This window comes from Poromitra crassiceps, assembly GCF_964638095.1.
Source record: "Poromitra crassiceps genome assembly, chromosome: 11".
Lineage (NCBI taxonomy): Eukaryota > Metazoa > Chordata > Actinopteri > Beryciformes > Melamphaidae > Poromitra > Poromitra crassiceps.
The window spans coordinates 36,967,252-37,037,541 of record NC_139643.1 but is presented as its reverse complement, the minus strand read 5'-3'; the positions used below and the strand labels follow the sequence as shown (position 1 = coordinate 37,037,541).

Below are 70,290 nucleotides of genomic sequence, written 5' to 3'. Positions count from 1 at the left end.
GGTAACATGTGTTTACTGTAAATGTTTTACTGTAACAGGGCTCCCTTGAAAATGAGAGCTTGCTCTCAAGGGACTTTTTCCCTGTATAAACAAAGGTGAAATAAATAAATAAATAAATAAATAAGTTTATCAGTGTACGCCACAGTACGAGGCTACTTGACTGCTTTAGTTTTTGTGACAGGGAAGAATCACACACACACACACACACACACACACACACAAATAATCCTCACACAGTTCCTATGTATACGGTAATCTTTTACTCTATGGATCCAATTTTCTGCTCCAGATCTGTGAGGAAATACATTTAGGTGTAAAGACTTTTTGAGTCTCCAGTTAACCTCCAGTTTGTGTCAGTGAATGATATCATCCTGGCAGGAGTTGCTCAAGGTCACTGATATTGACTCAACTGCAATAAACTGTCAATAAGTGACATCTGTTTCAAGGTGGAGTTTTTAATAGGCCTACTGTAATGTCTGCCACCACCCTGTTATTCAAAGACATAAAGAACAGCATGGTAGGTTACACTCTTTTCCGAGAATTAATCTCAAACAGAAGCGTCATGCCCATTGAAAGATTTTTTGGAGAGAGAAAAATTCTAAATTCTGGCGGTCCTTAGTATTATAGCATCAATCCCCTTTTCAAACATGTGAAAATGAAGTGCTGTTAGTTATTATAGGCATAGTTTGCATAGCAAGTTAGTTGGCTACTTGTAGCCTACCTACTGTAGCATGCAGCTAAAGTTAGCACTTGAATGTTAGCCAGAGCTGTTATGGCAGTGAGCTGTTCGTTTTTTACCACCACTATCACGTGGTATATTGTAGTTAGTAAAACACTGAATTCCATTTGATGTCTCCAGGTCAAGATGCAGTTCTTTAAAATAATTTGCATTGTGGATATAGTCTTTTTATGTGAATGGCATTTTGGGTAAAGCCAGATTTAGCTATATTTCAAGAAAAGGGGCAGCAGAAGCTAGTGTAGAAGTTAGTGACTAAGCTAATAACCATAAAAGCACAACTAATTGACCAAAATCTCAAAATAAATATACAGTATTTGCCCTAATAAGAAAAGGAGCAAAATATTGATGGTTAAAACTGAATAATGACATCACAACAGTCTAATCCTAATGTAAATTTAAAATGAGATATTCCTCTAAATCTGGCTTCAAATGGCCAACATTTTAGAAATAGCTAAATGGACCGATTGGTAGATAAATCAATCAATCATGAGTGGATTCAGCATACTTTATCTGGGCAGATCGATTGAATCATTGCAGATCTATTCAAACCTTAGGTTGTTAATGCTTAGCCGAATGTCGCCCCCTCAGAGTTGTGGCTTGCATGACGCCCCTGATATCAAGGCTTATGTAAACACAATATTTGAAACAAGATGTTATTTTTTATTTTTTTTACGCACAGCCTATCTGAAGCTAATATAGCTGTCATCAAAATTGATCCCATTCACACTCACACTCTCTCACTCACTCTCTCTCTCACACACACACACACACACACACGCGCGCACACGCATGCACGCACGCACACACACACACACACACACGGCCATGACAGCCAGGATGAAAGGGACACGTTAATGAGAAGCAGTCTGAGGAACATTGCAGGTTATTAGGGCCGTGGAACATGCCTGGATGAATCTCCACAGGACACTTAGCAGAGCGAGGGAGAGCTTCCTGCTGCTTGTCAGCTGAAGCAGCCACAAAGCGGAGATCAATAATAAGAGAGGGGGAGAAGAAAAAGAGCCCGGGCAACAGAGAGTCAATGGTTTGTTAAAAGCTTCTGCTGAAAGTCATGCTCAGGGCAGTTGCCTTCCATTATGCAAGATCATTCACCCTGCAGCCTTTGGATTCAACTAACATTTTAATAGGCATATGATATGAAGTCTAGAAATATAGAATAGGTCATATCTAAATATTTAAATACACCCAGCCGCACACACACACACACACACACACACACACACACACACACACACACACACACACACACACACACACACACACACACACACACACAAACACATCGGTCTGGACAGCAGGACCATGTCTAGTAAAAGAACATTATTGTGTCTCTGCTCGTGAAGCTGCGGTTGGGTTTCTCAAAAGCAAGGCAGTGAGATCAGCCTTGTCCTGCTGACTTACAGTGGAACTGTGATTCTCACTACGACGCTCTCCTCTGTACAATATGACCGTTGTCACTGGAGACCGCTTTCTGTCCGTTTTATGGACGTACCCTGTCTCTTCCTAATTGAAATGGACTAAATATGCTGGTAATGCCAGTTACAGGCCTATGTTGTTGTTGTTGTTGTTCTTGTTGTTCTTGTTTTTCTTGTTGTTCTTGTTGTTGTTGTTTTACTCAACCCATCTTGTGGATGGGCTCAGTAGTGTGCCCAGGCCGTTCAGATGTTTGAGACCGTCCATCATGTCTTCGCAGCAGAGGAGGTGAAATTGATGTGACATCCAAAAACACCCCTTCATAACTCATCCACCAAAGAGGTCAAGAAAGTTCTATGATAATTGCATTGTCCCATAAATCCCATCAATCGTGAAGCCCCAGGCAATCCAATAAGATATAAACCAAGATGTAACAGCACACGAGACCTTCGTGCTTGGTGCAAAATAATGACTACTTGAATTATTGATCATGTTTTGCTTTAAATATGAAATGGCAGTTTAGCCTATGTATGCAATAAGGATCTTTATAGGTACAATCAAAAAATGTTTGTATATGTTCTTTTGTACAGAGCTCATATCTTCTATATGATGTAAGCAGGCGGCGTTGGGAGTAACTAGTTACTAAGTAACTAGTTACTGTAACTTAACTACTTTTTTCAGTAACTAGTAATCTAACTAATTACTTTTTCAAATTCAGTAACTCAGTTACAGTTACTAAAATAGTAACTGGGCTAGTTACTAGTTACTTTAGGACATGAAAATAACGGACAACTTCAGAGGATTACCCAGTTTCTGATGCTCAGACCTAGTCCGGGGAGAGAGCTGCAGCCAGAGCCCCAGAGGCTAATGACCTTGATAGGCTATAAGCCTCCCCAATAAGCGAAGGTTCAGTGCCACACTGTGGCACAGCAACACTAACATAATGTGTGCATTAATAACAATCGAAGCGGACTTTTAAAAGTAACGCAAAAGTTACTTTCCCTAGTAACGAATTACTTTGAAGTAACTGGTAACTTTAAAGTAATTAAATTACCTTTTGAGAGAAGTAACTAGTAACTGTAACTAATTACCAATTTTCAGTAACTTTCCCAACACTGAGCAGGCCACATGGGACTAGCTTGGTCATATTTATGTTCCTCTACAGCTAGAATAGTAGAGTTTGGCAACAGCTTTAGGTACAGGTAACAAGACTTTAGGAAAGCAAAACGTGATCAAAGTCTACTGCTGTCCAGCAGATTTGGCATTTGGAGCTCTGACAGCTTTTCAGAAAATAATTAGTGATTGATCGCGAGACTCAGCAGAGAAAAAGCCCACGACTCAGCTTCAAAGAGAAAGCAAACACTGCGAGGATGTCCGTTATCAGCACCCGCTGGCCGCTGCTATCTCTTAGCTCCGATGTCCCCAGTTCTCACAAAATAACATGAATTCATAGCTTTGTAAGTGATACTGGTGTCTAAAAGGTGACTTTGTAGTGACTGGCAGCGTGCAGTTCCTGTGGCTGTGTTCCTTGACACGTGTCGGAACAAATGTTCATTGCCTAGTCACACTGCACATTTTGAAAGGTTATAGGGGAAAGTCTGAGAAGCAGGATTCATTTTAGTGCAGGCTGTCAGAGGTCCAATAAGGAAGGCCGTATTTCATCAGGCATCTTATCAATGCCATGGCTGTGAGCTTGTATGTCCTTGTTCCTGCCTGATTTCTGGCAGACTGGAGCACTGTCTGGGGAAAAACAATCACACAATGCCTATCAGTTTGTGTGCAAACACAGGGACAGAATTTTCATTTCAAGGGTGTGTGTGTGTGTGTGTGTGTGTGTGTGTGTGTGTGTGTGTGTGTGTGTGTGTGTGTGTGTGTGTGTGTGTGTGTGTGTGTGTGTGTGTGTGTGTGTGTGTGTGTGTGTGTGTGTGTGTCGTGTGTCGTGTGTGTGAGAGAAAGAGAGAAAGAGAGAAAGAGAGAGTGAGAGTGAGTGAGTGAGTGAGTGACCAAATCGTGCTGTGCGACCAACTGAAAAAGTTGTTTTTCTTTTATTGAAGAAAGACTATAAAAATACATTACAACCTATTTGTGAGGCATATTGTCACAAAGCACTTTGCAGAAATGATTGTATAATAAAAATTTAGTTTTCAAAAAATGACTGTGATGATGCCAAAAGAAAATAATCAGCTGTTAACTGTTTACTTATTGATGCATATTTAAACATGGCCTCCCCTGAAAAGGATAGGGGGGGTCAAATGCTCCAGAAAAAGTCAAGAAGCCTGTAGGCCTTTGTTCAATGATACTGGTTATCACATTTGTTGATGATAATTATGGTATTTATTTAAATTATTATCTGTATGATAATCGAAGCTTATTTTACCATTTTAATGTGTTGAATCAAGGTTGCAAGAGATGTGAGCCAATAAAGCATGAATACAATGAAATGGTTTGGTGTTGGTTGCTCTTGGTGGTTTTGGTTAGGCTATGTTACTGTGGTAGACTCTGCTGTAACAAAGGAGGAGGTGGTAGGGAAAAAAGTAGATTTAATTTATTTTGTCCAAAAATCAGCCTCCTCAGTGCTCCTGAACCCAACTACAGGCTGTATGAAGCAAGTACAACACATCCAGGATGGTAGTATCTCTTCACTTTTGGCATGTTGATAGTGTCTGACACATAGATATATATGGTCTGACAGACACTATCCTTTAGTTAGGACATTAAGGACAACCCCTCCCCCCCCCCTTTCCTCTGCTCCACCTGTCTGCATTAGTGCACTCCCCAGCAGAGCCCGTATCAGGCTAGATGAGATTCTGGAGCGTGGGATGTAGGGCTGTCAAAATAGCCCCAAAATCATATTTAGAATATTCCCTCTAAACAAAACATATTGGTTTGAATATATTAAAATACTAAAATAAATAAAAATTGCGTGCGTGGCAAAGCAATACAACCAGAGAGCTTACATAACTACTTGGTATTTTTTTTTTTTACATAAACACTGTTTCCCCCCTATATTTATTGAGTCAGTAATACAGTAGAAGCCTACACTTTTGTACTGTTTTTAAATACCACAAATTATTATTATAGACAAATAGACACAGCTTCTCCTTATATTGGTTTTTAGTGCGTTTACTGCATCATGGAAGCTATTGAACTAAAACAGGTATTTTCCACAAAAATATTAATATAAAATACAAGAAGCACTCAAATCGACAAACAAGTTAGAGCTACGTTACGACTCAATAGCTACAGAGAATACATTTGCCGTTACCGTTATGTTACATTACATGGAAGGTTATACACTGGAAGATTACTGGAACAATTTAATTACACACAACAAAATGTCCCAACTTTTCATCAAATTTCAAGGATTTGAACAATTCCATGAGTTTTACAGGCCTGGAAAACAAGATTTTGATGACTTTTCCCGGTTTTCCATGGCCGTGGGAACCCTGAGTTAAATGTTTCTCTCTTCAAGTCTCCTTTACAACCAAAACCTTTACCACAGACTGAGCAATTAAATTGTTTACTCTCCTGTGTGGACTATCATGTGTCTCTTCAAGTTTCCTTTCTGACCAAAACTTTTACCACAGAGTGAGCAATTAAATTGTTTATCTCCTGTGTGGACTATCATGTGTGTCTTCAAGTGTCCTTTATGACTAAAACCTTTACCACAGACTGAGCAATTCAATTGTTTATCTCCTGTGTGGACTATCATGTGTCTCTTCAAGTCTCCTTTCTGACCAAAACTTTTACCACAGAGTGAGCAATTAAATTGTTTATCTCCTGTGTGGACTATCATGTGTGTCTTCAAGTGTCCTTTATGACTAAAACCTTTACCACAGACTGAGCAATTCAATTGTTTATCTCCTGTGTGGACTATCATGTGTCTCTTCAAGTGTCCTTTATGACTAAAACCTTTACCACAGACTGAGCAATTAAATTGTTTATCTCCTGTGTGGACTATCATGTGTCTCTTCAAGTCTCCTTTCTGACTAAAACCTTTACCACAGACTGAGCAATTAAATTGTTTATCTCCTGTGTGGACTATCATGTGTGTCTTCAAGTATCCTTTATGACCAAAACCTTTACCACAGACTGAGCAATTAAATTGTTTATCTCCTGTGTGGACTACCATGTGTGTCTTCAAGTTTACTTTATGACCAAAACTTTTACCACAGAGTGAGAAATTAAATTGTTTATCTCCTGTGTGGACTACCATGTGTGTCTTCAAGTTTCCTTTACGACCAAAACCTTTACCACAGACTGAACAATTAAACTGTTTATCTCCTGTGTGGACTACCATGTGTCTCTTCAAGTCTCCTTTCTGACTAAAACTTTTACCACAGAGTGAGCAATTAAATTGTTTATCTCCTGTGTGGACTATCATGTGTTTCTTCAAGTCTCCTTTCTGACCAAAACCTTTACCACAGAGTGAGCAATTAAATTGTTTATCTCCTGTGTGGACTATCATGTGTGTCTTCAAGTATCCTTTATGACTAAAACCTTTACCACAGACTGAACAATTAAATTGTTTATCTTCTGTGTGGACTATCATGTGTCTCTTCAAGTGTGCTTCATTAGCAAATATTTTACCACAAACTGAGCAGCTGAAGTGTTTCTTCCTTGGAACTTCACTGTTTTTCTGTGAGCCTAAACCTGACTGAAGTTCACTAGTTTCCACCCATTCATCATCATTGTCTTCAGTCTCAGAAGAGTCTGAAGTCTTGTCATCACTAGTTGGTTGTGAATTACTAGCTAGATGTAAGTATATACAGATCCTGGCTGGTTCTGATACTCCACAGTCTTCTTCATCAGCTTCTGTTTTCATCTGTTCAGTTGAGCAGGTGGCTACAGGCTCTACCTCTCTGTTCTCTTCAGTTTGGCTTTGATGAAGCTGTGAGGACTGAGGTTTCTCTTCCTCCTCTTCACTCTTCACAGGGACAACAGAGAATGGGAACATGGTGATATCAGCCTCCTCCAGCCGTTGAAGCTGCTCTCCCTCCCTCCTGATCCAGAGTTCCTCCTGTTGCTCTTTAATGTCTGGGGGCTTTGGTCCCTCCTGAAGCTGCTCTCCCTCCCTCCTGATCCAGAGTTCCTCCTGTTCCTCTTTAATGTCTGGGGGCTCTGGTCCCTCCTGAAGCTGCTCTCCCTCCCTCCTGATCCAGATTTCCTCCTGTTCCTCTTTAATGTCTGGGGGCTCTGGTCCCTCCTGAAGCTGCTCTCCCTCCTGACTGATCCAGAGTTCCTCCTGTTCCTCTTTAATGTCTGGGGGCTCTGGTCCCTCCTGAAGCTGCTCTCCCTCCCTCCTGATCCAGAGTTCCTCCTGTTGCTCTTTAATGTCTGGGGGCTTTGGTCCCTCCTGAAGCTGCTCTCCCTCCCTCCTGATCCAGAGTTCCTCCTGTTGCTCTTTAATGTCTGGGGGCTCTGGTCCCTCCTGAAGCTGCTCTCCCTCCTGACTGATCCAGAGTTCCTCCTGTTCCTCTTTAATCTCTGGGGGCTCTGGTCCCTCCTGAAGCTGCTCTCCCTCCTGACTGATCCAGAGTTCCTCCTGTTCCTCTTTAATGTCTGGGGGCTCTGGTCCCTCCTGAAGCTGCTCTCCCTCCTGACTGGTCTGGGGTTCCTCTTTAATGTGTGGGGGCTCTGGGTCCTCCTGGTCGAGACTGGGGCTCCACTCCTGCTGCTCAGCGGGAACTAACAGCTGCTGGAGGTCTGGAGGCAAGGCTTCTCTGTGTAACCGCACAGCGTCCAGCAGTTTATCTTCATCAGCCGCAGTTAGGTGCTGCTTCACCACAGCTCTCAGCTTCTGGACTTTAGACATTTTAATTTTCACACAGTGACAGGAACTTTTCCTCCTGAACTTTACTGACAAACTTCCTTCAAAGCTCCAATAGCTTCACAGCTAACGTTAGCTTCACAGCTAACGTTAGCTTCACAGCTAAACCATTACAATTACAAGGCAATTACAATTACAATTACAGGCCCGAAAGCGTTTTAGTTTTGTTTGTTTGTTTGTTTTTTAGGTACCCCTACCCGAGGAAGAACTAAAATTACCATGTTTTTTTGGCACAAATATTCAAATCGTATAGCTGGAAATAACACATTTATATTGCATGGAGAGAAAAGACTGGAGGCTTTTGTAAAAAAAAACAAGCCTGGGATTAGCATAAAGTGGGCCTGGCTTTAAAGGGGGGACTCGTGGGCATGGAACCCATTCTCATTCAGATATCTTGAGGTGAGAGGTCAAGGCAGCCCTTTGAAAATACCCATGCCAGTTTTCTCGCCAAAATCTAGCCTAATATTGGAGCGTTATTTAGCCCCCTTGCCGACAAGCTAGCATAACGTGGTTGGTAGCAATGGATGCTGTATGTCTTCTAGTTTCATAAATCAGTATTCTACTTCACTCTAGCTTTAAAAATTGGACCGCTACACTACAGTAATGTCGGCCAAAGGGTGAAAAAGTGCAGGGGTCCAATTACTGCCTTCTAAAAAGGTGTCCCCTGTGCCCCCCCCCCCCCCCCCCCCCATAAATTACATCCTTAACACACTCTGTCTCTCGTCTCGGTCTCTGTCTCTGTCTCTCTCTCTCTCTCTCTCTCTCTCTCTCTCTCTCTCTCTCTCTCTCTCTCTCTCTCTCTCTCTCTCTCTCTCTCTCTCTAACAATGTACACACAGCCATGGCCGACCTTGGTTTGTTGCTCTATTTCAGTGACGCTGCATATTTGCAGAGAACAGCTGGATCAGATTAGCATTTCACCTGGTCTAATTGTTCTTGGCTCCACAGGAACAGAGATTATCAAGAGCTAGTTTGTTTTGGTAACATTTTGATCTGCTCTTGTCTGCAGCCAGCCAAGATGGCTCCTTAAAAAGCCTCTCCATCTTGCTCTCGGGAAAGACGCGTAGATGTGTGAAATAGGCTTAAAGGAACAGCTCACCCTAAAATCCAAAATACATATTTTCCCTCTCACCTGTAGTGCTATTTATCCATCTATATCGTTTTGTGTTAGTTGCCTGAGTTTTGGAGATATCGGCCGCAGAGTTTCTGCCTTCTCTCCAATACAATGGAACTGGACGGCACCCGGTTTGTGTTGCTCAAAGTGCCAAAGGAATACATTTGAAAAACTCAACAGCAATGTCTCTTTCCAGAAATCATGACCCCGTTACACTCAAGATAATCCACAGACCTTGTTGAGCAGCTTCATGGAGGAACTATTTTCTTTTGACCGAACCACACCCGCTAGCTGCTAGCTAGTTCCTACATGAGACAAAAAGAAAATAGTTCCTACATGAAACTGCTCACAGCAAATTCTGTGCATTATATTGAGTAACCGGGTCATGATTTCTGGAAAGAGACAATGCTTTTGAGTTTTTCAAATGTATTTTTTTGGTGCTTCGAGCACTACAAGCCAAGTGCCATCCAGTTCCATTGTATTCAAGAGAAGGCAGACATCTCTGTGGCCGATATCTCCTAAACTCAGGCAACTATCCCAAAACGATTTAGATGGATAAATTGCACTACAGGTGAGAGGAAAAATATGTATTTTGGATTTTAGGGTGAACTGTCCCTTTAATGGGTAGTGTTCCAATCTGAAGGTCAAACGGGGCATAACTGTGTTTCAGGTGTTTCAGTTCAGTCAGTGCAAGACAGGTGGAGATGTTCCATCTGCTAAAAGCTTGTGGACGTTTGCACAACAGCCTGCGTTATTCACAAAGACCCGCACCCTCACCAATAAGCACTTAATGGACTTGAGGGGGCTATTGACCCTGCATGCTGACAAGGTTGTGTGTGTGTGTGTGTGTGTGTGTGAGAGAGAGAGAGAGAGAGAGATGAGGGAGAAGCCGAGAGCAACAGAGAGGGATATTGTAGTCCAAAAGTGTGTGTGTGTGTGTGCCTGTGAGCGAATATTTGAGTGTATGTCTCTACATCTATGCATATGTATGTGTCTGAAAGATGCAGCCATACATATTCATGGAGGCAGCTAAAGAATGAAGGGTTTATAGTGGCTAGATTTGAACACATGGAGACCGCACAATTCATACTCGTTGTGAATGAGGAACACTCAGTAAATCACTCTGAAGGACAGAGCGCCTCTACATCTCCAGAAGAGCCAGGATGGGCCTTCATCATGACCTGTAAATCAACACAAAAGCACTTGGCTACTGTGACCATAAACCCCAACCTCCCACATGACCTTTATCTCAGTGCATATTCATGACTATATCGTCTCATAGAAAAGTGTTTGGCGAGATAAAAACTCTGTTGATCTTTTGTTGAGCCTCCATTTCAGTGTTACCGAACATGTGGTGGCTGGCTTGTGTGTTATCAAGCGGCTCAGGGTGGCCTAGTTGTTGGGAAAAAAGGTCACACAACAAATGTGTCCTGTTGAAGTGTCCTTCAGCAACAAACTGAACCGCTGTCTGCGAAATAAGATGAATCGGAAAGGATTTTCGCAGTGTTTTTAAGGTATCCCATGGAATTAAAAGGTCTGAGAGGTAAGTGATGTAGAATAATTAAAGACCCCCCTAAAGTCATGTTTCAAGATGTATATAAAACACTTTACTTTGAATAATAATTTGTGTCTGATGGTTTTTCCCACAAAAAGCATAAATTATGTTGTTAAAATCATTAAAATGACTTCCCCTACTTCTGCCCCATTAAAAAATCCAAAGCAACCAATCAGGGTGATCTAGAACCTAACTAGCCAATCACAGCATACAACACAGGATTTCAACACATTCTCACTCCCAACTCGTGACAAAGAAGACAAGAAGGGTTCCTGACCGATCTACAGTATATGACAAATTGCGAGTGAGAATGTGTTGGGGCTTTAACTGCTGAATACTGGACAGTGATTGGCTCCAGGATTCGTGATGTCACAAATCATGCTTGTTGAAAACCGCCTTTTCAGTGAGATCAGAGAAACTTTCCACTTTCAGCAGATGATTGTGGAAACAGCCTTCTAGTGTCAAACTCTGCACATGCAGACATCATTCTGCACAGTGAAGCTCAGACATCCAACTGAAGGAACAAGAAGAAAAACAGATTTTTGACTTTTGGGGGTCTTTAAAGTAAAAGTTCTTGAGTCAGAGGTTCGGCTGACTTGAATATTGTAACGACCGGGGTTGACGCGTAAGGAAAGCACTCTGGCCCGTCGACATTGGGATTTGCTCCTTGGAATGATAGACCCGGGTTGGATTCCCACCTGTGCCGTTACAATATATTGAACATGATCCAAGGTCTCATGAGAGGAAGATATGTGCCAAACATCAAGGGTGCATTGATAGAGTTCTTCGAAGAGAAGGAGATTGTGTTGCAATGACGCACAGAGAGCTAACATCAGAACTGATAAGTTAGTGTTGAATACGGTGGCATGGTACAGTAAGCATTGGAACAGAGATGACAAATAGCTATGTGATGAACATTCAGAGCATTGATAAAAACATCTTAACATTAAGATGTGCTTATGAAATTGTTATGTGTGTGTAATTAAGTGAGTGATTAAAGGTGTAATGGTTAAATGTTCTACATCAGTATATGATTATGGGGAGGATAAGCAGAAATTAATTCAAAAGGGAAAGGCGTAAGCATGTGACATAACGATGACCCTGATGAAGGCCACAAGCCAAAAGGTGTTGGTCTAATTAAAGTTGTTCCTTATATAGGACAGGTGTTGCTGGAGGTCGTGACCTCTTGATAAAATTGAGCCTATTTTTGTCTATGAGCCACTGGTGGCTAAAGGTAAAGGTCACGGTGCCAAGTCTTCTCACTAATGAGGCCTTCACTTTGAGGACAGTCTTTTTGTTACATCTCCTCAGAGGCAGGTGCAGGACCAAAAACAGAGGAGGCTGACAAAGACACGGGAGGACAAGCCTTCAGTGAAAGCGTCACTGTCTCTTTGTACGCTCAATTATCGCTCAATTGAACAGGAAGGAGAGGGACCCCAATTAGCGTTGTGGTTTGACACTTCTGTTTGTCAAAGGCCCTTCAGGTTGGAACCTCCGAGCGAGAAGGTAAGAACTAATGGCTCCTCTTGATTTGAGACGTCTCCTGCTCAGAGGACACTCCAGAAAGACGACTGTTTAATAATGTGGCTGGAATAATGAGGAGACGCTTGTTTCAAGGTGACCGGTGCAGAAGCCACTGTCGCAGCCCACTGGCTCTCAGTCTGTCATCCACTTACTTCTTATATGAACTTGCATTCTCATATCTACTTGCACAACCACATGCATGCACACACGCACGCACACACACACATCCACACACAATATCATATATATATCATAACACACTATTCCTTTGAGCTTGTGATGTACTGTTTTACTATTACTTTACTTTTGTTTTTAATTATCCTGGTTTTTATCTGTTTTGTGTTCCTACTCTTCCTTAAAACACTGGGGGAAAAAATCTGTTAATTAAAAGTGCACTATAACTTGACATTATGATGCACGTGTAGCCTATAACAATAAAGTGATAATGGGTTTCTTTAAGGACTCATTTAGATTTTACTGCTCACAAACGCCAAGATAGAAAGGTAATATTGATTTGTGGTAGCTCGTTGTCAAAGCATCAACAAGCCATCAGCTCATAGTTCGAACTGACCATTAAGTGAAATGTGATTTATTATGACATTATAGAGTTTGTGGCACAGGTCACCTGTGCTAAATACAAGTCAATGATTTACATCCTAAGCAAACTTATTAAACTGTGATGTAAGGCCATAGTGGATGGGTTGTTTCCCCAAAGAACATTAGAGACATCTACTGGCCAGAAATATATATGTACATACATGCAATGAAGTAGATTCATAGAGAGCTTGATTTAAAGATGCTATATAATATTAACTTTTTTGTCCAAGGGCCAAATGGCTATTGAATTTTCTAATTTGACATATAGATGAGCCTAAAATAGTTTTTTGGGCTGGTGAGTGAAGCAAATTTAACAGTCACTTGCATATTGCATTTGGCTGGTGGCTCTGGTGTTAGTTCTGTGCCCTGCAATTAAGGTAATCATTAATTTGATATCAGGTTCCAGTCTGTAAACATATGATTTTGTCAACCAAGGAGTTACCTAATATCTTTTTAGGGAAGATTAGGGCCACATGTGTAAAATGTATAGAGCTCTGCGAATAATCTAGGAATTCTGCAAAAGAAGGGCTGAGTTATTATTCATTATTAATTATTAGAAAAAAGTTCTGAGTGTAAAGAATAGATTTTTTTTTAAACTACTTGATCAGTCGTTTTCTAAGATATCTTGTCCAAAGTTTGAAGTAAACTCTTCAAGTCATTATTTTCAATGCTGACACTATTGTAACCTGCATGTATTTATCTCTCTTCATCATCGCCTATGGCCAAATAAGAGATACACATCTCTCTAGAAAATCTGCTTAAGACTTGTGTCTTATTACAATACTCTGATTAATGCAGTTATTACAGGCCCATACATTAAGTAGTTCCTTTTTCCACCCATTTCCGCCCATAGTTCCACTTCTCTGACAGCCTCATCATTCTAAAGGGCACAGATAGCCTATGAGGGCAGCACTGTGTGTGTGTGTGTGTGTGTGTGTGTGTGTGTGTGTGTGTGTGTGTGTGTGTGTGTGTGTGTGTGCGCGTGTGAGTGTGTCCATTCCACTTATTATCATGTTTTAGCGTAATGAGCCTTTATAATGCGGCTCATCATTATGCTGAAGGGGGAACAGGGAACAGGCAACAGGCACCCGTCCTTGGGGTTCAAGCAGTCTGCATCAACACGAAGGTAGGCTACTCAGATATTTTATAGCCTACTAGTAAACATAGAAATACCACAGTAGTAAAAGTACAAAATTATTAGCATCAAAATGTAGGCTATTAAAGCCTCAAAATTAAAAGTAGGCTACTCATTGTGCAGAATGGCCCATTTCAGAATAATACAATATATCATTATGTTAACATAATCAAGCATCACTTTAATGTTGCAGCTGGAAACGGTGGGGGTTATAATTTGATTTGAGATTTTTTTTTTTTTTTTATTCCCACCCTACTCTGCCTCTGATTGGGTTGGCTCATGAGGAGGTTGTGTTTAGGCCAGAGCCGTGTTTAGGCATGAGGAGTGGTGATTGGTTAAGGTTAGGTAATATATCCAAGCCAATCAGAGGCAGAGTGGGGCCGGTCGGAACGAAAGAATCAGGGGGCGGTTGCAACACGGACCTTTTCTCTTGTAACACGGACAACTATGGCAAAAACAAAAAACAAACACAAAACGCAGGTGTTTTCGGCTTTTACGGGTATGTTTATTTTGTTGAAGATTATAAATGTATATAATCTGGTAGCCCTATCCGTAGGCTACGTATCAGTAAATGTGTAATTTATCATGCGAGCCTATCTGTGGTGCTAGCCAGGGTAAAGTTGACGGAGACATTACTTTTGTTACTTCAAAGTTTTCTTTGCTTTGTAGGAAATGCCTAGGAGTACAGTGAGGAAGACCAGCAGAGCTCGTTCAGATGTGTATCCTACAGCATGTCAGGTTGTTTTATCCGAGGGGAAGTCTATCAGAGAGATCAGAGGTTCTGCTAAGGAGGCTTTATACCGATATATGATGAGGAAAAATGAGGACAGCGCTGCCCGTCAGAGGGATTTCTCACCTGATTATGTGACGGATAGACCTTCAGCTGGATCAGCCACTGTGGAGCCAGCACCACCCGCTCGCTATAGGTTGTTCTCTGAAGAGCAAGAGGGTATGCTCAGAGAATATCTCCTAAAGGCTGCAGATATTTACTGTGGACTCGGTCCTCTTCAGGTAAGCTTGCCTTATACGTGTCACTTGTGACAGTTCATGTTTAGAGTGTGTGTGTGTGTGTGTGTGTGTGTGTGTGTGTGTGTGTGTGTGTGTGTGTGTGTGTGTGTGTGTGTGTGTGTGTGTGTGTGTGTGTGTGTGTGTGTGTGTGTGTGTGTGTGTGAGAGAGAGAGAAAGAGAGAGAGAGAGAGAGACACACACACAGGGTCAGCATTGCTACTGTTACATGGCTAACTAACAAAACCGAATATGAAATACATTTGATGTCTTCAGAATTCAATGACCATGTTCATAATCATTCATAAATTAGCCTAAGGCCATGCAAATTCATAAATAATTGATAAGTAACAAGTTAATTAATTGGATATTACAGTTCATGGGTTAAAAATGTTGGCACATTCATAAATGACAAGTTAAAAGCTAATTGAGTTAAAAAACAATATTATATTACTGGTTAAAAATGTGAATAAATCATTGTGGCCTTTTAATGTCCTCAGTTTCGTACGCTTATCTACCAGCTCGTCAAGAAGCATGAATGTGACTATCCGAAGACCTGGGATGCCCTGCGGGTGACCTGTGAGGACTGGTTTGCCAGCTTCCTAGAGCGGAATCCACAACTTCCCATTTGTCCTCCTGAGGACACCAGCCTGACGACAGGCTTCAATGACACTAACGTGGCAAACTTCTTTTCGAACCTGTTCAAAGTCCTGGACCACCACTGCTTCCAAGCCAAAGATGTGTGGAATGTTGCCGAGACCTGCACAGTCAGTGTCAGTGAGGAGAGTGAAGCGTCGGTCACCATGGCATTAGCTGTCAACGCTCAGGGTGACAGCATACCGCCTCACTTTGTGTTTCCCTGCAAAACGTACCATGAGCGCTTTGTGCGTGACGGCCCACCAGGCTGCATCGGCTCGTGCAGTGTGTCAGGCAAGATGCAGGAGGCCGACTTCCTGACATTCCTGAAGCACTTTGTGAACCACACCGGAGCGTCCCCCGAGTCAAAGGTGCTTTTGCTTCTTGACCTTGACAACCGTGTGGCTTACCTCTCGCTGGAAGGCATCGAGTATTGCCGAGCCAACGGTGTGGTGGTGCTCTCCTTCCCCCCCCACTGCTCCCACAAGCTCCAGCCCCTGGATCGCACTGTTTTCGGCCCCCTGAAGACGTACATCGTCGAGACTATATTGAATCGGTGGATGGAGGACAATCCTGGAAAAACCATGACCATTTACGACTTACCGGGTATTGTGGCATCAGCGCTTCCATCTGCTGTAGCACCAGACAAGATAACGGCCGGCTTCAGGTGCACAGGAATTTGTCCGTTTAATCCCGACATCTTCGGTGAGAGTGATTTCGCACCTCCTTCACCGCTTCCTCGCAATAGGTTGTTCAATAATGAGCAAGAGCGTCTGCTCAGAGATTATCTGCTAAAGGCTGCAGATATTTACGGTGGACTGAGTCCTGATGAGGTAAGCTTACTTACATACTTGTGACAGTTCATGTTTCGAGCATGTGCGTCAGGCTTTATTGCTAAGGCGTGTGTGTGTGTGTGTGTGTTGTGTGTGTGTGTGTGTGTGTGTGTGCGCGCGCGCGCGCGCGTGTGCGCACACGCGCGTGTGTGTGTGTGTGTGTGTGTGTGCTTGTGAGAGAGAAAGAAACGGGGTCAGTAATGGGGCTACACATACATCAGTCCAGGTTACATGGCTAACTAATGAAATAAATTGTATGTCTTTGGAATTCATTGACAGAGTTCATAATCATTCATAAATTTGCCTAAGTTCATGCAAATTCATAAATAATTGATAAGTTACAAGTTGATTACGGTAATTTAAAAACAATAAATAGCTATTACAGTTCATCGGTTAAAATTGTTGGCCCGTCCATTAAAAGATAATTGAGTTAAAAACAATATAAAGTAGATATTATAGTTCACCGGTTAAAAATTGTAATAATTCATTGTGGCACTTTAATGTCCTCAGGCTCGTAGGCTTATCTACCAGCTGGCCAAGAAGCATGGATGTGATTATCCAAAGACCTGGAATGTGCGCCAGATGACCGCCAGGGACTGGTGTACCTGCTTCCTCGAGCGGTATCCACAGGTTCCCATTTCCCGTCCTCAGGCCATCAACTTTTCAAGGTTGACAAACTTCACTGCCACCAATGTGGCGCACTTCTTCTCAAGCCTGTCCAAAGTCCTTGAACGCCACCGCTTCCAGGCAAAAGATGTGTGGAATGCCGACGAGACCAACACAGTCAGTGTCCAACTGCCAAACGACAAAATATTTGCCAGCCGAGTAAGGAAGCAGTTTGGCGCAATCCCGCCCACGGAGAGGGGGGCATCGGTCACCATGGCATTCGCTGTCAACGCTCAGGGCGACAGCATACCACCCCACTTTGTCTTTCCCCAAATTCCCAAAATGCACCAATGTGCCGAACCGATGCTTTGCGACAGCTTTATCTGTGACGGGCCCGCAGGCTGCATCGGCTCCTGCAGTGTGTCAGGCTGGATGCAGGAGGCGGACTTCCTGACGTTCCTGAAGCACTTTGTGAAATACACCGGAGCATCCCTCAAGTCAAAGGTGCTTCTGCTTCTTGATCTTGACAACCATGTCTCTCACCTCTCGCTGGAAGGCATCGAGTACTGCAGAGCCAACGGTGTGGTGCTGCTCTCCTTCCCCCCGCACTGCTCCCACAAGCTCCAGCCCCTGGACCGCAGTGTGTTCGGCCCCCTGAAGACATCCATCAACACAGCTATGAATCTGCGGATGATGGAAAAAGCGGAGAAAACCCTGAGCATGCATGACTTACCAGGCATTGTGGCGACGGCGCTTCCATTCTGTCTAACACCAGCCAACATAACAGCCGGCTTCAGGTGCACAGGGATTTGGCCGTTTAACCCCGACATCTTCGGCGAGAGCGATTTCGCACCCGAGCCAGCAGCAACCCCATCCACTGCCGACTCTGAGGATGAGGACTTCGGCCCGGAGGTGCTCCGGCCTTTTCCCAAGGCTGAACGTAGAAAGGAGCAGAGAAGCCTAAGAAAAAGATCAGCCGCCATCCTCACTGATGCCCCTGTGAGGGAAGTCCAGGAGGTCGAGTGTGAGTTTTTTATTAGGATCTCTTTTAGCCAAAGGCTACTCTTCCAAGAGTCCTGAAACATTAAAACATAAAACACATCATATCAAATACCATAAGGCATAACAACAACATAGCCTACAACATTACAACATATCAGTACATGTCCCTGTGCACAATTTTGTACAATATACAAAATGATATACAAATATGTTATCTGATTACTCTAAATACCCTAATATAACCTACCCTATAACATCCTACATGAGTTAGTCTGAATGCCCATCTAAAAATGTCTTGATGAACTTCTTAAAATCTCTTCTAGATGAAATTGGGATAGATGAGGAAAAGGTAAAGCGGAGGCCAAAAGCAAAAAGAAGGCTACCTGTACCTGTAGAGAAAGAGCCTGCCAAGCCGGGACGTGGTCCTCCTCGTCCTCGTGCAGGTAATGAATCAGAGTGCCTCACCTGTGGCGATGACTTCACCTCCTCCAGGCCAGGTGAAGTTTGGCTGCAGTGCATGTTCTGTGAGTGAGCACATGATGCATGCACAGAGGGAGACGTCATCTATATCTGTCACAACTGCAAGAGTGAATAAATAATCATCTGTTTATTTAGTTATATACTGTATATTATGTATTTTATATTTCATATTATATTATATAGTAGTACCTGTGTGTTACAGTTTTTCCCAAATGTTTAAACACATTTCCAGAAACTCTACACACAAAACGGAAAAGAGTTAACTACTTTGTCAAAACTCCACAAGTCTCTTGCAAAATGACACACAGCACTCTAAACCATGTTCCACCAAAACAATACACACAGCTATTATATGTTTATGTCTTATAGAGCACCCATTAAACACTGGTGTGATCAATTTAAAACACTACCATCAAAATAGTGTTTAGTTTAGTTTATTAGGATCCCCATTAGCCGCAGCAGGATGCTACGGCTATTCTTCCTGGGGTCCGTGTTCATGTATGTTTTGGCTTCCTGAGGCCGCGTCACATATTCGAATGCATGAAATTGTGTGGAAACGCCGTACAATGAGAAACACTACAAAGACATTGTTTTTGAGTGGCTTTCTGGGGATGTAATGATAAATCTGCACAGATACAAAAAGGTAACAAAGGAAATATGTCTTTGTTACTGCAATACAAAATGTTCAGCTGACTGTATAAGTCACCTGAGGTCTCTTACAGTAAGTGCTTTTCCAATTGAGTTTGCCCAGGTGAGACATGAGTGAGACCAATTGGTAATCCAGGTGTGGCATTTTGAAGGCCAGTGTTTTCAAGGTGAACAAAGTGTGCAAAATGACGTTATTTGGATTTAGAGTTTTGCAGAAATGGGTTCCATTCTTTGTGTGTATATGTTTGGGAAAAACTAGCATAATGAGCCATTATAATGCGGCTCATTATTATGCTGAAATTAACAGGAACATGTTGTTGGGGTTCAAGGCAGTCTGCATCAAGTGGAATAATACTTAACCCAGTCTGATGTACAGCGTGGACCGTTCTCTGCCCCGCTGGAGGACATGACATTAGCATTGATTGTCCTCCAGTGGTTCTCAAAGTAAGTTCCAGGGGATCCCCAGCAAAAAGGGGGATAATATTTATCTTCACTATAATTCAATCTAAGTAACAGAATGACAGAATGTATGACTATTTTTGCTCATTGGTTTCATGCACTTTCTGTAATAAAATATCAAAAATCAAAAATCTTATCAAATGGGTGCACCCTGGCCTGGGACAAAATCTTATCAAATGCGGGACTGTGGTCTCATTTGTGTTAGTTTCCAGTATTCATAAAACGGAAGGAGAGGAGGGACCAACAACCAGTTGTTGGTGCATTGTGTATTTCTTTTGATCAAATTATGCTTATCCTATCCACTTTCAAACAATTATTCAGTAGATTGCATATGGGAGACGTGTCCCTCTAGATTAATCTGTTGCTTCATTCCAAGCATGCCTTTAAAACAATAGGATATATAGGACTACGATTCCCACAATGCTGCACGGGCGTCGCAGCAGTTTACGCCATTTTTCCCTTCTTGGCTGAAGCTACTAGCTGCTGCAGAACGAAAACAACAACATACAGATTTAAAGCGCTTTAAACCTCAGACCTTTCCTTTTCCCCGTCGGCTTTCGTTGGTAAATAACTTTATAACCGCTAAAGCCAGCCGCTTGCAGCGGCAGGTGGGTGGGGATTGTTACGTCAGGAAATATAGCTTTCAATCCCGTTAGCCTAGCCTGCTAGCATTTCTGTCATTACTGTCAGTGATTTCTGAGCTGACAGTCTGTCTGACCCACGAGTCACGACTTAACATTTAGATTGAATCATAGTCCCATTACTAATAATTTATCATATTGAACACATAATAATATCTAACGTTAGTCACCAGCCAGTTTGTTTTGTCGTTTTGGTGGAAATGTTAGTTGCAGGGACTTTTCCATTTTTGTTTAGTTTGATTCACTGTATTTCTAATTGTACATCATGTTTATTTATGTTATGGTTTTTACTAGATCTAGCTAGCTAACTTCACTTGTCTCTAAGTAGTCTAACAGATCTAAAGGTCTTTGCACACAGTTTTTTTTTATCATCTGAAACAAAATCGTTACACAGAAACTTTGCACACTGAGTCCGATGTGTTTTATGAATTATGTTCGTTCTATTTGCAATGCGAGGCAAATATTCGTCCTTTCCAGGCTCGCCTGCATCCACATTAGAACATGACTGATTGATTGAATTTATTTGACAAATTACAAAACACAATATACCAACAAGCATACAGTATAAAGTAATTCATCGGGATATCACAATAAAGTCATAAGACTTATTTCCATTGCGATCCTGAAGTCTCGGCTGGGAGGCAGACAGAAAAGGGAGTGATGCTATTGATATCCCATGACAGGTGACAAGCAGCAGTGACTGATCTGCAGCAGTGGTGATGTGGACTGGATAAGGCAGATGGTAGCAGGTTGGTGCATGCTAGCCGCATCGCACTGGACAGGGGCTCCGTACTCGCCTTCACCTTGACAAGCCGACTGTGGCCGGGTGCCGCAGCACCGTTGCCCCTGGGAGAGGGAGCGGAGAGGGGCCAGTGAGTGAAGCGAGCACCGCATCTCTCCATCGGCCTCTGCTTAGACTGGAGCCTGCGCCTCGGGCTCTCACCCCCAAACACAGACACACACAGGTCAAACAGCTCGCCAAAGGCTTTTGACTGAAAGAAAATCGAACCTGTTCCAAAAACTTTAAATGCAATTTCGGAGTCAGTGTGTAAACATGAGTGATACAACATGAGGTCGTATTTATTTTCAAACGTGCGACAATTCCGGACAAAAAATACGGACTTGGTGTGCAAAAGCCTTAACTCAATGTCTGTCTCTATCAGATCTAGCTCTAACTCTTGTCTTGTCTGTCTGTTCAGACTCGGCAGCAGCGGTCCCACCCGTCGTCATGTCCCGCCGCGGCGAAGGCGTGGCGCTCCACCTGCAGTGTCCACTCTGTGGCAACTTCTCCAAGAGCCACGCCAACCTGCTGATGCACACGGCGGCGGCTCACCCCACCCAGCTGGACCACATGGCGGTGGGCCGCCTGGGGAACCTACTGCTGTACCAGAGCACCGCACACCTGTTCCACTGCGCCGAGTGCTTCTTCACGACCAAAGACTTCCCCAAGCTCTACCAACACATCATCTCCCAACACTGCGCTGGCGGACAGGGGCAGGGCGACGGGTTGGAGGCTGGGAGTGAGGGAGGAGAGAAGGACAAGACAGCCGAGGTGGAGGAGGAGGAGGGAGGGAAGGAGCTTTCTCAGAAGCAAAACAGGAGTAATGAGGAGGAGAACACAGGAGAGGAGGAAGAACGCGATGAGGCTGTGAAGAGAAAGCCGAGTAATGAGGAGAAGACAGGAGAGGAGGAAGAGAGTGATGAGGCTGTGAGTGTGAAGAGAAAGAGGAGCAGCAAGGAGGAGAAGACAGGAGAGGAGGAAGAGAGTGATGAGGCTGTGACGAGAAAGAAGAATAATGAGGTGAAGCCAGGAGAGGAGGAAGGGAGCAATGAGGCTGTGAAGAGAAAGAAGAGTAAGGAGGAGAAGACAGGAGAGGAGGAAGGGGATGATGAGGCTGTGAAGAGAAAGAGGAGCAATGAGGAGGAGAAGACAGGAGACGAGGAAGAGAGCGATGAGGCTGTGAAGAGAAAGAGGAGTAGCAAGGAGGAGAAGACAGGAGAGGAGGAAGAGAGCATTGAGGCTGTGAAGAGAAAGAGGAGTAGCGAGGAGGAGAAGACAGGAGAGGAGGAAGGGGACGATGAGGCTGTGAAGAGAAAGAGGAGCAGCGAGGAGGAGGAGGAAGGCGAGGGGAACGACCAGCGGCCGGACTCTGGTGACGGCGACGACTACGTGCTGCATTTCGACGGCCGTGTCTATCGCTGCCTGAACTGCAGCTGGAGGCACAAGCTGAAGCTTCTTGCCATCAACCACGCAGTGCGGAAGCATGACATCCCCAGGATGTATGTCGTCAAGGGCATCAAACGAGACCCCGTGGACAGACCCGCCCACCAGAACACCACTGAGGAAGACGAGGCGTCGCTGGCCAACAACAACCTGCTGAAGGAGGAAAAGGAGGCAACGTCTAAAGTGATTCGCTTCATCACCAACCGCTTCGTCTGTCAAATTTGTGGATGGAAGACCAAGCTGAAGGGTACTGAGAATACCACCACTTTTAGTATTAGTAGTTGTAGACTACAAGTACTAGTGTTAGTAGTGTAGTAGTTAGTACCACTCAGAGGTGATAGAAGTAAACAAACAAATTCCTTACTAAAAAACTAAAAATGCAAATACTCATCTAAAAACATACTCTGGTAGAAGTTGAAGTACCACTTCAAATCCTTTACTCAAAGTACATGGTCTTAAAATTTACATATACATAAAAATAAGTCATTCTCTATTTCTAAAGTTCTAAACTGGTCCTGTGTTGAGCGCTCCTCTGAATCCACAAAAGAGTCTGCAGCTCAAATCACAAACGTTAATTCTAGCAGCTGAATTCACAGTCTATTTTCTCTCTTATTGCTTCTCTCTCTGTCCCTTTCATTCCTTTATGATGGATGCTTCTTGGAACAAGCAGCCAGTCTCATTTGGCGCTTGATTAGCTGCTTTGGGAATGGAAGCTGTCTGATGCGCAAAATAATTTTCTTTTATAAAATGAGTTGATGTCCTGGCAGTAACAAGTCAGTTTTGGAAATGTAGGGAGTAGAAGGAATAGATTTTTCTTTTGAAATGTAGTGAGTAAAATGTCTTAAGTGAAAGAAAAGCTACGAGGCGAAACTAGAGGCACGGTGGCGCAGTGGTAGCACTGTCGCCTCACAGCAAGAAGGTCCTGGGTTCGATTCCCACTTGGGACGCTGAGGGTGTGTCCCCATCCCCATGTCCTCAGTGCCCACGGCCCAGGTGGGGTCGTCAAAAAGGGCCTTTCTGTGTGGGGTTTGCATGGTGTGCTTCCCTGGGGTTTCCTCCAGATAGGAACCCCCCGCTAAAAACATGCAAAAAAATAATACAGATACTTGAATCCTACTTAACAATCATGTTTTTTTTTTAAACTTTGTTACATCCATAGACTGTATAAAGAAAGGTTACATCCCACCTCTGGTAGTACTACTACTACACTACTACTGTTGTACCACTACTGCTAAAAAAAAAATTGAAAAAAAAAATCTTATTAAAACATAAATCACAAGAAAGAGACGTGATGGACTTTGTGCATGTTTCCCATTCTACTGTTGAGTAAAACTGTGTGTGTGTGTGTGCACGCCTGCAGGTTTTGCCATCACTCACGTAGTGCGCAGCCACAACGTGGAGCGTCCGTACAGCTGTAAGCATTGCAAGCTCCGCTTCTTCCTGCCAAGCCTCCTGCAGTACCACGTGGCCTTGCAGCACCGCCCCGGACGCTACGCCTGCCCCTTCTGCTGCTTCCGCTCGGACTTCATGGGAGGCTTCAGGAGGCACTGCGGCCGCTGCGCCGTACGGGACGATCAAGACGAGGAGGGGGGCGGTGAGGAGGCAGAGTACGCTTGGAGGGGGAGGACATCCAGTAACTCAGCACTGGATTAGAGCTTCACCAGTGGCCCGTTCACTTCAACACAGCACCTGACCGGAGGTCAGAGTGGAAGCAGAGCAGCAGACTGTCCCAACACAGCAGCTGATCTGAGGTCAAGACTGTAGAAGAGGAAAGAGACTCAGAGACCAAACGTTACATTTAGGTTAAGTGTTGTTCCAGGTTCCAGTCTGATTGTCCATGATGGAGTCCAGTTTACTACAAGTAGATTAAAGTTGAATAGTTATGTGTAGTTATTGTCTTTTCTTACTCTTAAACTACTCAGCATGCTAACGTCTGTGTGTCTGAACCAAAGTGCCAGACTTTACAACAGGATTAAACATGTTTACAGCCTGGTTCAAAAACAGTTTTGGTCTATATGGTCTAATTTCATCTTTCATGATAACTGTAAACAACTCACCCATTCAGAGCCTGGAAAAGACTGTTTCAGGCGTGATTGACATGTTGCCTGTCCAGTAATGGCGCATCTTGCCAATCATGGATGGACCAATAGCAGGCAGGTGGGAAGCCCCTGGTCTCGTCTAGTGCGAGCTGCGCAATAACCCCAAGATGGTGACGGCCACACGTCCATATTCTAGGCTTCAAAACGGGATTCCAAAAACCAATGGGTGACGTGACGTCATGCTGACTATCCATGTTTTTTATAAGGTCTATGGTCTGAACTGGCAGCACTTCAGTTGGTTTGATCTGCTGCAGTGCAGTCTGCTCTGCAGGTTGTGTTCAGTCTCAGTTATCTCAACACAGTTATCTAGTTTTGGTTATTGTTCCACAACTCCAGCTGTACTGTGAGGATAATTTTCACTAAGCGATTTTCCAATCACTAGAGGGCGACAGAAACTGCAACACATTTGTAAATGAACCACAGCAAAACTGCTGGACTACAGAGGCCCCAAACAGCTAAACTAACATACCTTTGGGGAAGTCTTACTGGTTACCAGTCTCACTTTGACAGATTTTTCTCTAGCTGAATGGCACATGTCCCACAATGACAAGTGAAGATGCAGGTAGCAAGTTTACTGGTTTAACTAGTTTCCTCGGTCGTTTACTTCATCGATTCTTCCATTAAAACATTTCAGGAATGGGAGGGGGAAGAAAAGAGAAAACAGCAAGACAGCTGGATATTGGTTTATATGACTCAGTTAAATCTCCACACAGTAGCTTCAAGAATAGTTACAGGGTCTGAACTTGTCGTTGCATGTTTAAAGAACCATAATGTCTCTTTTGTGAGAGTGAATGTCTGCAGCCAGTCAGGAGCTTCTCAGCAGCTCCATAGATGAACTCTGGGCAACCTTTATTGCAGTTACACTGGTTCATGTTTCATCTTTTGTTTACTGACATGACATTTGTACAGATGTTTTTGGCTCAAACACAGCAGAGCGCTGTGCGTTGCGACGGGCAGAAGCCGTGTGTTTCTCCAGAGCTGCAGTTCCGTTCAGGTCTGGCTTCTACAGTCATTGATTTTGTGGGTGCACTGGTACTTTTGAAGAGCCAAGTGGTTTTTTTCTTTCTCTCTTTTTGCACTATAATAATCAGAATAGACAATGAGATGAGTTGATATTTACAGTGCACAGTCATTTGGATAAATACTCAATATACAATACATAGACTATAACATAGTTTACATTGTAATCCTGCTAGTAATTAAAAAAATACTACTAAATGTAACTGTAATCTTTATTACTACATCTTTTTTCTGTAACTGTAAGCGATTACAATTACCTTTATTGTACCCTGATTACAGTAACCTGCGTACATGTAATCCGTTACTTCCCAAGCCTGCTCCTGACCATAGATATACACTGCTGACCATTTGTTTGGATTGGTGCGACTGCCACCGGGCGGCTGTTTGTAGGAACTGCAACAACGTGCTCGGTGACACAGACAGGAGGCGGCTCAATCCGGACCAGCAGCAGGCAGCAGCAGCAGCATCAGCAGCAACGCAAATGTAATGATGGATTAGAAAAGAATGTTCCTTGGCTGTCCTGTGAAACATGTTGCCCGGAGTTTTCTATGCCCTGCTGGCGGGCTTCCTGGGTGCCGTGGCGTCGTCGTCGGCAAAGCTGTCTCTCGGTGCCGACTACCTGAAAGGGGTTTGTGAAACGGGACTCCGGACGTGGGGAGAGCAGCGGAAATTTAGACAAGCGGACGAAACTACCGCCTGTGACTGGGTGAGGCATCGCCGCAGATAAAACTCGCTTGAATTATTAACAGGGCAGCAGGGATTGGGCTGATGGCGTTGAATAATGTAGCAGCACCGCGCCTGCCTGCAGCGGCCCGGGTGTTTTCTCACGGAGCGCGGGCGGGATGAAGTTGGGGTCTCCCCGCTGACTCCAGCTCGCAGCATCAGCACCACAGCATCATCAGGCGCAGCGTGCTGCTATGGGAGCAGCCCAGCGCTCTCGCTCTCGTGCCGTGTCCGCGTGCTGAACGACATTGCAGCCCGTGCGACCCCTGTTGAAGTCGTTTTAAGATTTAATAGCTAAGTTTGACTATCCGGAATTATTAACATTATAGATAACAACGTCACTTTGACTAGCCGTAATTGTGACTAGACAGAATTTTCATTCAAGATATCTATAACGTCATTCTGACTAGTCAAAAAGAAAATTGCAGCTGTCTACAATGACATTCTGACTAGGACAAATGACGTCACTTTTGCCATTCATGTGGATGGGGTTTCTCATTACATAGGAGGCGATACAATTAATTTGCAGATATTCGCAATTCACGTTGCACATATCCGCAAATGAATTATGACTAGTTGTAATTCCAGTTTCAGATATCTACAAGATAACGTCATTTTGACTAATATAATTCCAATTCAAGATATAATACAACTCATTCTCACTATTAGTTAATTTAAGATATCTAGTAGCCTATCTAAAAAGGATATCAATAGATATCTTGAATTGAATATATATATAACCAGAATTAGGCTATAAATCAGAATTAAAAGATACCTGAAACTGGAATTACAACCAGGGGTAGTGGAGGATACGCAGTTTACCCACCTCTTTGAAATGAGGCAGAGTTTAGGGTACTCATCTATTTTCAGATCAACTATCAATCAATGAGGGGAAAAAGGTGGGTAAACTCTTCGCCTAGTTTACCCATCTCTGTATTTACCACTACAACCCTGATTACAACTAATCATAATTCAGTTGCAGATATAACCGTAGATATCTCTAATGAGAAACACCATACCATGGCAAAAGTGATGCAATTTGTTGTTGATGATGTGGATATCTGAAATTACAATTGTGGATAGAAAGAATGTCACTATGTAGCTGAAATGTTCTAATGACGTTATCTTGGATGGAAATTATGACTCGTCACAATGTAATTCTGACTAGTCAAAATGTTGTTGATATCTGTAATGTTGATTTTGGAGAGTCCAACGTAGCTAAATGTTAAAACGGCTTGTTCCTTGTTCCAGACTTTCTAACAATTGAGCAAGCTAGAAGAACGTTATGTCGCATTCATAAAGAGGCCAAGTTTCTTGAATGACCTTCAGACTCGGCACTGGTCTAGTTTGACAACAAGAGCATCTGAGGTCTATCTGTAACCTTAATTAAATGGTTGAAATGCCTCCTCTAATCTCAAATTGGATGTAGTAGAATTTTAATAGGATTAAAATAGCCTGTGATTCTTGCAGGTTGGATGCAAAAACTGATTTGTTTAAAAAAAAAAAAAAGCATTTGTATGACATTGAAACATTTTAACTGCCTGATATATTGACTATATTTGCATGTCACATGTCATAAAACCTGGAGGTATACTGAAAAGCTATGAAATGCATAATAACATAGAGGATTTGTGCGATACTGCAGCACTAAGCCTATGTTTCAATAGTCTATCTCCACGTCTATGAAAGATATTTGTATACAAATGCATGTTATCTCCACTCTCTCTCTCCCCCCACTCCTGTAGCAACTCTTTCACACACTTTGCTTACAACACTGTAGACACTTAGACCATCAGAACTAGTCATGGCAGCACTCCATCAGATATGTGATACACAGGAGGACCTACCGAACACCAAACTATTGAGAGCTCATCATCCTTAAACTATTTCAAAAAGAAACCGACAGTTGTTGAGTGCAAATCAAACCAGATGTTTCAGGCATGTATAAACAGTATAAACCAGTCCACATCTCGTGCCCTCAGCAGCAGAAAGCAGTGAGCTGTCACTCACTTGTTTATTACAGTATTCTTTTCTCTCTCTCATGGTTCAGCTCCACATCCCTCTGAGGCTTGTGTGCGGCGGGCTGCTCTTCACCTGCAATGCTGTGATGTGGACCTTCCTCTCCAAGGCCCTCAGGTACTCCTCCTCCTCCACCCGAGCCACTGTGACCACCACCGCCTCCAACTTCGTCTCCTCCGTAAGTAGTGCAGCCTCTCTTCCTTGCCCTCTGTTGTCTTGTTTTAGTAGTTTTAGTAGGCTACTCCTCTAAGGTTGTCAAAAGTATCGATAGCATCGATAAGTATCAATACAATTTTTTCTAAATGGATACAATACTTATTTGCAACTGGTATATTGATACTAAAAATTTGAAACAGATACAATACTCATTTGCAACAGTATTGATATTGAAACAGTGCTTTCTCTTAATGAAAAATCAAAACATACTACTGATTTTTCCCTCCCTATCATTGGTGGGTGTCTGTTGCTTCAACAAGCTAAAAGTGTTCTGATAGGCTGATGACTAGAGCAGGGGTAATCTGCTGTGGGTAAATGCAGAGTTTTATCGGGCTTATATTATGGAGAAGCGTGCGTCTGTCCGTCCATCTGTCTTCGTTTATTTTTATGCCTCTTGATGTGTTGTCATCCTCCCCGTAGTGTTGAAAATGGTATCGATATTTTCCTCGATATCGCTAGTGAAGTTAGAAATTCTAGTCTCATGACAACCCGATCCTCCATTCACTGACAGCTAAGTGAATGGTTTTCCCAAGGCCTGGAGCCAAATACTTCACACCACCATAGTGGAGCGTCAGTTCATTTCAGAGTGACCTTCCCATCATCGGCTTCACTTTAGAAAATAGGCCGGGCTATTTCCAGAATGAATTGTCCTCGTGAAATACCTAAAGGGATTTCTTGTCAAAGTGCAACTCTATGTTTGACATTTCCCACCAGAGAAACTTTTGTCAAACTAATGGCTGTTGTATAAACTTAATCAACATTTGACCTAGTGCAATCCTTTGGAGCAAGTGGTATTGATGACTAATGCCAAACCTTGATTTCTTGTTTCCTTGCAGGCTTTCTTGGGCCGGTTGATCTTCGGGGAAACCCAGATAACGTTGTGGTGGGTGGGGATCTCCCTGACCTTCTCTGGCCTGCTGGTACTGCAGAGAGCCTCGCCGCAGGATGGATACCAGAGCGCAGTGGCCAAGAGGGAGGAATAATCTATCTTGCCTCCATTAGCTCTTTTCAGCAGTTTGGCTAGCTGTGGCACGTTGGGTTTCAGTTTGGCTAGCTGTGGCACGTTGGGTTTCAGTTTGGCTAGCTGTGGTACACTAGGTTTCAGTTTGCATCCTCATTGATTATTCATCCAGCCAAAGAACGGCAAGATTGAAAATTAGCAAGCGCATCTAGCACACTTCGATTAACATCTACTTTAAGAAGTGGAGTGAAAATAGAAGGAGAATTACCAGTTCCAATGTTCTCCCTCCAATCACTTTCTTGTGAAATAATTTCATATGTTAGCAATTCAAACTAAATGCTACACACATTTTTCTTAATGATATACAGGAAGTGTTCAATTTATAATCAGTGAGCATTAAAACAGTGCTGGCTCAGCTGTGATCCAGCCTGGTTTGGTTCAGGTCTGAAGTCAGTGGAGATGCTGGCCTGCAGCCAGGCGGGCCATGGCACAACTGAAGCCTGGCTGCTGGAGACAAGGTAATAACTCCTCCCTGGGTCCAGTTTCCTCAAAGCTCGATAATCATCTTTGTCTACAGGCTTACACGACAAAAATGATTTAAGTTGCTTTCGGGAAGGTTTATACTGTAGTCGCTGCACAACTCATCGCCTGATGGAATTGAAAGTGTGAATGAAAGAGAGAGAGAGGGAGAGAGAGAGAGAGAGAGAGAGGGAGGGAGAGAGACAAGAGGGAGACCGATAATGCAACCCAACATGAATATGATTTGGGGACTTGGGGGACCAGAAGCATTTAGTGGATGAATGAGTGTGCACTGTGTATTGACAGACTAATCTGAAGTCAGACTTCAATCGTTTGGGTTTTGTACGTGAGCAATGGACAAAAATAGTATCACTGGCAACATGCATGACGTCACCGTTAATCAGCATTATGCATCACAGCCGTCAGATCACCAAAGCCTTTTTTATTCTCACATACGACGACACTCACTGTAAACATCCTAGACTGTGCATGCTCAAAGTGATGTTTCAGTCAACGTACATACTGTAGCTTACTAGCTGCACTTGTATCTTCACACATGCTAACGCATCATGCCAATGTAGCGCTGAAAGCGCCTCATCCCTGCTAGGAATCTGCTGCCTGGCTTGGTCTTTCTTGATAGCTTTAACCTCAAGATATGAGCATGGCACATTTAAGGGTTCAGAGGCAGCTGGTCTTTCATTTAATGACAGCTGCATGTTCTGACCAAGGCCCGGACCCAAATAACTCACACCACAGCATCCCAGAGCATCCGTTCATATCAGAGCCACCTTCCTGTTAGGATGTTGATCATCGGGCTGATGATCAAATATACATAAAATGCTGCCTAATATAACTTTAAAAAATAAAATAACAAATATTGTGCATGTCGGACAACATACAACGATACCGATATAGCTGTGATAGGCCAATAGCGGTCAATAACCGATATATGGGTCGGGCTCTGCTTCCTATCAGCTGCTTTGTTTATGTCAACAGAGAATCATGTGACTTAAAGGAGGACTTTGCCACTTTTCAATCAGCTCTGTATCATTATAATCTTGGCAGTTTATGCAGATGAACATACAGTATGTTCACCGTCTCCAACTGACATGCCTGCGAATGAACTGGGAGCTCTCGGTGCAGGCTAGATGGAGAGAAGTTAGACATTGTTCATTTGCACATACTACCAACATTATAATGATACAAAGCGGGTTGAAAATAGGCAAAGTCCTCCTTGAACTCTTTCTGTTGAGCCGTGCATTTGCAAACACAGATTTTCTCTTTTACAAGTCGTCAATATCAATCCATCAACCCATTATCACACTCGGGTCACACAGACATGTGCTTGCACACAATGCTTCCTTCTACATCCATGCAGAGGCCAGTTGTCAGTGAGAGAGAGCAAAAAACATGATACTTCCTATCTATATATCCTATAACACTGTGATGTGTCTAATAGGGAGGGGCTTTGAGCATTAATAATGGCAATACATGTTACTGGGAGGATATTTCAGTAAACATAAAGTAAGTTAAGTAAGTGTACTATAGTATACAGGGATGTAACTGAGAATGACATCAAAGGTTAGCATTATGCATAATGGCATGGTGCTTTGAGTTCACACTTTGCTGTTGTTTTGATACATATCAGCCCTCATAATATAAAGGCATAATGGTAGCTATAATATCGGATCTATCTATTCTGTAATATCCCACAGCAGTGACAACGCACAATATATCAGACGTCCTTCCAAAATGCAGCTGTGACTGCAGCTTTTTCTATGGTGTTATTTACATGCATCCCTGTTTAATGTGATTGCAGTGACAAACGTGATTATGCAGCTATCTGCCATAGTGACAGGCTGGCTGAGTGATGTTACATATAGGCTCCTATAGAGAGAGCAGGGCTGCACTCACCACACGGGATGTTTCAGAAGTGGAGATTGTCGACACCTGAGCCCTTCTCGTCGCTCGCAGCTGAGCTATGCAGTTGCGGGGACAACGAAAAGCGCATTCACTTGTTTATATCTCCACTTTTTGGATCCTGGCTATGCTACTTACGTTACTTAACCTACCTTTGATATCTCTAATCTGTGCTTTTGATTCAGAAGACTTTTTGTGCCTGCATTTCTTCCTGCTGAGTTAGCAGTATGACATGAGGGCAAACCATCAACCTGTGAATCCACTCTCACTGTAAGCCAACCAATCATCGGAGCAGCGTTGCAGTATCCACATTTGTAGTTGTGTGACAGTGGTATATCCTTGAGTGTGATGTATTTATATCAATGTACACATAAACTAGATGTGGTCATGCTCAGATATTAGACCTGACAAGGTGTGTGTGACATAGATAAGTTATTATGCTGCGCTGCGAGATAATAAATAAGATCAGTACATTTCTTAGGACCTGGTTTAATTCAAGAACATTTTGGATTCAACTCAAGAGATATATGCACCAAAGCTTCTTTGACAAGAGCAATCTTTCTTTGTTCAGGCTGAATTATCTTGGAGTTATCATATTTAATGGAGAGCTTCAGAATAATGGGAGACAATGATTTTGCATTTATTGTATTTTCTGCACCTATATTAGGCTATGTATGTACAGATGAATCATCATCACTTACATTTGGAGCCAAGTAACTGCACTGACAAATTTAAAGGTTAAATACACCCAAAAATGAGAGAAAAAAAGAAGCCTCCATACTACTCACCTGGCGTAATTCAAGTCTCCAGAAGCCCGAAGATACCAAGTTGACTTGAAAAGACGGCATTTTTTACACCCTGTTTTTAGCTGGAATCTTCACTGTGTATAGTAGCTGCCACCCTCTCTTGGAGCACATGGCTACAGTTAAGATTTCAGCTAAAAACAGGGTGTAAATGACATCTTTTCAAGTCAACTTGGCATCTTGGGGGTTCTGCAGACTTGGATTACGCCAGGTGAGCAGTATCGATTTTTTTTTTTAACATTTGAAAGCAGCCACTTCAAATGTTTGGGAGAATTCTGCAAGTGTTTTGCTGTGAAAATCCACAAATGTCTTGTGGACTAAAAACCTCCTGTCCTTCCATCGGCATGGGGGTGAGTAGATAATGACTGAATTTTCATATTTGGGTTAACTTATCCTTTAATATGAGTTGAACCTTGAACTCTAACCAGTGGCAGTGTCGTCATTGCCCTCACAGACTGAGACTGTCATTGTGACTTTAACAGCGTGTGTTTGCTCCTATGTAGACCATCCATATCTCGTCTTACAAATGGTGTGAAACAAGCATTTGTAAACGTGTGTAAATATCGTCTATTTATAGGAAATGTTTTAAGGGTGTGTAAACGGTCATCTCCGGTGAGAGATCACTGTATAATGATTAAATAAACATCTCATCTGACAAAATACATAATTCTCTTGTCTTCATCACTCAAATATTGAGTAGGCCTCCCTACATGTTGACTGTGGCAAGACATATAACTTCCTAACAGCTTCCTGAAGATACGGTGCTTGCAGATCATTTGAAAGAGTGCGAGTGTGACTTTACTGTCTGTATTTGAATGAGCAAAGAACATGTGATGCATAAAAAGACAACCAGTCCCTTATCTTCTGCAGCAAACTGCGACTTTATAACATTCCCTCTCCCTATCGTCTCTTTGCATGCAAACACAGCAGTACCCTGAGTACTGTAACTAATGAGGCTAGCTGTAATGTTAGCCTTGAGCGGTTCTCCATCCACTTACAGTAAGCCTCATGCTCCATTAGGCTGCTCTAAATGTCTCTGGCCAGAACGAGAAGACATGAATCAGATTCAAGCCTTGCTCTCCATGAGAGAAGAACATGCTTCTCCGATGACGACTCAAAATGTTCATGTCATTTTTAGACACTGTACAGTTGAGGTCGGAAGTTTACATAAATTTAGGTTGAAGTAATAAACACACATTTTTTAAACCACTCCAGATTTCATGTAAAAAAAGTATATATATATCTATATCTACAGTATAAATATCTATATATATGAATTTTTATGACTTCAACCTAAGTGTATGCAAACTTCCTCCCTCAAAATTAGTCAGGATTGATATGGAATAAAGTGCCCACAAGACTTACCCAAAGCAGCATGACCTCCATACTATTTTATTTCATTCCCCTTTAAACATATACCACAATAATCATCACAAAAATCAACATTATGTGGTCCAAGCACTAGATGGCATTCATTCCTGACCACACTCAGTAATGAATGAAAAAGTGTACATTGGATAGCAACTTTGCATTTCCATAATGATAATAGTAAATTGTTCTTTTATTAAAAACACAAGTGATTTTAGAAGCCTAAGAAAATGTCCCCACTGATTCTTACCAACGCACTCGGCTGCACCACTCCAGACATGCATAGAGGTGATTTCACAGATGTCCCTTCATAAAGCACAACATTTGGCAACATCTATGTTTAAATAAGTCCTTCGATCATCATCAAAACATGTTCTGTCTCTAGTAAGGCTTTTGAACGCAATTAGGCAGACATTTTTAGGATTTTTTTTTTTTTTTTAATGTGGCCCTATTTACTACCTGCATCAAATTACTCCTCACTGAAGGTAAAATGGACAATCACAGTCTTTGACAATGAAAATCCATTGTGTGATTTCTCCTCATGCTGGGTGGCCTAACACTGTGCACAGCAGTGACACAAACAAACACACACTTCTGGCGTGATCTTCACGCCTCAGTGCGTATTTTCCACTGGCCTAAATGTTATCAACCGTATGTCCTTTATCTGTGTCAGACTCATGATCACAGTCTGTAACAAACTGGATTATCCGGGGGCAAATCTCATCAATTTAGTGCGCGGCAATTACATTTAGCATCACTGCATTCAGACAGCAATGTGTTATTGCTTTATTCCCTGGCTAGTGGACTAATATGGGAATTGTTTCCCAGCGAAGAGGTCGGCTAGCTTCATGGTGCTTTCCTACACACACAGCTCCAAAAATGTTCCCACAATCCTGCAGGTCACCGGGACACCGATTTCCTCGTCCACTGGCCAAAATGGCAGATGGATTCCAAAAACTGAGCAGCCACATTTACCATTTCACAAGCCAAACTACTTATTAGAATAGAAACGAGACTGTTCACCTGCCAAAATGTCAAATCCTCCCAATTAAATTAACCAGCATTTGGTGACTGGTGGTAATCCCCCCCGTCCTGTCAGGTATCCAGTTTGGGACTGGCCATTACCACAACGAGGCCTGTTCTGTGTCCTACAACCTTGTCCTTTGTAGTGAACCTTCTCTGGCCTGAACACACACTTGGCTATTCTCCCCATCAGAGGAAACAGAAATTAGATCAGGGGGCGTTTGTTCTAAATTGGTTGGAAGTACCAGATGGAGGTTTACTGCAGCAGGGAAATGAATGTCGATCACAGAAAAATATGATGTACTCTCAAAATATGTTCCTTTGATTATCTCAACAAAGCCACCCATCTGGCATCTGAACAGGCTGAAACAAACTAAATTATAAAAAGTATTTTAAATTGATTCCTATCTCGCCCAGACGGTCCCATTAAGGCAGAATACAAGTAGAACAAATAGCAAATGCCACTAATGCACTGTACTAAGGCAAGTCATCTGCAGCATTCAGCATGAGACTATCGCAATGATAGAAAAACAGCAAACAACGAAGTGATGGGATCACACACACAGCAATGTTTACAGGAAGACAAAACCAGGTTGACCGTCTCGGCACCCGGACTGCTTTGCTTTGAGCGAGAACATTCTGGATTTCACCTTGTGTTCACATTGCTTGGTCTCAGAAGATGGAAATGATCAAACAGACTCCAGGCAGTCTTCTCCATCTGGAGAAAACATAACTCAGTCTCCGGTCTTGTTTCGCCAATCCTCATTAAGTGCTTCATGTGGACAAAGTCCACCGCTGGGTTTGAGACGTCTCTTTAGTTTGAATATGTTGATGGTTTTCAGTGGAAGCAAAACGGCTATACCTTAAAATATCAGGCAGCACCAAGAAAGAAACGGATAAAACTAGACGTGCACTCGGAGAGCGCAGACCTCCGCCATGGCCAATAGTCCAGTCTGCTATGATATGCAAATTTCGCGAGTCAGGTGGGATCTGTTCCGAAATGTAATGGTCTCTTCCTTGGCCCATGCTACACCCTCACGAAGTTTCATGAAAATCGCCCAAGTAGTTTTTCCATAATCCTGCGAACGGACAGACAAACGGCACCGAAAACATAACCTCCTTGGCGGAGGTAACAAAAAGAAAGTGACAAGTTCAAAAGAAGAAGAAGAAGAAGAAGAAAAAAAGTAGGATTTAACAAGACAACAGCTCACAATAGAACACCCTGAAATATAAATGATCCATAAATGGGAGAAAGAAACACGTAGAAGTGGTTAAGACGAGTTTGTGCTCAGTGAAGTCCAGCCGTGAGGGAGGGAGGACCGTGACTGATCAGCTGTGCACTCATCGTCAGTCCTCGCCCCGGAGCAGCAGGGCCGGCTGGCTGTGTGTCAGTCCTCGCCTCGGAGCAGCAGGGCCGGCTGGCTGCGTGTCTGTGAGCGCGCTGAGCCGTTTCAGACGATGTACTGGTAAACGTCCGCCTTGCCGTGGTCGGGCGTCGCGAAGGGGCTGAGCCAGCCTATGGAGAACGGATGGCCGAACACCACCTTCAGGTTCATCCACTTGGACCTTTTGGCCCATCTTCTCTCCTCCTTTTTCAGCTGCTCGATCCCCTGTGGACATAAGATGAGAGGAGCGATGATGTAAGACAGTTCTAGTCTGACTGCCTAAGTCGCATTCAAAGCTGCTGTAAAATACCCAGTCAAAGCACAGCTGTGGCTGTCAAGTGAAATATTAATCCAGCAACAGAAAATAACCCCTTGAAGGGATTAAACATTTAGCATGTTTTGCATTCTTTTGAATAGCTCTCAGGCCTTAGTCAGGGTGAAGTGACTCACTGCCTCGGCTATTCCTCACAGTCTCAGAGCAGCACACATGAGATGTACTAATAAGGTAGAAAACTGCAGCAATCTATGAGAATGAAATGTATTGAAAAGGATCATTTTCATGAATATTATAGCACTGGATGAATCATCCCTGTAGGTGGTTTTGACACACTAATTTCAAACAACCTGGAAGCCACAGGTAGGTCAATCACCTGTTCCTGTTCCTGTCCATATCTGTATACTGATTTAGTGAACAGTTTATCTTCCACCATGCAGCAACACCTCTTAGCTATTCAAGTGCATCATTTTGTGACTTATTGCTGAAATAAAATGTGTGCAATATTGTCTGTACTTTTTGACCCATCTCTTAAGAGTCCAACCACTAAACTGAAGTATTAGTCCTTTCTGGAGAACATATTTTAAAATGTTACTGGGAGCTTCACCAGCACGACGTAGCACGTGGGAGGATCACACTATTGCCACCAGTTCCCTTCCGACCCAAACAGGTGCCCCAACCGACCAGGACACATACAGCGGCTTCCGGCTTCCCACCCGCAGACACAGCCAATCGTGCCTGTATGGACGCCCGACCAAGCCGGAGGTAACACGGGGGCACGAACCTGCGACCCTCGTGTTGGTAGACAGGGAATCTACCGCTACACTACCCGGACACCCAGGTGACAAAAAGTAGATGTTGAAAAAGGTGTTCCTAAACCCAAAACCAAACCAAACCCAAAGATTAACCCTAGCCCAGACACTGAATATCTAGACTAGACCACTTTTGGTGTTTCCACTTACCGTCTCATCGCTACAGATGGAGTGGACCTGAGTCCCAAACATAACCGCAGTGAAGATGAGGAAGAGGAGGCCCTCGAAGCACAGGAGGATGAGGAGGATGACGGTGGCCGGAGGAGAGAAGTTACTGCACTCTGGGGATGGAGGAGGAGACAGGAAGGGAGGGAGGGAGGTTATTCATATCAACAAATAAAAAGAGAGGAACAGGTTTGCTACCTTTCTAATTAAATAAGTAAAGTTTATATAGCAGCATTCAAGAGTGAGCGTCACAAAGTGCTTCACAACTTGGTAAAACAACACATCAAGAAAAATAATAAAAAAACAATAATTTTTGTTTTGTTTTATGCTTGATGAAGTGGAGCATCTTACTGACACCCTGCATGTACATACTGACTATCCCATCAGTTCAAACAGGACATAGTTGGCTGGTAAACAGTAATGTCCCGAGTGTATTTAATTGAATGTCCCTACTCCCTACAGACCACTGTAGCCTGTGGAAAACAGGCGTGTCTGATACTGTATCATACTTACTTGTCCAGTCTGCTTCAAAGCAGAAAATGAAATGCAAGGCCACCAGGACGAGCGCATGTAAGGATATTAGTGCAATGTACATCTGAAAAGAAACATTGCAAATATTAACATAGATTATATTCTCTGAATGCTGAGTGAATGCTGAACGATCAATATATTTTGACAACGTTCAAAAAGGGGTTTAAGACTCACTGTGAAGAGCACAAAGTATTTCTGGTTGTTCTCTCCGACACAGTTGTTGACCCAGGGACAGTGGTGGTCCATCTTTTTGATGCAGCGTTTACATACACTGTGGACGCGCGCACACACACACACGCACACGCACGCACGCCCGCACACACACAGACACACAATAGTTATACATTATACATTATATGGTTTGTCAAATCTCAAAGGTTTTTACCATGCAAAAAAACCAGACAAAATAGTTATTAATTAAACAATAGTATAATAAGAGGATACTGTATATTAAACAGTAAAAAATAAACGCTATCTAACCAAGACACAACAGTTTGTTTCAGCTTGTTAACTAATCAAATCAACTGTCTCTGCTCTGCTATGGAACTGCACTGTTTTTGGCTTAAAGAACTAAATGGACCTCACACAAACGCACATACACTCAAAAGAAAATTAAGATAAGGTTTCTGACCTTTAATTTACATATCATTCTTCATTCATTAGTTTGAGATGATCAGTGTGTTATTTCACAGTGAATCAGCTCAAAACACCCACAAGGATGACTCATACCATGCTATGAAATCCACTAAAAAGATCATAATCTATTTCATTCAAACGGAGACCAGGTATTTCCCTTTGAGACGCAATGACTCACTGACTTTACAATTCAATGACTCTGCATTAGTGTTTTTGCACTTTTCATGCCTGCAGATCTCAGGGAACCCACTGAGCAGCTACAGAGGGAACTCCTTAGATCTCAGGGAACCCACTGAGCAGCTACAGAGGGAACTCCTTAGATCTCAGGGAACCCACTGAGCAGCCACAGATAGGGCTTTCACACCAGCAGGGCTCCGTGCCGGTTCCTGTTCCCGAACCCAAATTTGAACCGGCCGGCGCGTTCAGACCGAAAAAATAATTGGTTCGGAACCTGAAAAGTTGGTTCTCAGCGGAACCAAAAAATAGTTGGTTTTTCCTTGGGAACCGTGACATCATCAGTGGGCATGTCTCATTCTAGGCTGTGAAAACGAGCAGGAAGGAGAAGAAGGCAGTGTCAACATGGAGAAAAATAATTTGCAGTGGTCTCCTGAGGAAACCAAATGTTTAGTGGCGATTTGGGCATCTACCGAATCTCAAGAAAAGCTAGAAAGCAGTACAAGAAAAGAGCAAGTCATATGCCGAACTTGCGGAAGAGATGACCAAGGCTGGGTTCACTCGAACGCCAGAACAAATAATTACTAAATTTAAAAAACTGAAGAAGGACTACCGAATAATGTCCTCCCACTTTGGTTCCGCTTAAACTGGTGTGAACGCGGGCTGGTTCGCCAGAAAGCACCAAGGTTCTGAGACTCCAGAATGGAACCAGAGCCAGAACCAGAACCATGTCTGTCTGAAAGCGGTAACAGGGAACTCCTTAGATCTCAGGGAACCCACTGAGCGGCCACAGAGGGAACTCCTTAGATCTCAGGGAACCCACTGAGTGAGCAGCCACAGAGGGAACTCCTTATTATGACGCTGTGAAATCTAGAGGGAAATGCTTTGTAGTTCCCATAAAAAAACACACACAGGCCGAAGAGCAGCAGGAACAAACACAGGGGAGGAGGGGGAGTTCCCAGTGGGACAGTAGGACTTCCTCTGTAAGATGCAGACTGCAGAACAACGCTCTACCCAGCACACTCCCACAGCTGGCATGTGGTGACAAAGATCAGTTTCGCTAATCTCCTTGTAACATTTTCCCAAGATCTACACGCACACATGCGCGCACGCACACACACACACACACACGCACACGCACACACACACGCACACGCACACACAAAGAGTGATGTACCTGCAGTGGTGGGCTCTGTCAGGCTTGATGCTGCAGCACTTGGGACACTTGTAGACAACCTGGCCTGGTTTCAGCTGGAGGCTTTCGATGAATTCCTTGGTGGCGTTCCCTTTAGGCACGGCTCCCTGGGAGAGAGGTGGAAAAACATGAAGACATAAAAGAGGCAAGAAGGCTTGCTATCTTTTTTTTTTTGCAGATGTCTAACACCCCATTTACACCTGGTTTTTAAATGTGACCTGAATCTGGATAGGTTATCTGGATAATGGTCGCATTTAAAAACCAGGTGTAAATGGGGTGTAAAAGGTCTGAACACAATGTGAGCCAGGCTACTTCCAGATTTGGTCAGGAAGTTCTGATGAATCTGATCACATCCTGATCACGATGCATTTACACCTTGCATTAGCATGCATTTTTCCTTATCCAAATAACATCCAGATAACTTATCCGGATCCAGGTCACATATAAAAATGAGGCGTAACAGTAGCTGTGTTTAGACATGCACACTGTTCGGAAGAGGTCTGCCTTGACCTCCTCCTAGAGTGTAACTACCCCTCTGCAACCGATTGAAATTTCAGTCGGTTTGGGCCTGTTTAATCTGATTGAGGTGTTTATATGGAGCATTTTTTATTTGAGCTTTTAACCCTCTTACAATGTGATTAGAAGGCTCCATGTAAATGTGCCTAGTGTTTGCTTTAGGTGCAGAGGCTCCATAAAGATGGAAATGTGCCCCTACAGCTAGAAGAATGTAAATACAATGAAAATTTATCATCTGGCCTTATTTCTCAGCCTGCCAACCAGAAAGAAAAAGAGCAATAGCATACAAATACAGCACAACTGTCCATACATTATGATATAAATATCCAAATAAGAGCCATGTTTAACTGCAACGCCTACTGGAACTGATTCTTGAATGGGTCCAAGAGCAAAAATAAGCATTCTCTTGGTTAAAATGTTTTATTATTGGGGGACAGTTTATAAGTGCGTTAAAGCCTATATAGGAAAAGTGTTTCATTCTATCCTTTGAAAGTCTGAGAGTTTGAGAGTCTTTTCAAACACTGTGAGGATGTGGCTTTCCACAGAAACGACATGAGCGACCGACCGCCTTAACCGAGAGGCAGAGTAACTCGACTGACCGGGTCTGTGCACATGGCCTTGGCGTGAGAGGCGAGGGCGAGGAAGCCCAGGGCGTTGAAGAGTGCCCCGTTGACGAGGCTGTAGAACACGTTCTTGGCGGGCAGGAGCATCACGAACACCACCACGAACTCGGCGTAGAGGACCAGGAACCAGGTGATGACGCCGCACACGATGCCGCAGCCGTCGCGGATGAACCACATGGCCTCGGGGCCGGAGCGGGGCGGGGGCGGGGCGCAGTGCTCGGGCCTCAGGTACCCGGCGTGCCGCTCGATGTCCCTGGTGCGGTGCGCCGCGCTCTTCATCCTGCTACGCCCGTGGCTCTAGCCGCATGCTGGGAGGAGAGGGGAGAGTCAGAGAGAGAAGAAGAAGGAGGGAGTCGGTTAATCCCATGGCACACCAATCAAACATTCTACAACAAGGAGATGTTTGGTCAGATTCGACATGTTCAATCCTTGTTTGTCTGTGTTTAGCCCATGGCACACCGATCATGTTTGCTTGGTGTGCCATGGGCTTTAGAGGGAGGGAAAGATAAAGAGCAAGAGGGGTGAATCAGAGAATAGAGAGGCAAAGTGACCGCCTACTTCCTGCTTCAGCACTGTACCAGAGATTTTCATCTGCCCATTTATTTTCACATAGACATTTCGTAAAATGCGTATAAAAATAGTTTTACTTGTTCAAAACCAAACGGTTCAGATATATTTAGAAACAGGAGAGACCACATAACATTTCACTCAGACCAAAAACGTAAACAAATTGCGGATTTAAAGAAAATATTTTTTCAATACAGTTTTTAAAGTTTTGGTCCGAGTGAAATGTTCTATGGTCTCTCCCGCTTCTAAATATAGCTGAACCGTTTGGTTTGACGAAGTAAAAAAAAAATTATATGCATTTTACGGAATTGTCTATGGGAAAATAAATGGCGGATAAAAATCTCTGGTACAGTGCTGAAGCAGGAAGTAGGCGGTCACTTTGCCTCTCTATTGGGCGAGGGATTTGGATTGGGTACGGATGTGTCAACGAGGGGTGGTAGCCCCGCCCCGCTCTGTGCTGTCAGCAGTAGTGGTAGGAGTGCTGTCCCCCAACAATTAAGGGTGTAAACAGCTTACACTCTGATGTAAGACAGAGAGCGGGAAATAAGGTACACAGTGAATCAGCAATACTCGGGAAGAAGCAGGAAGTGAAAGAGGCGTAAACATTGACTAGTCTAATCTTCCTGAGAGGGCAAACAATCGATCCAGATTCCTCTCACAGTGAGAAAAAAGGAGGAGGTTGTTGTCGGTGGATTTCAAAACTAAAATTAAACTATTCTGTTGTTTAAAGTGAAACAGTCTACATAATTCACCTGGACTGCGCTGCGCTATATTTTCTTCTTTTTGGTGTTTTATAGCAGCTGCCCTTCCCTGCCCAGATATATGATGTCACTAGTGACAATTGGTCAAGTGACATCACTGATGACTTCTTCAAGTGCTAGAGTGACATCACTTCGACATCACCAATAAGTATGCATAAGTGGTGATTGATGTCATCAATGATAATGTCACACAAAAATACACACACACACACACTCACACCGCTCAAGTTTCCTGTCAAACTGCCTAGTCATTCATGAGAATGTGATCTAGTTTATCTGTCAAGCTCATCTGAGCGATAGTCCAATTATGTCTGCTAATTAGGATTTGGCCAATGATGTTGGCAGCTCAGCATTCATCTCCAAGGATACAAGGCATTTATTCAAAAGATCTTTACAGCAAAAAGATATGGCAGCATTCCCACAGCATGTTTTTTAATTAATTTGTTAATTAATTAATTAATCAGTTTATTAATTAATTGATTAATCAAAGCCATCTCTGGACCCAATTTGAATATCTAACGGTCCATCACAGCCTAAATCCTGACCACTCACACCGACAGACCCTTTCCCCCCTCCGTCTAGCATCCAATTCCCTGGCCCTCCTCCCAGCACGGTGCCTGCCTGGCCTCTGACTCTACTCTACCCCTCCTCCCAGCACGGTGCCTGCCTGGCCTCTGACTCTACTCTACTCCTCCTCTCAGCACAGTGCCTGCCTGGCCTCTGACTCTACCCCTCCTCCCAACACGGTGCCTGCCTGGCCTCTGACTCTACCCCTCCTCCCAGCACGGTGCCTGCCTGGCCTCTGACTCTACTCTACCCCTCCTCTCAGCACAGTGCCTGCCTGGCCTCTGACTCTACTCTACCCCTCCTCTCAGCACAGTGCCTGCCTGGCCTCTGACTCTACTCTACCCCTCCTCCCAGCACGGTGCCTGCCTGGCCTCTGACTCTACTCTACCCTTCCTCTCAGCACAGTGCCTGCCTGGCCTCTGACTCTACCCCTCCTCCCAGCACGGTGCCTGCCTGGCCTCTGACTCTACTCTACCCCTCCTCTCAGCACAGTGCCTGCCTGGCCTCTGACTCTACTCTACCCCTCCTCTCAGCACAGTGCCTGCCTGGCCTCTGACTCTACTCTACCCCTCCTCTCAGCACAGTGCCTGCCTGGCCTCTGACTCTACCCCTCCTCCCAACACGGTGCCTGCTCTACTCTACCCCTCCTCCCAGCACGGTGCCTGCCTGGCCTCTGACTCTACTCTACCCCTCCTCTCAGCACAGTGCCTGCCTGGCCTCTGACTCTACTCTACTCCTCCTCCCAGCACGGTGGCTGCCTGGTCTCTGACTGCTCTACTCCTCCCAGCACGGTGTTCTGTCGATTTCTACTACCCGTCGAGAACTGCTACTTTGTGATTCTGCGCGTGCGCAAAGTGACGGGAGCATTATTTGATAGGATGTTACTGGACTATCAAATTATGCTACCCCTGAAATATTGATTTAAAATTGATAAAATGGGATGTTGAGTATTTGATCCATCAAAATACACTACCCATGACATAAAAAGTAGCATTTTTTGATAGGGTAGCGCGAATCGATAGACAGACCCTATCGGTTTATGCAGCGGTAGCATTTTTCGACAAAGCAGCAAAAATCGACGTTACAACGGTGCCTGCCTGGCCTCTGACTCTACTCTAACCTGATCTACTGTAAAAAAAAAAAAAAAAAAAAATGTTCAACATTTTGCTCCACCACCAAACCAGAAAGCCCTCTTTCATCACACACTCACTTCAGCCCAGCCTGAGAGTCAATCCTGCAGAAGAGGGTCTGGGTCAATCTCTTTCAATTCCACCAGCTGAGAGAGAGACACCCCAAACACCTGTTTGTGTGATTTTCCAAGTGTCGCATGCGTGGGCTGTGTGATGTGCATTATACTGTATTACTGGGCTGTCCTGATAAAGCTATACAGATCTCACTGAAACAGATGTATAAAATGTATACTGTAAATAAAAGCATCCATAATCATAAACATCACATTTTGCATAAGATTCCTGCTTCTAGGACGGGAGAATCACTCTTTTCTTGCTCCTTATTTAATTAATGTCTATCGTGCTGTTGCATGTGTTGTCTTGACCCTTTCTACGCCACCTGCCATGACGACCCATCAAATCAAACTACATCCTTCCTTCTTTGAGGCTGAGTGAGAGGTCAGAGGTTAGTGTCGGCCCACGACGATCACTTTCACCAAAGGCCAGGGATTAACTGTCCATCTGCACCAGCCAATACCCCCTGCTGCTCCTAATGGGCTTACATCACTTACCACCAATCCAGCTAATTTCACTCAACAAGGTGCCCAAATACTAAAAACGGGCCCAACCTTCACAGCCATCACAAGCCAAACATACCGGTAAGATGGACCAGTGAGATTAGAGTAAATAACCAATGCAGATTCAGTGTTTCATCTGTAGTTTTAAGCAGATGTTGTGCTTTGGGGGATAATTCTAGTTTTGTCCCATATGTCACTGATTGGGTCTAAGTTATGTTTCAAGTTGATGCTGTAGTGCTAAACATGTTTTTTAATCATAGTAAAATAATTACTTCAAAACATTTTGACCATTTTTAGCTTTAGATGGTAGTCAAATTAAATTACAATTGCTAATTTTTGTTCGACTATTTCTCTATTAAGTGGTGGTAATAATCTTGGTGTGGTGGCGCGTCGCTGCCAAATGAAGACAGAGGAAACACTGAGATTCCTTTCATTCCAACAGAGATAGCCTGCCTCACTAAATCGTATCGGTCATAGGACAGATTTGACTGTTTGCTTGTCTGTGTTTAGTTCTCTAACAGAGAACAATTTGACTTTGTGCAGAGAGTGGGAAATATGCCTGTGAATCATGTTTTGTCCAGGCGAGCTACAAACACAAAAGGTTACTTATTAGCTAAACCCAACATAATAAATACATTAGACATCTCATTCAGCTGGAGGTTCCAGGTCAAAATGTGCTTCAGTGAGGGGGATGCCAGGAATACAGGACACTCAATAAAGGCGTCATGATCATGTAAATGGCAGTTAGCATTCATTTCATGAAAATAGGCTAAATGGCCCTAAATGAGATGCTCATTGAAAATGTGTATGATCTGAGAAGATAACAACAACCTGCTATGATGAAGGGGCAGTTCAGACTAGGCCTTAAACAGGCCAAATGTGCCAAAAGAACTGGAATGAAACTGACTACAAAAACCAGAGTTCATTAACAACGGCCAATTAAATAAACAACCTTTTGTTGTAGACTGGTGAATGAGTCTATAGACGGCCCTCAGTGAAATGGCCACTAGCTATACACGCTATACAACATGAATGAATGCATCTGACTGACTTCAGTACATTGTGTGTGTGGCAAAAACACTTTACAGAACAGCCTTCCTTTCCTCTTGTAAACCTAAAGAAAAGAGACAACATTGTTTCTATCATGGTGAAGTAGTATCTGCAGCGCTGTAAGATCAGATATGTGAATGTGTCAGAGTTATAGGCAGCAGCGAGCTGTAAAACTTGTGTGTAGCAGATATTCAATGACACTATTTTATGCCCTGCTGCTAGAATGTCTGGAAGAGTGATGAACAGGATTGAGTGATGGTGGCAACTACTATGGGCAGGCGGAGATGATGGATTTGACCCCCTAGTGAGATAATCAGTTAATTAACACACTGATGTGATTTCAGTTTACAGCCAACGCCACTCCGCATTCCTGACAAAACAACACTCCTTGGACTAAAAGGTAACATGTTGCAACTTATAACCATTCTGCTAGTGGCTTTCCCGGTTACTAAATCACAGCAAAGGGAAGTGTTTCAGTTACAAACTAGCAGACAGGTTTTAAATCACAGATCTGAAGATGAAGATGATTACCAGCAAGTAGGAATACAATATTGTAAAATCAACCGGGAAAGTGAATCTAGCAACCTTTATTTAGGGTCTTGCAATCCTTGTCTGTGTCCCCGGGTGCTGCACTGCGGCTGCCCACTGCTCCTAGGAAGGTTCCTAGTAGAGGATGGGTCAAATGCAGAGGATGAATTTCCCTATGGGGATAAACAAAGGATAATTTAAAAAACTTAGCTTTAAAAATCTGCCGTGCTGAAGTTTCCTTGAGCAAGACACAAAATCCCTGTCAGCTCCAGAGGTGCTGCTCTGTAGCACTAGGGATGGTAATTCTGGATGATAATTCAATATTATCGTTTATCGTCTTTCAATGTGATGGTATTGTGATTTTGGGATATCGAGACAGAGAATTCTGCTGTCTGTGAACTGATGAGAACAAGCAAATTGTATTTAGAAACTCAGACGAAATTAAGTATGGTAAGAATATTATGTGAAAATTCCAGATGTTAATGGAATTCTAGTTTGACATCACACCAAACATTCTAACCCTAACTGTTCAATATGATGATCATTAATTTGATTAACATGATTTCGCTTGTGAGCCATAGAACCATCAATATCAGGGGGAAATCCTTATGATTATCATGATATTGATTTCAACCACATCGCCCAGCCCTATAAAATTAGCAGACCCTGAACTTTGACCTCCCTGGAGACAGGTAAGCAAAAAGAGAATTCTCGTTTGGTATTCAATAGAGCAGTTCTCAATGTGGGGTCCGGGGACCACCGGGGGTCCTTGAGGGGGTTCCAGCTTCCAGGGCGTCCCTAGAAAATCATTTCATTTAGAAGAGAATGTAGAAGAATGTCTGTTTTGATCATAGTTTCACTGTTATCCCTCAAAACAATACAGATGTTCATGGAATTCTGGACAAAATCATATTTGGCAATAAATATATTCTCAGATTTGGGTCCGAGAGATGAAAAAGGCTGAGAATCTGTAATAATAGAGTAGTATCACATTATTAATCTGTCAGTAGGTGTGGTGTGAAGCTGGGCTGGACACTACGCCTTCTCCTCGGGCTTCGATGGGGTTGGCTGGCAGCTGATGAAAGCATACAGGAAATGTCAAAAAGCAACAAGTATTGTCATTTAGACATCATACCTCACACTCTCTTGGCTTGTCGACGAAAGTTTGTAACAAGTCCTCACGTAGTTATGAAGCTCGGTTAAGTTAAAACGGGGCACCTCCGCCGCTCCGCCCGTGTAGCTCAATCCCGCCCGGGCTAACCTCACTGTTCTGCGGGCAGCTCCCAAAGGCTCGACCCCCCGCCCCCCCGGTTCACTGCCGCTTTTCCTCGGTTTCGACGGGCGGGTTTCGCGTATTCGTATGTAAATTACAGCGGGGATAGAGTCACAATATACGCCGTTACCCAACTACTTTATTGTTTCTTTCGTTGGCAATCCAGAAGAATGCTCTCTGCGGGCAGGACGCTAACCAGGAAGTCTATGCTCCACTCTCTCCTGCCTGCCTCCCATGCGCAGGCCAGGGCTCTGAATCGCAGATCTGGAATCAGAGTAACCAGTCTCCTGGCAAGGAGCTGAAGGAGGTGCGCCAATCTGAAGACTTTAAATCTGACCCAGAGTCTGCGATGAGAGATGGGAATCCTGCTGCAATGTAAACTAAACAGCAAACGGATCTCTCACCTTTTTCTATCTCTTTAGCGTACAATGCAAATGCCATTCAAATGCTAGTCTTGAGACGAGTTTGAATGGCGAGTGAATAGTGAATATACGCCTCAGAACGACTTTATGCTAGCAATATTTACCGTAAGCAAGCTATATCACATGAAAATATATGACGCACAGAAAGAAAGTTGTTTTAAAGCTGTATTTGAAAGTTGTTTAAAAAATGAAAGTGTATTGATATTTGTGATGGAACATGATTGGCCCGGATTGGCCATGCACTTCTGTCACCTATTGATGACGTAATGTACACGCGACACATGCTACCACGGGTGTTTACATTATGGCAACTGTACAAGTTAGCGAGGCTGAAAAAGTGTACATCTTACACGGTATACGGGTAAGTTCCATTCTCAGATAGTAGTGATATTTCAGGTATAGATTTTTCTACATTGAATATTTCGATAAATGCCACAGCTTGCTGTTTAACGTCAAAAGGTTAGCTAACGGTTAGCTCGCTGGTACTCCACTTCCTAACTGCCACAGCTTGGTGTTTAACGTCAGAAGGTTAGCTGACGTTAGCTCGCTGGGACTCCACTTCCTAACTGATGGATGCCCGCACTGACGAGCTCTTAAACTCTGTACACTGTACAGCGTAGGCTATCGTGATGCCAAACTTAACTTACTTAGAAGCTCGGGAAGTCTTTGTGTAGGGATTATTTTTAGTGTTCTATGTCTTTTTATATGGACATTGAGTATGGAATAAAGTTTTGATTGATTGATTGATTGATTGAGGCATCTTCTGTGTTTCTGTTGTCATCTTGTCATCAGGATGATTTGCGGGTGGATGGAAGAAGCTGTGAGGACTACAGACACATGGAGATCGAGACTGACGTGGTTTCCAACACAGATGGCTCAGCCAAAGTCACGCTGGTAACTCACACCTTATGTCTTCATTGAAGTGTGTGTGTGTGTGTGTGTGTGTGTGTGTGTGTGTGTGTGTATGTGTGTATGAAACCTTTAACACCGGATTTAAACCCTTAAAAGCATGTGAAACATGTGGCAAAGCACACAAGGTGCAGGTCAGGATGGTTTATTCTGCCTAATACACGTCCAGTGTTAAGTGTGAATCAGGCTAACATCTCAGTGGCTAACACAAGGAAGCAAAACAATAATGTTGCTTTTAACCGGACGGACAAACCCCATCTTTATTTGTCACAAACAAAGTAAAGTAAAGTAAAGTCAAACGATTGTCACACAAGTGTGCGAAATTTGTTCTGCGCATTTGACCCATCCCCTGGGGGAGCGGTGAGCAGCAGCAGCGCCGTGCTCGGGAATCATTTGGTGATCTAACCCCCCAATTCCAACCCTTTGATGCCGAGTGCCAAGCAGGGAGGCAATGGGTCCCATTTTTATAGTCTTTGGTATGACTCGGCCGGGGATCGAATTCACAACCTCCCAATCTCAGGGCGGACACTCAAACCACAAGGCTACTGAGCTGACACACCATTGTGTCATGCACACACGTGCACGGCGGCCAGTGCACACACACATGCTTTGGAGGCGCTATGAAATTTGTCCCCCACGTTTGAGCCATGCTGGCTCGTCCTTCATGGTTCAGGCCAGGAGCGGTGCTGGGCAGTTTAAATTGAAATATAGTAATTAGTGATCGTGCCTCACAGCAAGAAGGTCCTGGGTTTTATCCTGGCCTGGGCTGTTGTTGGCACTCGAGGTATGTCTCCCCTGGTGCCCAAGTGGTCTATCTCGTGAAAAGGGCCTTTCTGTGTGCAGTTTGCATGTTCTCCCCGTGCTCCCCTGGGGTTTCCCTCCATGTAACATCAATATGGACCCCCACTAAGAACTTGCAGAAGATCATCGTCTGAACAGTGGCGGTTGTAAGAAGTTGGTCCCCGGGCGCTTCACTGCAGCTGCTCACCGCTCCTGGCCTGGAGGACACGCCAGGATGGGTCAAACGCAGAGGACAAATTTCACACAGCGCCTCCAATTGCATTTGTACTGACTGCCATGCACCTGTGTTTATGCGTGGAGTGTCGTCTGTGATGAAATAAAGACCTGTTTCATTAATTTCATTATGTAACCTGCGTTGTGTTGACAGCACTGGCAGCAACCCATGTTAATGGCTTGCCCAGGGGTGGAGCAGGATTGGATCCCACTTACAAAGCGCACGCGCTAACCACTATGCTGGAGGAGCTGGTTAATGGGCCTTTATACTCTCTGGGGAGTCAGTTTAACCAACCTACTCTCTACCACTCTGGACTCACGAGGACTCGCAGTCATTCAGTTAGAGTAACACGAATTTCACCTCTTTCAGGCGTAAAAACAATACAGCATCTCTATTATTTTCCACATACATGTTAACTGTTGTCTCCCTGCAGTTTGAACCTGGACTGTAACAACACAGACAAGATGCACCTGACATTAATCTGTTCACTCCCTGTCACTAATCATCCTACTAACTATTTCTAATTGAACATCATGTAACATAGATACATAATGTACACCCATCTGAGATGGGTGTACATTCTGTATCTACTGTATGTTAGTAACATATTGTATCAGAGTGAACCTTGCTATTTACTTTTTATTCGCTATTCCTTCCTATCTTGTTCTTGAATGATTGTCTCATGCTTTGTGTTTTGTATCTTCCAGGGTCACACAGCAGTTCTAGTTGGAGTTAAGGCTGAAATTGGAAAACCACGGCCGATGGTGCCAGATGAAGGATATTTGGAGTTCTTTGTTGATTGGTAGGTACAGTGTGGTGCTACTACCATTAGTAAAATAAGATAATACATGTTTTTAGTTAGAAATGGGTAAGCAGTTTTATGTTAGTGTTTTGATGGAATCACTGACTACCACAAGGAGGTAGTGTTGCACCAATTGTTCCTCATGAGATGTGTTCCCAAATGTTCAAATCATTGGACAGACACCACAGAAAACACAGTAATCTCTCTTTCACATATATCCTTAAATATCAAATAAATCTGCCTGCAGATACCTCTTTCTCCCTTGCTCCATTCCCACAGACTGAATAAATAATAAAAATACTGAATGTGAGAAAACTGCCCACTCTTGTTTTGATTGATAGATAGATAGATAGATATCTTGTTGCCTCACATCATGTATTATGCTACACTTTCCTTGTTTTTCCCTTCCTTCACTAGTTCGGCCAATGCAACCCCAGAGTTTGAGGGTCGAGGAGGCGAGGAGCTGGGCACAGCGCTGAGCAACACTCTCTACAAAGTCTTCAACAACAAACACAGTGTGGACTTGAAGAGCCTGTGTATCAGTGCTGGGGAACACTGTTGGGTGCTCTATGTGGATGTTCTGGTGAGCTTTCTCCACTAGCTGCAGGACAACGCTTAGATGTGGCTTAAGAATTTGCTCAAATTGAAGAAAGTCAATGTTTGAGTTATATATACCGGTAGTACAAATTATTGCAACTCAATAAAATCACATTAGTATCTAACTTATTTTGTTGCTGCATGTGTAGCATTTCTCTAAACAGTTCTCTAAACTTATATTCCTAATTTAGAAGGGGCCATAGGGAATAGGGATAGGAAGGTGGTAGAGAGTCAGTATTTGAAGGGTGGGTAGAATTAGTGATGGGGGGGAGTGGCGCAGTCGTCTAAAAGGTTTGCCCTTGTTGTTTCCACAGCTTCTGCAGTGTGATGGAAACCTATATGATGCCATGTCAGTAGCTATCAAGGCAGCTCTCTTCAACACTAAGTGAGTAAAATCTCCTACTGGTATTTATTTGGGTCTTTATGAAGGGATTCCCAAAAAAATCCCACTGTTAATTATCGCTGTCCAGACCTTTCAATTTAATAGACTCTTTGTTCATAGAGATTGAATTGACTTCATGGGGAAAAGCGTGGTTCAGTCAAATGAAAGCTAATAGCCAACTCTCTGATTTCCCCCCTGCGCTCGGAACAACAGAATTCCCAAAGTGTTCATATCCGCGGACGAGGAAGGAGGGAAGGAAATCGAGCTGTCAGACGACCCTTATGACTGCATGAGACTCGCGGTAGAAAACGTTCCCTGCATAGTGACCTTGTGCAAGGTAAGGCCGCATGCTGACATTCACATCATTAGTTCTAACTCTAATTACCTGCAGTTAAAGTGATGGCGAAGTACCTTTGAAGATTTGCTAGTACCTTGTGTTGTGCAGCTTCCTGGCCATGATATAACCCCAAAAGCACAGTTTTTTTCCACTTATTTACTGTTATTGAAAAACACATTTGTTTCTTCGTTCTACTGGCATAAGTTTCCTCTGACTGGGTTGAGAATTGTAGATTTGGGGGTTTTATTATCATGTCCAGGAAGCTACACTACCCAAGTTAAACATCACTTTTATCATATTATGAAATTCTCTTTATCCACTCTATGCACTCGTTTTGCGTATGTGTCTGTGGTGCTCGTTGAACAAACAGCCAAACGTACACGGAGCTAATGCCTGCTGACGTGGCCGTCTGTCCCCAGGTGGGCCACAGGCACGTGGTGGATGCCACGCTGCAGGAGAAGGCTTGCTCTGTGGCCAGCCTCGTGATCGCCGTCACGCACACGGGCACAGTGACCTGCGTGAGGAAGGTGGGCGGAGGCAGCCTGGACCCAGAGAGCATCTATGAAATGACAGAGGTGAGTCAGAAGCTCCGCAGCCTTCCTTCTCTGACCGCTGCCATCTGTCCTCCTCTCCCCTCCCAGCTGAGACATTAGCATAAACATGAAGATGTGAAAGTTCACCTTCAGCCAATAAGGCGGGTTTTTAATCTCTCAGTTGGACGAATCTGCCAAATATACTGAAAGTAAAGGTTTTCTGAGATCTTAAGAATATCAGACATTGGTTTGAATGTTCTGTTTTGCTTACTGTTTAGACCAGAGGTTTTCAAAGTGGGAGGCGGCCTCCCTGGGGGGGGGGGCTCAAAACTGTTTCAGGGGAGGCTCAGTGGATGGAAGTGAAAAAATATTACATTAGATATCAAAAGAAGATCACATAGAATCGCCTAAAGGTGTGTGATAGAGTAGTTTTGGGGAATTTTAAGTGTGTCAAACAGCAATATCAGGCCATCTTGGCTCAATCGTTGAGTGTCTATGCTATGGGATCCAACATAATCATGATCCCATATGCATCCAGGAATTGAACAAAACTAAGCAAGTAAACTAAAGGGGGGCAGGCTTTTTCCAAGCTTTGTCTGACAGGAGGCCCACAGTCTCAGACTTTGAAAACCCCTGGTTTAGGCTACTGTCTAAATTTCAGACATTGTGCACTACACTCATACTCAATATCCAGTATGCTAATGCTAATATGATGTGTTGCTCCCAGGCAGGTAAACGGGTGGGGAAGGCCCTCCACACCCCTCTGATGGAGCTGCTCCATCAGGAGGAGAGTTTGGGAAAGAAGAGGCAGAAAGTTGGCTTCCTTGGTTAGGATCAGCTAGCTCTGTATGTACATGTCTCATTTTCTAATAAAGCTTTTTAATTTGTACAGTCCGCTCATCTGGCTTTACTGAAATACATTTATTTTATGTACCATTAGGGTATGATGGAGACATTACATACCCCATACATTTCAATCACAATGAATTAACCTGTGTGGAGGATTTCAATGATTCAATAAGTAATAATAATCAAATATGAGAAAGGATGCTGCTATTATTTATGATAAATACAGGACAATAAGCATGATCAGAACAAGGCTTCAGGTCACATCTGACAGAGTTTAAACTAAGATGCAAAGAGATCCTGGACACATGATTTAAGTCACCAATATTTTGTGGCCTTGTAGTATATTGGGGATATTATTACAATGGACCCTAGGTTTAGTAAAATAGAATATCCAATCAATACTAAACGTGGGGTCCCCCGGGCACCACCAGGGGGTCCCCAGCAAACGGATGAATTGCTAAAGTTCATAATTATTTAATTTAAAAGAAGTTAATAATACAACCAGAGAATGTAGAACAACTGTTTTGATCATAGTTTCACTGTTATCTCTGTCTACAAAAAAATCATATCTAATAATTAAAATATTCTCAGATTTAGGTCCAAGAGACAAGATGATATCAATTGGAGTTCAGTGGCCCTCAAAACACAAAACCACAAAACAAAAAGTACTCACTCAATGAAATAACTTATAATATATGTTTTTTAGTTAATTTGTGAAATGATGTTATATTATAACAAAATGTCAATCAACAACAAAGTCTTTGAAATATTGTGGTGCATTTTGTTCCAGACTAACTAAGCTTCAGTTCCTATCTGTGTAAAGCAACAGACCTAAAAAAAAAACGCACAGTGGTGGCTGGTCACTGTGCGTCCCCTTGTCCTTGCCACATGTTGCCGCATGTGAAGCTGACTACACCAGATGTGACTCTGGACCAGTTCCACTCCTCCCTCAGACTCTCAGGGTGTGCTTGCTCGCTGACAGGCAGGTCCAAACAAACTGCTATTTATGGCCTCTCCTCTCACTGCAGCTTTGGAAATGAAAAGTATCGGCTTGGACACATCTCTTCAGAGAATGATTTATTAACTTAAACCAAATCTAAAAATCAAAGTATGGTATTATTTGTTGTGTAGAGCAGTGCTTCTCAACCTTTTTCATACCAAGGACGTCTAATTCAGTCCACATTAGGGCCACAGACACCCCCCCCCCCATTTGATGAGATTTTGTCTCTGACCCAAATCTGAGAATGGTATTGATGGTATATCACTGATGATGTCATCAGTGGGATTTATGACATCACTGATGATGTCACAGTGGGATCAGGGATTTATGACATCACTGATGATGTCACAGTGGGATTTATGACATCACGGATGATGTCACAGTGGGATTTATGACATCACTGATGATGTCACAGTGGGATTTATGACATCACTGATGATGTCACAGTGGGATTTATGACATGGATGATGTCACAGTGGGATTTATGACATCACGGATGATGTCACAATGGGACAATCACAGTGGGACAGACACACAGACCCCGAGCTGGGACAGACGAACAGAGCCCGAGCTCCCATTTATGTTGGGGATATGTATGTGTACTGTAGGTAGAAAGATTACAGAGAAACTATGATGAAGATAGTCAATCTAAAATGGCAAAATTCTGAAGTTTAACAATTCATCCATTTGCTGGGGACCCCCTGGAATGCCCTGAAGGACCCCTGGTGGTCCCCAGACCCCACGTTGAGAACCATTGGTGTAGAGCTTAGAGTGGAGTTATATTAGTGCCACGTCATCCTAGTTGGTTTCAAACTGAATGATGAAAAGCAAAGTATACAGGTTGTCCAAACTGTTTGGAGCTGGAGGTTTAAGACGTTATGATTAATGGGTTGTTATTCCATCAAATGTTTTTCAAGATTTAGCCAAGAAACAACCTGTAAGCATGGAGTTATTTAGGCTTTTAGGGGAGAGTCACTGTCACTGTGTTTATTTTTTCACCTACTCTGATGAAACACACCGTAATGTTACATAAAGTGTTATGCTATAAACGCTAAGTGGAGGTTCCTGCTGTCTGGTCCAGACAGTCTGCCAGTCTCCACACCTACTTTCCATGCCTGCTTCTGGTTAGCACCAGTCTTCACATGAAGCATCTGGAGCCAGATGACACACCCGCCATCCTGAGGTTGGGCTGTTTTTTCCTGCTAACAGCCATTTTGGACTGCAGCAGTTTCTCCTGTTGTGGGAGATGAGCGGGAGGGTGTGAGAAAGACAGGGAAGGGACAGATAAACAGACAGCTTCCACGTTGGGGCAGCATTATTCTGCAGGTCTGACCATGGAGTTCAGAGGAGTTTGTCTGCTGTTGGGAGTGCTGCTGCTGGTGAACTGTTCTATTCAACAGAAACCACCAAGGAAGAAGCATGTGAAAAAAGGTGGGTGGCAGATATTTGATAAAGATCATTTGTGTTGTGTTGAAATACTTTTATCTACTTTGAATTTTCTCCATACAACACACATTTCCAGTTTAACCATGTCCCTGAAGCTGTTTGAGTCTTAATTTGAATAGAATTGTTGAAATTATGAGTTACAAAAATCACCCAACCACACATGCACCATGCATGAATTTCCGCTGCATCTTACACACTCTCATTTGACTTTCGATGTGTCCCTGATGCCGGGGGATCCAGATGTGGACAAGGATGCTGCCGTCCAACAGCTCCAGAAACAGATCGATGACATTGTCCAGGAGCTGAACCTGCTGAAGGAACACCAGGCCTTGCAGACACGTAAAACTTATTTATTTATATACGTATGTATTTATTTTTTGCGGGGAAGCCCACAGACCTTATTTTCAAAAACATGCTCAACAATCTAATGCCTCTGATGTGGGCTGGATTTCTCCAAATCATCTTACTTTTTTTGCCTGACAGTGGTATTAAGCTAATGAAGTCAACATTGAGACCCATGCCACTTGAGAGACAGAAATAAAACTGGAACACCCAGCGGTTAGCGAAATGGTCCACATTCAAGTCCCTGTGTCGATGAGCATCTGACCTGCTAATTGTCTTTGAGCAAGACTCTGAACGCCTTCCAGTCTCCCTAAAAGCATCACATTGGTAATAAAAATAGACAAAACTCAGTATCACTTCCATATGTAGACGGATAGGATATTTTAGGGAGGTTATTGATTATATTTATTGCCATGAGCTTCACTGTTCAGGACACAAAATTTGTATGCAACTCAGGTGTTCTGAGAGCGGTCCATCTCTCACAAATAAATGAAGACAGATGGTGTACATATGTCGTTTTTTTGTAATGGCATTCTTAATCTGGAGAACACATGGCAAACACTGTCTGACCTCTTCCCCTTACTCAAAATGATGTCCAGTTGTTTCACATATCCACAAATTACAACTACACACAAAACGCTTATCTTTCAATGTGTTGAGCATTAGCATTCAGAACACTAGCACAATAGCCTTCCCTGTGTGACTGCCTGGCCATTTAGTCAGGCCTCGCTCACAGAGTTGGCATGCGGCCTCTCCTCTCTCATCCCAGACTTCACTGGCTGATTACAATTCCACTCACCTATGGGCTCCTCCACTCTGGAGCTCTCCACGGTACTGAACCTGTCTTGAGTCATTTTGGCCACTAATTACCTAATTGAAAAATCAGACTCCGTTAGGTCACCCTAATTTTATTCATTTTTATCAAGTGACTGTACTCAAATATATCACGACACCTGTATTATCTCTTGAGGGGAAAAAATTCAAAATGATTTACAGTGAGATTCCGCCCACCCCCCACACACACAGTGTTCTCTAAGTAACTATTCTCTCTTTCTCTTTCTACCCAGTCTGTTTGAAAGGCATGAAGATCCATGGCAAGTGTTTCTTGGCTGAGCCTTTGAAGAAGCGCTATCACACAGCCAGCGACGACTGCAACGCCTTGGGTGGCGTCCTGAGCATGCCCACATCCGCCGACGAGAACGACCAGCTGAGCGCCTACGTCCGCCAGCGCATCGGCCCGGACGAGCAGGTGTGGCTCACCATCAATGACATGGTGAGCGAGGGCACGTGGATGGACCACACCGGGCTCAGTATTGCCTACAAGAACTGGGACACGTCCAACCACCGGTCCCCTCAGCCGGACGGCGGGCAGTCCCAGAACTGCGCAGTGCTCGCCGGGGCAAGTGGGAAGTGGTCCGACGAGAACTGTCGTGATGAAAAGGCTTCTGTCTGCCAGTTCAATATTGTCTGAGCACAAATATCTAATCATAGACTTTGCACATGGTAATCTTTCTGCAATGCCACTTTCTCTGCTATTCTGACAAGTTTGTAAACCAGATATTCTCAACTGGTTTTGCATTGGGAGCAAAATGAGATCCTTAATTCTTAGTCAGTTGTAAACGGTGACATAAAGTTGTTCTCTTTGACAAATGTTGTCTGGTGATATAGGCTTTGCGACTCAGGATCATATTAATAGATTTTTTTCTAGGCCTAAAACGACCTCCTGAGAACAAGACTACATGGCCCTTCCAAATGATGCAACAGTTGTATTATTTTGTTATGTAGCATTCCTTGTGGTTACATGAATAAACCCAGAGAAATTGTAGTTTCGGCAAAAATAAGTGAGGGACTGTGTCCATAAAACATACAAGATGTTCATGTTTGCAACAATATCAGATACATGGATAGTGGATGTTCTCAATATTTCTGCAATAAGTTTTTAGGTGCTGTCAGCCTGCACATGTCAAAACTGGGTGGGATATTTTTAATTTGCAAATATCCGCAACCCTGTTATCGCACTCCCATGATGCACCAGTTGAGAAACGCTGGTTCAAACCAAGTAACTACTTATAACTACTCACATGGAACCACCCAACCAATAATCTGCTGCACAGATTATTTCTGATGGCTCCGTCTTGCAGTCTCCTTTTTCTTAGAACATGAAAAATGTATATGAATAAATCGTGAAAATCCTATTGTGAATGCCTGACTCTTGCAGCTACAAGAAGTATGGTGCTAGTATGAAAACCTGGCTTCTGCCTCGGTTGTTTCCAGTAAAACACTTGTCTGTGCTAAAGAGAGGCTCCCACTCTGAAGTCTGCAGCTCTTCCACGCCCTCCTTCACACTGTTTTTTGTGGCTCGACTTCCTGTGGTTTCAATTAGATTCACCGTACACAATTTAAAAGGTCCAAATGTTTTAGCCTAACAAAGATAAAATGTCTCTGCCCTGTGTGTGATGACAGTCATTATCTTAAGGAGGAAACTCATTCCCCACCAAACCAATTTTAATAGAATTTATTGTAAAAACATGTCAATTGTATTTACAGGGGTGGAAGGAATCTTAAAAAAAAAAACACGTAGCTAGTAAACAACATAAAACACTTTTAAAAACGCCTACACAAAAAAAAGCAGAGGTACTTGCACATTTTTCTCCACTGTCCCTGCTCCCGAATCCATATCGCACAGGTTGAGATTTAATACAACTAGATAAATCAAGCCATAAACAAGATCATTTGGAGATGACCGAGTCATTCCTTTGGGCAGCTGTGTCTGTCTGTCTGTCGACGACATCCAGATCACATTCGAGAGCCCGCCGAACCCAGATTCCCTGAGTGTAATTCACAGTTCCCCCCTTCAGTACGCTCCGGGGAAGCCTGGTGCTCTAACGAGATTTGAGTAACAGCGGTCCATCACGCTAGTCACAGTACGATCCCACTACAAGGACTCCTCTCTTATTGTGCCAACCGCTGGCTGTGGTTCCAGGTCCGCACCGGACAGCCGAATAGTGTTCATCTCCCCCGTGCTCTTGAATGAGTACAGCTCGTTGTCCACCATCCTGCGGTCCTCGAAGCCGATGCTGTCCTGACGGCCGATGGGGGTGCGGGGGCGGGGCGGGAGGAAGGACTCAGAGGGGGCCAGGAACGCCTTGTACTGGTCCATGTCCGGGTCTGCGTCACTGTCCGGCTCTATAATGACAGGGGGCCCTCCGTCGATGGGCCCAGTGAATGTCTGGTAGGAGTCGACCTGCGGTCCCTTGAAGTTGTCCTGCATGCTGTCCGCGTAGGTGGAGTCACGCAGCAGGTGACCGTACACCATCGTCTCGTCTATGGAGGTGTAGACGTGGGATTCGTTGTCGGACCGCGCTTTGGCAAAGTGCCTGTCGCCCGGGAGGAAGATGTTCCCTTTGCCAACATAGATGGATGATGTATCCATCTTTCCCTTTTTCTTTTTCCTGTTTGAAAGATGAAGACATGTTATGGTTATTCAGGCAAGCAGACAACGCACTTGGAGAATAAATCTCACTACACTACAACAAAGAGAAACCCTGTGGAAATGATACATTGACACTTGTAACAAATTTACCGCAGAGCCCGAATCAACCCCCAAAGAAACCAAACATTGTTGACAGTGTTGCTACAGGACAGGCGTACTCACTTTGTGATCACACATACAACAGCCAACACTGTGATGACGACGAGAAGAGCTCCTGCTATTCCGAGGACGATGGCTAGAAGATCTGTAAAGACAAAAATGAGACAACAAGGGTCATTTACTCATATGATCACCTTGGAAAACATACTGTGTAGGTTATTGAGACATAGTATGCTGAAATCCAAAATGAGGGTATTCCATGTATGACAACAACAACCCAAAGTGGAGTCTGCTTACTAGTCTTCTTCTGCAGAACGACTTTGGTCACCACTCCAAAGTGTCCGTCCTCTGGCAGACAGTTGGACATGTTGAGGTAGAAGCTCCCGGTCACCTCCAGGTCTTCTACCGTCTCATCCTCCCTGCGGCTCAGCATCTCCTCCTCAGACCCCATCCTCTGCACCTTGATGCTCGTGTGCCTCTGGCCACATTTGGGCTGGCTGACATTGACAAACTGCATGGCCGCCTTGTATCCGCTCGGCAGATTGACGATCCAGGACACGGTGGAGGAAGGCTTCATACCGCCAGGCCAGTTGGGCGTGGCCAGCAGGGCCGGAGAGGACATCTTAGGGCTGACGGTGTAAATGATCCTCTCTGAAAGAGCAGGATGCAAATAATGTTCAGTATCATTATAATGTGCAAGTCATCTTCACTGGTCTACAAACTGAAGAGAAGTCACCACTGTTTGTGGTGCCATAGTGCCTCCTGGTGGATTTTTAAAGTAGAGTGAATGTGCTCGATTTGACCATTTCAGTGCAGCATTAGAACATTTCAGGGGGAAAATACTTTTCAATTGTTCTATCATAAATCTGCGATGCATTTCATCGTTATTTTAGGTTGAAGTGTTGTCATTTACTTTTTGGTGGACCCACTTTCCCTCAACCCGTCTACTTCTACTAAAATGATTTCCTACATACTCACCTGGACTCCAAATCTTACATGTAGGTGGAGAGCAGCAATGGTGGTTAGCGGTTTCTTATATTTCCCAGAATTACTTTCAACCCCCCCCCCCCAGGGAGAATGGTCGTGAACTTGTTTGCATTTAGCTGTGGGTTATACAGTACATGTAGACAGGGCGGCTTTTTCCAGTCGAGAAAAAGTTAGAGTTGCGCCCTTTACTCCAAATGCAACATGTCTTACAGCTGCATCGTATTCTAAGTCTAGAAAGACGCCCTTGCTCTTTGATTCGAGCGGTTGCCATCAAACCTGACATTTACTGCTCATGTTTTAGATATATAGCTGCAAATATTTCTGCTCTCAAACGTGTTGCTCTACTGGAAATAACTCAACATCATTTCACATTGTTTATGTTTGGCCACTTATCCACGGGAATAAGAAGAATACAGCACTAAACCACAAACTGGGCCCACAAATGCAAGGTACATTACAAATAGCTGTTTCTTTAACACCGTTAAAGTTTTTTAAGGTGGATTTACTTCATAAAAAGGTATTCACATTGTACCTGCGATCTCTTTGCTGAAGGAGACATTAAGAAAAGGCCCCTTGGTCTTGGTGAAGTCCTGGGCTGCAACTGTGACAGAGACATTGGAGTGCACCTGGACTTTCTGGATGATGCCCTTAGAGCAGAACTCCCCGATGGAAGACCCATCGCCCTCGGCCACATGCAAGGGCACAGAATCCTTGCACTCCTGGCCGGGCAGCGACTGTCGGAGAGTGCCGGTAGGAGACACCAGGTCCACTGTAGCGTCCTCTGGGATGTTCAGGTGCCAGGTGAAGCTGTGGAGCGGCATGGGCAGGCAGGAATCCAACTTTGGCATGGTGAGGAGCGTCCCACTCACAGAGCACGAGTTCAAATTTTGGCAGCCTATTATCAAAAGGCACACAATCACATGAGAGGCTAGGCAGTGGACACTACCCCAGAGACTCACCGACATGTTGTAATAAATAATACATTCAGAGACAGGCATCAGCGCTCCCAATGTTTCTGTGTTGTTTTTCAAGTGGAATGTGATAGATATCTCACTACTATAAAAAAACAAATTAATCTAATTGCAATAATTCCAGAGGTGGTGATTATTTAATTGTCGTTCTATTTCATTGAGTGAATCTAAACCTTTTCGACTTTGTACGATACAGAAGCATCTTACCAATAATCTTACTGGCAGTCAGGCGTACATCTTCATTTGGACAGTCAAGGAAGGAGAGGCTGGCCTTGGTCCCAGTGGCCACATTGATCTTGGTTTTAACCTCAGAGCCTATGCTCATCTCACAGTAGGGATCAGAGCCCACTTTCTCTATCTGCACGGACACCCCTTGCTTCTTGGTTAGATCCACTGCACACAGAACTGAGAAGGAAATGCAACACAGAGGGACAGTTATACGTTTAGTGATCCAAAAAGGCATTTGTATTGGAAAAATGCATTCATCTATACATCATGATGGTATTTTGTCTTGTGTAGTATTCAATGAAATATGTTAAAACATTACATTTACACATTACATTTATATATTTCGGGTCATTTGTACAAAGAAATTTAAATGAGCTTGGTTTGATTCTGTTACAACAACAAAAACTCACACAATATATTCTTTCAATCTGGAATGGTATCGAAAAAATGACATTTGAGGACCAGTAATTAATTTAAAATATCAGGACCATAATCAGTTTAATAAAATCTGAAGTGACTCCCAGCTCTTCAGACACCCAGCTGTGAGCGAGAGCAAATCTACGTACCTGGATGGCCACTCCTCATCACAGAGACTCTGAATTTCAGGGTGAGTCCCTGTAGTGTCGTGTTGGTCGCACAGTTCCACAGAGACATCTTGAAGTTGCCCTGCTTATGCGCTGGCTGACGGTCCGTCATTGTCAGTTTGGTCACCTTTTTATCCTCTTTCTGGTACTCCACCGCCACTTCCTTGTTGAGGCATTCTGGGGCTGTGTGATCCTGAAACTGCACCGTGTAGTTGTGCATGCCGGGCACGATGAAGTCCCACGTCATGTGCTGGTCGTCAGGGAAATCATTGGGGTAGTTGGCTGTGATGAAGTCTGTATCCGATACGCCTCGCGGGAGGTTAACTTTCACTATGGCCAGACCTGGCAAGACACAGGGAGAGAATATTGTGGTTTCAATGACGCAAAGGAGATCATCAAGGTTCTCTGTAAATGAACTTGTGAAATACATACTGTTGATGTTCGCTTGTACTTGTACAATAAAGAGTTAAAAAAAGGAAGAAAAAATAGTTTGTAAATGCAAGAGAGTTATTCTCAGCCTCTGTAGGAAAAGAAAACTGTTCACAGGGATGTATCTTCTGCACTATCTCCACAATGACTGAATGACACTTACTGGTGGTACTAGAACCAACACTGAGTTTGAAGTCCAAGGGTTCGAGCTTCCTGTCCCCAGGCACCTCTAGCGACATTCGGCCCTTGTAGAGCACCTGGATGCTCGTCACAGTGCCGCCTTTGCAGTAGGTGCCGATGGTCGCTGGTCCCCTGCGCACATAGTAGCTCACGATGGTGTAGGTGTGCTCATCTGGACAGGTGTTACCATTGGGAATCTGTTGCATTCCGGGTTCTGGGAAGTCCATTTGGAAGGCATGAGTGGAGGGAACCTTCAGGTCCCAGGTGAACGTCCTGTTGAAATCTGGGAACAGGGAGGACTCGGCCTGAACGATGTCACCAGCACAGGTGGTCTCTGTGCAGTCTGGAATAGGTGCAGATAGAAGAACATGATGATGCAATGGTCATATAGCTTCTGGATTGAGCTTTGTGTTACCAAGGAACCAAGTCAACTACTGCATCATTAGGGCACAAAAACAAGTCAGCATCAAGCTGAATCAGTCTGCAAACTCTACCAAGCAATCATGTACTGTAGGTAATTATCAAATCAAAGAATGTTCCTAAGTTGTCTTGGAGAGAATAAACAGTACATGATTAATTATGACACAGAGGTGTTTATTTTCCCAGTTGTTTCTACTACCAGCTCTAGACTATATAGCTGATAGACGAGTACAGTAATGGACATGAAGCATCATTCTTGCAGTGAATCTTGGGCCTTCCCATTTGGTCTTCCTAGTTCAGTAACCATGTTTGGTTGGCAATAAACTGCTGGGGATCTCTATACATCTTTATTCTCAGTGTTCTTTTGTTTTGGAATTGTACTTTGGGTGTTAGATATGATGTCAAACACATAATGAAGGACAAGAGTGCACAACCACGCATATTGAGAAAGAACCGGTCTGTCAATGTTAGTTTTCAGCTAAAAGTGTTCTGCGTCATGCACAGTGGCTTAGACCTTTTAGACAGGAACATGAAGTGATTCTCGTGGACAACAGAACACACATGCAAGACTATAAATGCAGATTTTCTGAGCTTCGTACCAATTTCTCTGTTGATCTCCACACTGAAGAAATCCTGAGGCTGAGGACAGCCAAACTCCACCGAGGTGTTACGAGCGTCTGTCAGGAGGAGATATTTTTGGTCGCATTTCTGGTTGGGCTCCTCGCCTGCACACACGCTGCAATCCGGCTCTCCAGTCTGCCTGTTGATGATGACTCTGGTGTCAGGGTCAGGGATCACAGACATCATTCTGGCCCCTGGAGACGAAAGTAGTTCAATTAGATAATCAGAACAGAACTGTATTTCTAGAAGCAAGATTACTCACCCATGAGAGATCATTGGTACGACTACAAGACATGCATGAAAATCAAGAGATCAAATTGACAACTTAAATAAATTGTTGTTTTTCTGGTAAGAAGGCAAGCATGAAGGGACAAATGAGCCTTACTTCTTGCTGCTGCTTTGGCAGTGAATGTCGAGTTCAATTCTCCTCCTTTGGGGACTTCTACAGTCACAGTGATCTTTCCAAGCAGATCCAGTTGAGACACAGGTCCACTCTTACAGAAGGTCCTAGTTTTCACCTCTCCTCCACTATTAGTTGTGCTGAGCGAGTACTGGTAGCCATCTTGGCATTTGTCTGCTCCAGTCATCTCCATCAGTCCGTCACCAGGGAAGCCCAAAGTTAACACCGTTTTCTCTGGGACACTAATGTCCCATGTTAGGGATCTTTTGAACTCCTTGAGGTCGGGCTGAACTGCTCCTGTAGCAGGGTTACACGAGGTCTTGGTGCATTCTGGGTAAAGAAAGTGAGATCATGTCTGAGTCTTACACATTTAAAAGTCATTCTTTTCCAGAGCAACTTACAAGTACTATAGCAGAGAAGGCTTTGATTTATACATTACCAACATTATAAGCAGTCAATATATAAGTGTTGAAAGGGCCATGATATGTTTTAGTTACTCTTCCAATAACTGAATAACATTTTTGGTTCAGCCATTTATGCAGATCAAGCCTTTATCAATTCCACTGTCCTCACCTATTTTCTTCTTGATCTGGACACTGAACACTTCCTGAGGCTGAGGGCAGCTGAACTCCAGCGAGGTTTTTTGGGGGTCAGGCAGTGTCAGCTCTGTAGGGTTGCAAGTGGAGGGGTCACCAGTGCACACATTGCATTCCAGTTCGTCAGGGTCACTGCTGAATACCACGGTTGTGCCGGGGTCATCGGTTATCACCATCGTTCGGCCCTCTGATGGGGTGAGGAGGAGAGAGCGAGAGAATGTTATTGGCATGCGCCAGATATGAGCTTACTTGTAAAAGAGGAGTCTGTATTTAACAATATTTCCTTACTCAATGGCTTGGCGGAGGCAGAGAACACAGCATCCACCTTTGCCTTTGGTCCAACTTGCAGAGACATAGCAGCTTGATCGGGCAGGTCTAAATTGGTCACAGAACCCCCTCGACAGTAACCCTGAGTTTGGACTTTGCCATTCCGTTTTGGTCTGACCACTGAGTACTTAAATCCATCAGGGCATGCCGGTTGAGACGTCTCCTTGAGCCCCTCCCCAAGGATGTGCAGATCCACCACAGTCTTTTCAGGGGCTTTCAGGTCCCAGGTGAAGGTTCTCGTGAACTCTGTGAGGAGGGAGGCTTGAGCTTCTGCTATTGATGGGCTGCAGGTGTCCTGAGTGCATTCTGGATCATAAATAAAGAGACGAGTAAGAGTCAATGTAAATTTAACTTATTTACCTTAACGAGGGCCCTCATTCAAATTTCCCTCTGTTGCACATCTATGCAACAATGTTCTTCTTCTTTTTCTATTTAAATACATGTATGAAGATGTTTAACACAATTATTTTTATTTGAGTGGTTAAATATTTAGTTAATTCAAAAATCCATCATTTTTGACAGACAAACTCCAGTAAATGCATTGCAAGTGGACTTGTTCCTGATTGGCTCCCTTCACTAAAGAATTACCGAAATCCTTCCAATCAGGCCAATGTGCAGCATTTTGAACCGGAAAGCCTCCACTCACATCTCATTTGAATTAGAGGTGCTGGTGTTGTCAGCCAATCGGGGTCCAGTATGTGACTGTTCTGCCTATGAGGGCTAGTCTTCACCACACTGTTTAGTTTAAACTCACCAATGCTTCTGGTAATCTTGACGGTGTACGCCTGCTCAATCGGCTGGGAGCAGTTGAACAGCAGTGTGACCTCTTCCTCAGGTACCAGAGGAAGAGAGGAGTGGCAGGACATCTTGGTGGCGTTCACACCACTGACCGTACACACAACACACTGGTCGCTAGGCAGGTCAGTGGACACAGTCACCACCGAGCCTTTGTCCGGTCGCACCGCCACCTTTAGGCATTCTGAGGAAACAGATCAATGTCAGAAAGAAGGAAGCAGTTGCCAAGCGCTGAAATACAGTATGTGTTCAACATCAATCAATCTCAAAATGTGAATTTCGTTTTTTGAGGCTGACGAAACCAACACGTTGCAAAACTCGTAATCAACGCACAATGACAGAAGGCACCGTCATTGCTAAAATACATCCCGTTTCGACGGCATGAGGAAGAGCATGCTTAGACCCATTCCCATGTTTCAACTTGAGTCCCCTAGAGAGATTGCACAAACACACATCCTTACAAGCAACAATGTCTCGTAAAAATCTAGCTCATGCTGGCTATGATATTCAAATCAACTGAGGGCAGGAAGGAATGAGATGACTGAACATCATTTTTGAGCAGGACAAAGTCCAACTGTTTGTCATAAATGAACTAAGCTATCGATTCAACGCCTTTGCAACTTTCAGGATATTAATCTAGAAACGAAACATATACAGCACACCGGCGCTGCCGCTTGCTTAGGCAAACAGAGCGGTTCCAGACACACCTGTCGCTGTGTACTCTGGTGGCAGACTGAAGCTAATTCATTGAGATCTCATCATGAGTCATCTGAGTGCTGCTGGCCAGGTAGGGGGGATCTCAAGGTGAGCCAGTAGGGGGGGTGCTGAGCAGGTAGTAGGGGGGGATCTCAAGGTGAGTCAGTGTCTTGTTTTAACAACATGAATAGCTGCTGTCTCTGTGATATTTGACTCTGCTGTGGTGGCTGCCCCCACACCTCTCCATATGAGTAACTTGTACACATGTAGCCTTATCCTTTTACAAAGCTTAGATGAATCCATTGTTGCGGTCTCATTCTATGCAGCAGGGAGTCATTTTAGTTTTGGCTCTACTCCACATCTGATCCGTCTCAGATTTGGTCCCATGCAGTTATGGTTCAGGTGCAGGTCGAGGTGCTAAAAACCTGTTTCTTTTTCCTTTGACACTTCTAAGCATTAGGAATACATTTCTTTATCTTTTAAAGGCAAATTTGGCTAAAACATGGTGTTATTTCAATTCACATTCAATCTGGCAGTAGAGTCAATCTTCCCGCTTTAGTGATGTACTGTCTGTTGAATGAATAAACCTGTTACAAGTTCACACACAAGAAGCAGGGAATTCTTGATCTCACCAAAACTTGCAAGGACTTGAAACCGAAACAGAACAATACAGAAGTATTTACATAACATATGGGCTAGACGGCTGTCAAAAGCAGCTTCCTATAGGGACTTAACCGTAAGCGATGGGTGTGTCAGTGGTGTCGCTAGGTGCAAAACAGTGAAACCTAGCTGTTGTAAAGGTGTTTGTTTTCAGCGTCAACTTCCACAAACATTGTGGAAGGATACAGTGGCTACACCTTGTTGGTGGCAACAAAACAGTGAAGTCAACAGGGAAGAAAGAGTTCAGTCTGCTGAAAATCTGCTTTTGCTTGCTAAAATGCCCTGCAGATTCACTATGACAGATTGCTAGTCAATCATTAATGACGCCATGATTTCATGTCTCTGAGAGCACCATACATGTCTTGTAAGCCTTTGAAAATGGAGGTTTTATAAGTCAGGGGGGAAGCAGGTTATTCAGCATGTGTTTCATGTCATCAGTCAAGTCTGAATCACCTGTAATGTTGCTTCAAAATCCTTTATCTCCTTCAATATGTGGCCTGATCAACAGCATATAGACTAGCCTACTTGTCATCATTACATTGATTGACCCTTAGCAGGACAGACTTGCACTTGTAATTATGCAAATTCTGAATTATTGTTATAGGCTACAACAGTAACTACACAACTGTGCTGAAAAAACAATACAGTACAATTAGCCTAGAGGACAACTAGCACCAGTCAGCTACATGTTGTTCACTGACAGACTATGGAGATTATTTTCTCACCTGACAAGTTGAAGCCCGACAAAAACAAAACGCCCAGCAGCGCCACGGCGCAGGTCGCACACAGCTGCATGTTCACTAAACAAAGGGGAAGAAAAATACGAGATTACAAAAAAGATATGGCTGTTTTCTCTCAAATACGCGGTCTTTGCATGTTTTTTTGTATTAGATCAGACGCTAAAAAAATTGCGATAGCGTTGACAGACTCGCAACTTCCTGATCATGGCTCCCCTCCCCTCCTCACCTGTGGGCGTGGCCCGCAGGTAGGTTACGGTTTACTTGTCCAAACTTGACGGGTGAGGATCGGGCCCTGCCGGTGTGCCCGTGAGCCGCAACGGCCGCAACGAACAGCTATAGAGCTGGGCAAATAGACTAGATTGGGACCTTGTGCGACTTCCCCTCGTCGTTGGCACAAAGGGTGCCCTATATTTAAACACATTCAAACCATGCCAAGGATTATTGGCACGGGCCTGTATATCCTCAAAATGAGACAGATGGAAGGGTGTGGATATGGTCGAGCTAATTCTCCGGATATAGGCTGCATTAATGACCACAGTTGTGTTGATTATCCCTTATAAGCCTTTATCTCCCTGAACTGTAGTGTAATAATCCTCATAAATCCATACAGGAGTGATAGTGTTAGTGGTATGATGATGTTGTCTCTCTCTGAGTCTGACCCAAATCTGAAAATATTATTCTTATCAGATATGATTTTATCCAGAAGTCCATAGCCTATCTGTATTACAGTCTTGTAGGTAGAGAGATTATTTATTTGCTTATTTATTGATTGATTGATTGATTGATTTGCATGTAGGCCTATTTGAAAAACAGAAACAGAGAAAAGAAATAAAACAAACGCATGTGCCGGTATGGAAGCCCTGTGGGCTTATTCTGGGTCTCTACCTCAGTAAATAAACCAGTCTATATATTATATTATTATCATCAGTATATACATTTGGCAATGTAGGCTCTGTTCTCTGTTATTTGTTAAATTTCCCCCCCACTGATGATGTGACATCACTTGAGCAATTGTGCATTGACACATCACTGATGATGTCATCAGTGACCTCAGCATTGTGACATCACTGATGATATCATCAGTGATGTCATAAGTCACTGATGATGTCATCAGTGATGTCATAAGTCACTGATGATGTCATCAGTGATGTCATAAGACACTAATGACCAATGGATGTAAACTTAAGGGGCACACACACACACACACACACACACATCCGCGCACATGTAAACTTAAGGGCAATAACATTTTGTGAACACACACACACCCATAGAGCAGGTGAGGCCACGCATCAGCTGAGCTGTGGGCGAGGCCGCACAGCGGCCGCGCTGCACATTCAAGCTGCAGGGCGGGCGAGGTCGCGCAGCAGGCGAGCCTAGGAATCGCACAAGATGCCTAGTATTAATAAAAATACATTCAAAGCACAATATAAACAACAACAAGAGAAAACAAACAAGCAAACAATAAATAGGCAAAAGAAAAGAGAGAAACTATGA

The 70,290-nt window shown here is 43.6% G+C and overlaps 7 protein-coding genes across 9 annotated transcripts in view; 4 read left to right on the top strand and 3 right to left on the bottom strand.

Moving 5' to 3' along the window:
- osbpl10a (oxysterol binding protein-like 10a) overlaps positions 1-2,440 on the bottom strand; it is a gene marked incomplete at its 5' end in the record, with an annotated part of 81,748 nt that extends 79,308 nt beyond the window's left edge. Inside the window, 1 exon segment of the mRNA XM_083646009.1 lies at positions 2,373-2,440. Within this exon segment, the coding sequence (XP_083502135.1) occupies positions 2,373-2,440 (68 nt within the window).
- An 11,373-nt stretch (positions 2,441-13,813) lies between these two features.
- LOC310785002 (uncharacterized protein) lies at positions 13,814-24,308 on the top strand (the record flags this gene model as incomplete). The annotated part of the gene is made up of 6 exons (XM_083646008.1): positions 13,814-13,915; positions 15,430-16,398; positions 16,909-18,028; positions 18,330-18,449; positions 21,434-22,705; positions 23,819-24,308. 6 exons carry the CDS (start codon positions 13,814-13,816, stop codon positions 24,109-24,111), a joined length of 3,876 nt encoding a protein of 1,291 aa, XP_083502134.1. The 3' UTR covers positions 24,112-24,308.
- Positions 24,309-26,106: 1,798 nt separating this feature from the next.
- On the top strand, positions 26,107-29,518 carry tmem42b (transmembrane protein 42b; the record flags this gene model as incomplete). Its single annotated transcript, XM_083646941.1, has 3 exons — positions 26,107-26,283; positions 28,351-28,497; positions 29,372-29,518. 3 exons carry the CDS (start codon positions 26,107-26,109, stop codon positions 29,516-29,518), a joined length of 471 nt encoding a protein of 156 aa, XP_083503067.1.
- Positions 29,519-34,123: 4,605 nt separating this feature from the next.
- On the bottom strand, positions 34,124-48,264 carry zdhhc3b (zDHHC palmitoyltransferase 3b). 3 transcript variants are annotated; one of them, XM_083646689.1, is made up of 8 exons: positions 47,796-48,264; positions 46,718-46,833; positions 41,417-41,748; positions 40,284-40,408; positions 38,471-38,567; positions 38,279-38,360; positions 37,751-37,881; positions 34,124-36,739 (listed from the first exon to the last, which is right to left on the bottom strand). In XM_083646689.1, exons 3-8 carry the CDS (start codon positions 41,717-41,719, stop codon positions 36,581-36,583), a joined length of 897 nt encoding a protein of 298 aa, XP_083502815.1. In that variant the 5' UTR covers positions 41,720-41,748; positions 46,718-46,833; positions 47,796-48,264; the 3' UTR covers positions 34,124-36,580. The 3 variants fall into 3 exon arrangements, with proteins under 3 accessions (XP_083502815.1, XP_083502816.1, XP_083502817.1); XM_083646690.1 differs by having other exon boundaries at positions 46,718-46,795; XM_083646691.1 differs by lacking the exon at positions 46,718-46,833.
- Positions 48,265-48,633: 369 nt separating this feature from the next.
- exosc7 (exosome component 7) lies at positions 48,634-53,824 on the top strand. The gene is made up of 8 exons (XM_083645723.1): positions 48,634-48,716; positions 49,148-49,249; positions 50,987-51,081; positions 51,499-51,664; positions 51,993-52,063; positions 52,274-52,397; positions 52,817-52,972; positions 53,658-53,824. The coding sequence occupies exons 1-8, from the start codon at positions 48,660-48,662 to the stop codon at positions 53,760-53,762; spliced, it is 876 nt and encodes a 291-aa protein (XP_083501849.1). The 5' UTR covers positions 48,634-48,659; the 3' UTR covers positions 53,763-53,824.
- Positions 53,825-56,078: 2,254 nt separating this feature from the next.
- On the top strand, positions 56,079-58,708 carry LOC310784644 (tetranectin-like). Its single transcript, XM_083645660.1, has 3 exons — positions 56,079-56,210; positions 56,466-56,564; positions 57,635-58,708. The coding sequence occupies exons 1-3, from the start codon at positions 56,114-56,116 to the stop codon at positions 58,036-58,038; spliced, it is 600 nt and encodes a 199-aa protein (XP_083501786.1). The 5' UTR covers positions 56,079-56,113; the 3' UTR covers positions 58,039-58,708.
- Positions 58,709-59,150: 442 nt separating this feature from the next.
- On the bottom strand, positions 59,151-68,986 carry cdcp1b (CUB domain containing protein 1b). The gene is made up of 13 exons (XM_083646181.1): positions 68,779-68,986; positions 66,657-66,881; positions 65,864-66,208; positions 65,553-65,762; positions 64,965-65,309; positions 64,558-64,773; positions 63,522-63,881; positions 62,912-63,271; positions 62,325-62,522; positions 61,679-62,041; positions 60,457-60,810; positions 60,223-60,304; positions 59,151-60,019 (listed from the first exon to the last, which is right to left on the bottom strand). The coding sequence occupies exons 1-13, from the start codon at positions 68,846-68,848 to the stop codon at positions 59,503-59,505; spliced, it is 3,645 nt and encodes a 1,214-aa protein (XP_083502307.1). The 5' UTR covers positions 68,849-68,986; the 3' UTR covers positions 59,151-59,502.
- Positions 68,987-70,290: the final 1,304 nt, after the last annotated feature.

Excerpts from the sequence above, each read along its gene's own strand:
- zdhhc3b (XM_083646689.1), bottom strand. The coding sequence starts at position 41,719 with ATGAAGAGCGCGGCGCACCGCACCAGGGACATCGAGCGGCACGCCGGG. Across the intron at positions 38,568-40,283 it reads GACAGAGCCCACCACTGCAG|TGTATGTAAACGCTGCATCA; the intron begins GTACATCACTCT and ends GCGCGTCCACAG. Across the intron at positions 37,882-38,278 it reads CTTTGAAGCAGACTGGACAA|AGTGCAGTAACTTCTCTCCT; the intron begins GTAAGTATGATA and ends CTCCATCCCCAG.
- exosc7 (XM_083645723.1), top strand. The coding sequence starts at position 48,660 with ATGGCAACTGTACAAGTTAGCGAGGCTGAAAAAGTGTACATCTTACAC. Across the intron at positions 49,250-50,986 it reads GCTCAGCCAAAGTCACGCTG|GGTCACACAGCAGTTCTAGT; the intron begins GTAACTCACACC and ends TGTATCTTCCAG. Across the intron at positions 51,082-51,498 it reads TTGGAGTTCTTTGTTGATTG|TTCGGCCAATGCAACCCCAG; the intron begins GTAGGTACAGTG and ends TTCCTTCACTAG.
- LOC310784644 (XM_083645660.1), top strand. The coding sequence starts at position 56,114 with ATGGAGTTCAGAGGAGTTTGTCTGCTGTTGGGAGTGCTGCTGCTGGTG. Across the intron at positions 56,211-56,465 it reads GAAGAAGCATGTGAAAAAAG|ATGTGGACAAGGATGCTGCC; the intron begins GTGGGTGGCAGA and ends CGGGGGATCCAG. Across the intron at positions 56,565-57,634 it reads ACACCAGGCCTTGCAGACAC|TCTGTTTGAAAGGCATGAAG; the intron begins GTAAAACTTATT and ends CTTTCTACCCAG.
- cdcp1b (XM_083646181.1), bottom strand. The coding sequence starts at position 68,848 with ATGCAGCTGTGTGCGACCTGCGCCGTGGCGCTGCTGGGCGTTTTGTTT. Across the intron at positions 65,763-65,863 it reads TGCCTCCGCCAAGCCATTGA|AGGGCCGAACGATGGTGATA; the intron begins GTAAGGAAATAT and ends TCACCCCATCAG. Across the intron at positions 62,042-62,324 it reads GACTGCCAGTAAGATTATTG|GCTGCCAAAATTTGAACTCG; the intron begins GTAAGATGCTTC and ends TTTTGATAATAG.